Source organism: Oxyura jamaicensis, chromosome 5, assembly GCF_011077185.1.
Source record: "Oxyura jamaicensis isolate SHBP4307 breed ruddy duck chromosome 5, BPBGC_Ojam_1.0, whole genome shotgun sequence".
Classification (NCBI taxonomy): Eukaryota; Metazoa; Chordata; class Aves; order Anseriformes; family Anatidae; genus Oxyura; species Oxyura jamaicensis.
The window spans coordinates 3,013,318-3,084,431 of NC_048897.1; the positions used below are offsets into that span (position 1 = coordinate 3,013,318).

General features: G+C 47.3%; 2 protein-coding genes across 5 annotated transcripts; both read right to left on the reverse strand.

Moving 5' to 3' along the window:
* Positions 1-8,978: 8,978 nt before the first annotated feature.
* PRDM11 (PR/SET domain 11) lies at positions 8,979-50,678 on the reverse strand. 4 transcript variants are annotated; one of them, XM_035327147.1, is made up of 8 exons: positions 50,474-50,678; positions 35,568-35,686; positions 34,895-34,998; positions 33,897-34,159; positions 32,851-32,918; positions 17,236-17,423; positions 13,400-14,050; positions 8,979-12,562 (listed from the first exon to the last, which is right to left on the reverse strand). In XM_035327147.1, the coding sequence occupies exons 2-8, from the start codon at positions 35,681-35,683 to the stop codon at positions 10,398-10,400; spliced, it is 3,555 nt and encodes a 1,184-aa protein (XP_035183038.1). In that variant the 5' UTR covers positions 35,684-35,686; positions 50,474-50,678; the 3' UTR covers positions 8,979-10,397. The 4 variants fall into 4 exon arrangements, with proteins under 4 accessions (XP_035183038.1, XP_035183037.1, XP_035183039.1 ...); XM_035327146.1 differs by lacking the exon at positions 50,474-50,678 and adding an exon at positions 49,973-50,257; XM_035327148.1 differs by lacking the exons at positions 13,400-14,050; positions 50,474-50,678 and adding an exon at positions 49,973-50,256.
* On the reverse strand, positions 20,885-27,289 carry LOC118167610 (myb-related transcription factor, partner of profilin-like). Its single transcript, XM_035327150.1, has 2 exons — positions 25,919-27,289; positions 20,885-24,160 (listed from the first exon to the last, which is right to left on the reverse strand). Exons 1-2 carry the CDS (start codon positions 26,343-26,345, stop codon positions 23,574-23,576), a joined length of 1,014 nt encoding a protein of 337 aa, XP_035183041.1. The 5' UTR covers positions 26,346-27,289; the 3' UTR covers positions 20,885-23,573.
* Positions 50,679-71,114: the final 20,436 nt, after the last annotated feature.

Consider the following 71,114-nt stretch of genomic DNA (forward strand, 5'->3'; position numbering starts at 1 on the left):
CTCAACTATTGTGTCTAATGTTACAGCACAAAATGTAAATCACCACAAGTAAATAATTCCAAACTGTATTGACATTGTGTCTGTTTGTTTGCTGTAGGGTAAGTCCCCTGTGCGTGCGGCTCACAAGCCAGAGGTACAAAATACTGGGATAAGTCCACAGAAGGTCCTCTGAACAGTACCTCCAAGGAATGGGTATATGATGAGAAGGGGAGCAGCCAGAAGTGGAGTCCTGTTCTGGCCGAACATTGGAAAGCTGTTGGCTTTTCAGCAGGGTGGTAGCTAAGCAAAGCTGTAAAGGCTTTCCTGCAGCTTGAAGAGGTTAGAGAATAGGATCTGGCAGTCAGCTTCCACCCAGATACAGGCTCCATCTCTGAAACAAAACTAAGAAGTGAACTTGGATTCAGTCTTTTTGCTGATCTCAGTACTTTCCAGGGGGTGCTGATGATACTCTGAAAACCACGCATCAATAAGAGCAAATACCTGCCTAACTGACCTAATACTATCACTGGAATTAGCTGGTTCCTAACAAAACACAAAGATCAAAAACTACACATAAAAGAAACTGAAAACAGATCTGGGGGGCAGGAGTGGGAGCTATTTACCTCATTGACAGTTTGGGGGCAATCTGTCACCCATCACAGTCAGTGTTAAAGCACAAGGAGAAACAGCAAAGTGGAGTCTGACGGAGCTCCAGGCTGTTGCTGGCTTCACAAAGACGGCTGCTGCTTGTCTGTCAGCTGCACCACAGAGCTGATGCTGCTGGAGCATTCGCCGCAGAGGCGGAGGGAAAGGAGCTGCATGTATGTTCCACAGGGCATTGAACAGGGGCAGTGTGTTTGACATGGGCAAATCTCCCTGCCCAGGGGATCAATGCTGGGCTACTCAGTAATTCCCAGCCCAGCCTGTTCAGAAGCAGCAACAGCCTCTACAGAACCATCCTTCTTCTGCCCCTACTGTTCGTTGCCACATCAGGTTTATTAGAACTTTTTTTCCCCACAATTATTTAAAAATTAAAATGGGGCTGGTCCTTAATCCTCTGTGTGCCAGGAGAGAGGGGCACCTAACCCAATGGGTTTGTCACAGCTGTGGCAAGTGCTGGGCATAGAGGTCTGTAGCCTGTTCCTCCCTTTCCGTGCATCTTGACTGGTGACCTCTGATAAACTGAACAAGGAAGGGGCCCCAAATGTCCCTGGAAAGACACCTCAGGCCTGACACGTACCCGCTGGCTCTGCCAGCCCCATCTCCATCCCGGCCCTGGTGTGCCTGCCGTGCCGCCTCCACGTGGCTCGTCCGCCCTGCACCGTCTCCCCAGAAATGGGGACAGCTGACAACAGTGCAGACAGAAACTTGTTTTTCCCCTTGCATCAAAACAACTTAAAACGAGGGACTTCAGAGAGCTGAGAAGTCTAGTTAGTGCAGATGCTGTTCCACAGGAGCCTTTGATTATCCGTCGGATATTTTTAGAGCCCCTTGTAAACGAGCTGTGCTTCTGTTTGTGTAGCAACAGCTCTGTGAGCAGCTGCATCTGTTCCCCTGTGCCCACTGCTGTGTGCTGCCGTGGGGCTGGACCCTGTTTCCCCTACAAGCCTCCTGTTTCCAGGAAGGGACAGCACGTTTGGGTTTTGGCTAAATTAAGTTTTGAGTGCCAGCTGCTAACAACAGCCATCTCTGTGGAGCACCGCCAAGACACCAGCAGAGCTGGGGAAGAGCGTGCCAGGCATTAATGCTATGACAACCATCACTGAGGAATTTTACAATTTCCTTTTCACTCGTATTGACATGGGAATCAGTGGTCCTAAAAGTGAAGGGCACCTTTAGCCCTAGATCAGATAAATTTGTGCAACCTTCCCTTCCTTACACTGACTCAGATCGTGTACTTTGCTTGAAGGAATCTTGCTTTTAAGTCCTCAGTCTGCAGTTATCAGCAAGGAGGTCAATCACTGCCAACAGCAGCGGTCAAGTGTCCACAGCCCAAAACCACTTCTAGGAAATTAGTTACAAAACAGCACTGAATTTTGCATGCTGCTCTTACTCTTCACACACGGTTGATCTGCTGAAAGTGAAGCTTCACCCTGCCTGGTGTGCTACCAATTGACTAGCAAAGACAAAACCCCAGGGACAGGGTTTCCACTGCTTGCTGCTGAGTGCCCAGCAAACCCCAAGCCCGCGGAGCTGGAGCTAAGCCCTGGCTGCTGATGGGGTTTAGCTGGGCTTATTTACTGCTCAGAAACAAATGAGTTTAATCAGTGCAGTGAAAGCTGCCAGAAAATGGCAAATTATTTGTAATACTTGGATTGCTCCATGACTTCAAGGAAGTCACTAAGAAAAAACTTTTCTAAGTGAGCACTAATTTTTGGCTATTTTCATTTCTGAGTCTGGAAATTGCCTCTTGCTTCTAGTCCCTACGGCTGTCATTGTCTTTGGCTAAAACTGGGAACACTGAGTTCTGAAGCTGATGTACTGCTACTCACTGGCAGTCGTTTGTGTTCCTGAGTGCGTTTTCCCCCTAGGCCCAAGTCTCCCATCAGCTACAGCCTGTGAGCCCTCTAAGCCCAAACCTCCTTCAAGGTCAGAATTTGCACTCATGTTTCCTTCCATCCAGGACCAGCAAACCGCCCAGCACCACTGTGTTGTGACCCAAACAGCCACCACTGGGACACAGCAAGTCAACAGGTTAAAGCCCAGAACTGTGAGGATTTATATGCCTATGGATTCTCTAAGGGGGAACAAACCCCTTTCTATACCATACACATACATTGTATTAAGTTTGCCTGCAGGTTAAATAACTTGCCTACCTCGTGTAACACTAGCTTATTCACTGATATCCATTTCCAGGATCAGCTGGAAAACTCAGGATTCACCCAGACCTGGTTATATTAAACAGCCAGTCCTGTTTACAAGTTTTCACGTCTCAGTACTGAGGCTCAGCAGTATTATCTGTATCAACACTCTCAGTTGTAGTTCTTCATACAGGATCCCTCCTCCTGTGTTTTCTGGTTCTCTCCCACTGACATACAGACACATTTACATTTGAGAGAGCAACTGTTTGAGCTGGAAGGGCCTTGCCCGCCTACGTTTCCGTCTACCAGATGTTGGCAGCCTGTGCTAGGGCTGGCGTGCAAAACTGAACCAAAGCAAAGGAAGGATGGGCCCTGTTGCACCTTCCTGGGGGGCTCAGTCCCCAGCAGCTACCAGGCTGGGCCGGTGAGGGGAGGAGGTCATACTTCAAGCTTTGACAGCTGTTTATTCAGGAAACACAACTCACAGCCCAGTGCTCATCCATGGACACTCCTGCTTGCCCTTGGTGAAATGATGCAGCTCCAGCCCAGGAGGTGGTGGACCTGCTCACTGAGCAGCTAGCAGGAGCATTTTGAGGGATTTTTGCAATTACACACAGCACGTTTGGGAATGGGTCATCTAAGAGGGAGAGCTACCAGTACCTCAGGAGGCTGCAGCTTACCCCGCTGGATAAACGATCACCGGACCCGTGCCTTACACTCACCATCCACCGAAATGGCCTGGGGATGAGGGGGTGCATCTGTTCGGATGCCCTTGTTTTGGGAAAATCATGTTAACCTCTAATAATAGAAAGCATTAGCCCGACTTGATAAATTTAAATGTTTTTTTTTATTAACAATCATTTTACATTACAAGGATAATATGACAAAAGGAAGGTTCTCGTGTACATACTATGATATATCAACATAGCTCTATTCGTATCCAGTGTCCTAGGTCCTTTCACACAGGTACTATAAAGCATAGTCTGTAAAGTAATAACATTTTAATGTTCTCCAAAAGAGTGATATTAACATATTAATACATATGTAGTAATAGACTTCTAGATATTTTTCTCTCATTGTGTGTGTGTGTGTGGTGGGTGGGTGGGTGTGAGATAGCTTGAAACAGTTCAGCAGGGCTGTGCTTGGGTGGGGGTACGGAGAGGTTTGGGACAAAACCTTCTGTTTTCTGGAAGTAAGAACGAGAAACGCATCTCGCCAACAGTCGGGTGAGCCTGTGAGGATACCACGACTGGCAGAAAGCTCTGCAGCACTCCCGTAGCATCCGGGACATTACAGCATATGGTTCCCCCACCTGGCCCAGCGAGCTTATTCGACGTGAGGTGCAGTGCATCAGAGTCCGTGGCCCGGCGGCAGCGTGCCCGCTCGCCGAGCCTGCATGAGTGTCAGTGGCATCCAGAGGAGGGGGCCGGGAGCGAGGAAACCCTCTCTGAGGTTGGTGAGGAGCGGGGCCGGGAGCTGCCCGCTGCGGGCGGGACGCGGCTGAGGTGGATTACCAGTTGTGTGGAGGCGAGAGGCCTTGTGTGTGTGTGGGGGGGGGGTGTGGAGTTTGGGGGGAGCTTGCACAGCGCCGGCTCGTGCGATACCAGTGTAAGCCAACTGTCAGGATTAACGCCCACCCTCCTCCCAGCAGAAGGTGAAAATGAAAACAACCGAGCGTGCAGTGAGGTGGCCACCAGGCCCAGCCAGGCCTCTGCTTGTGGCCTGTCACTGCCAGACCCACTGAGCAGCTGGGCCCGTGCCAACAGCTGCTGCGTGAGGAGAGAGGCGTGGGGGCAGGTGGAGGAGCTGAACCACGGGAGCCACTGCCTGGACCCACCCCAAGTCCCAGCACAGATATGCTGGGCACATAAGCACAGGTCTGCTTGCATGGGGAGAGCTCCCACGGGCTCCTGGAGCGCAGTGGCGGCATGATGTGCCTGACAAAGCCGTCCCCTCCTTGCTTGCCGCTCTGGCTCCATAGAGCGTCCCTGCCAGCTCTGACCGTGTGACCGTCCCTCAACTCACAACGCATCGGCTCTCCTTGCTTTATTCCAGCTACATCACTGATCACCGACTGATAACTGGTGCAAACACACTCTCTTGCCCCGTGCTGTGCTAGTGACAGCAGGTGGGAGAAGTAGAGCCATGCTTTCGCAGCACGGGTGTGCTCAGTTGCCGACCACATCCATGCAGAGAGACAGAAAAGTGCATACGAGGGTGGGATACACGTCCGTCCAAGTGTGAGCACACAGGACCTCCACCAAAGGCTTACTCAGAAGACAAAGACACTCGAGTGTTCTCCCACACCATGACATTCCTGTGTTACACAAACCTTATTGAGCACTTGGTGAACATGCCAGCAAGGAGCCCCCTTGCCCTAACCACAGCAAAGCCCCTCTCTGTAGAGTGCTATATATGTAAATGTAGGCCTCAGTGTATGGCTAAAACTGTCCCAAAGTCCAAAGTCTTCAGTGTTACATGCCTTGTGCCAGAACACAGGGCCAGCCTTACACAAGGGTGGTTGATTCTATCTCTATATTATATCTTTATATCTATCGAAAACATAGAAATATATAAATATATAGGATTTTATTTATAGATATATAAGCATGTGATTTTATCTTTTGTACGGTGTGTATATGTACTGGGATGTGCGTATATACAATATATAGACTGTATGCATATGTACTGTATACATACACTAGCTTACATGCACACACATCATACATGTCTCCAAGGGAGACAGGAATTGCATAGGCATTACTGCATTGAATACAATGGCTGGGGGAGCAACGTACCATTTCTCTGCTTTTAAGACCTCTTTCGACAGGGCTGAGAGGGGAATCTGCAAAAGCAGAGCATGTTGCTGCTTATTTGCAAGCCGGCTGTTTAAGGTGTTTTACCCATCTGTCAAACAGCAATACAAATGAGATAAAAAGGAAAGGGGACACCGAAGACCCTGCGGGCCACCTGGTTGAGTTTGTGCTGTGAGAAAGAAATAGACGGAGCCTGAATCACGTCGGAGGATTCCTATCAGCAAAAGCGCAACTGGCATGGGGGACATTGCTGGGGTCAGCACAAACCCCAGCATGGACAACACACCGGGACCCTGCCCACCACCTCTCCTCCCCATGGCTCCCGCATGCTGCTGCTGGTATGGGAAGAGCTTTGGTCTCTTGTTCCATGAGGATTATCCCTGCTCAGTTCGGTCTTGTGGCCAGAGGGCCCTGGATCCCACAGCCACAGGTGAGCCCTGCAGAAGGATGTCTGCATGTGCTTATGGGGTTCTGCTTTGCAGCAGGTGGTAAGAGTCAAGGAGCTTGAGCAAAAAGTGGATAGGGGAAATTGGCAAGCTAAAAGCCCACGGGCTAGAAGTACAAACCCTGGGGTCTGAAGAGGTGCGTATTATTCACAGTCAGATGCCCTAGCTAGGAAGGGGAGGGGAGGAGAAGATAAAGAGCTCATCTGAGAAAAACAAAACCCTCCTCTCTCTGCTGCTGCAGCCGCTCAAGATGCTGTGAGCAATATGCTCAAAACAACCTCCCCTTGGGTCAGGGCAGCGGGAAGGGCACTGATTAAAGCCGGTGCATGGCGACCTCCCAGCTGAGGTGGCCTCTCTCTGCCCTGCTCCGTGACCTCTCTACCGTTGCCACTGCCCGGCCTCGCATCCCCTCGAGCCGGCTGTTTGCATTTGCAAACAGGGCACGGAAAGGCACCTGCTCTCAGGAAAGGCTGGCCAGGCAGGGTGCCGAAAAGCCAAGGGCGCTTTGCATTGTTATTCCTCTCCCCCCAGTCCTGCTCGTGCGGGCAGTCACGTTTCCATCCACAGGACTATCCATGTGAGTAACAGCTACAGATCTGAGATAGGTGGATAAACCTGGAGGGAAAACTTGCAAAGCACCTGCGTTTGTCTAGTACAAAGGCTGGGTTTATTTTCTCTTGTGGGGGTGAAGAGGAGTTCTTTGTGTTGCGGCTGCTGCACCGAGTGCTCATTTCCCCCCCCCCCCCCCCCCATAACCAATGCAAGGGGTCTCTGACCTTTCCCGCTCATGGGTATCAGCAATATCCAGTCACAGGGAATTGCTCTTCCCACAGACACTGCTCACGGACATATGCAAAGTTATTTGCAAAAGAAACAAACGCTTTCCCTTTTTCAGCTGGATGCCTGGAGAAAAAGCCACCGCTGCACGTTTCACTTTGCCACTGGGAATAAGAGCACCCGCTGAAAGATGTCGCTGATGAAAGTGGGATTTGCAAATGAACCAAAATGAAGGAGTGGCAAATGACAGGAATCATTTCTGAACAAGTCTCTGGCGGCTTTTACCTTGCCAACCAAGGCAAGGTACCATTTTTTCCCCAGCGGCAAAAAAGCAAAGAGGTTTGGAGTGGAGGCTGCACGCAGGCATTTTAGGTGGCTCAGCACAAGCACTGGGGAAATTGTTCCTGTTTACAGAGGTGCCTGGAGCCTGTTCCCAAGTGTCTCTTCCCTCACGTAGGCCAGGCCATTTGATGGCCTCCATGAAAAAAAGCCCCATGCCAAGGAGTTTTCAGTGCTGCAAACAGTAAGGCAGGTGATTATTTGTTTCTCCCCCACAAAGAGGTATGGAGTTGAGAAAAGGAAAATTAAAAAGGAGGAGGGAAACTGTCTTGCTGGCCTCTCTGACAGCAGCTCACAGCAATTTTTTTTTGTTGTTGTTATTATTTTTGCTCCTGCTGCCACACTTCCCTAGACATCTGTGCACACCTTGAGCAGGAAGACTCTCCCACATCTGCCTGTCTCCAACATCTAAGTTCACCTTGCCCATCTCCAGGTCAGGGACCCACTAAGCAGCAATTCTTCTACAGGGACTCTCTTTTTGCTTTTACCATCTCCTCAAATTGTAAATTAAGGAGGAGACCTGCCATCTCCCTGGAAGGGAACAGATCCGTCAGCTTTACAGCAGCACTGTGAGCAAAACCAACTGCTGGGTCTGGAGGGCCACAAACACCTCATGTACAGAGATCCCTATTTTGTGGTCACACAAAGAGCTGCCTTGAGTCTGTACCATGCCGGAGGGTTTCCAGCTTAACTCTTATGCCTTTAGGCAAATGGATCAATTTGATCACATAATTTACTGGGAAAGGCAGGAAAAAAATGCAAGAACAGTTTAGGCAAATAAAACAATTTTCTGCTTGCTAGGCGCTGTGTACTGATGCCCCGGCACCACTACGGAGCGATGCCCCAGCCTAGCCCGCGACGTGCCAGAGGGCGGCGGGGAGAAGTGCCCCGGTGCCTGCACCCACCCACTGTTCGGAGGCACATGGGGGGCCCCGGCGCATTTGCTCCCCCCATCCGAACGAGCCTGTGGCAGGCCACACGTCATCTGAGGTATGGCATGAGGGAAAGGGAGTAAGTGCTACAGACTGCAGCCCGCCCGCCCGGCCATCCCGCGGCCTGTGCGGGAGCTACTCTGCCCCTCTCAAACCGCAGCAGGGCCGAGTTGGGGCAGAGGAGGCAAAGCTTGGCCACTGCAAAAGCTCCAGCCAGGCTCCACCTCTCCTCCTTGCCATGGGGATAGAGGGGAAGCATTTCCAAAGCTCGGACAAAAACACCAGCCTGGCTGTGTCCGCGGGTCTGAGAACTGAGCCGGTAGGCAGTGGCTTGGTTGCCCACCGACATGAACCGTGCAGGTCTGCTGAGGGCGAACGGGTTAGTGGGAGGTGAGTGAGATCTAGGTAGAGGTGTGTGTTTTCCTGGGGAAGACAGTGTGTGAACCCTGGCAGTGAAAGTGACTCCGAGAGAGATCGGTTCCAAACATGCTACATCTCCATTGAAAACAAACGAAAAAGTTTAAAAAATAAAATAATATTATATATATATATATATTTATATAAATGAAAAGCTATCAACTAGCAGCAACGGTTCTAGAGATATCTTAGCACCAAGACCAAGGGCAGGGGGGTAACAGGAGAAAGGAAAGGTTCAGTGTTGCTGATACCACCATCATGTTTCCAAACAACACAGCTTGGCACAAAGCTCATCCCTCTGGGAAGTGAGAACTTGTCAGCTCGGAGACCTTCTGGACAACAGGTTCTCACTCCCATGATGGTCTGGTCAGGTTGGTGCTGTCCATGCCACATCAGCGGGGCAAGGCACTAGCATCTGTGGAGTTTTTGCACCTTTTTTGTTTCTTTTTTTTTTTTTTTTTTTTTTTTGTTCTTTTTTAACATGAAGTGATATTTTGTGAAAGCGTGGAGCTCGTTTACTTTACAATAATAAAACAAAGAAAAGAACCCCAAGCCCACAGAACAATCTCTTTTGTGATAGAAGGTGCAAGTCCCCCATTCACATTTCAGCTGGACTCTGCATCCCTTCAAGAAAGGAAGAAATGTTTCACAGGAAGAAGTAGAGCATCCCTTCTTCCTGCTGTCATCAGTCTGCTGTGCTGTGGAACATGTTACCTTGGTCACAAGAGAATACGTGAACCTTTATAGGACATCATCACATGATTATAATCCAAGATAATCTTGCATTGATAGCCCCTGCTACCAAACTGCAGCAGGTTTTTCTTTCAGTCATTCCAAACAAAACAAAACAAAACAAAACAAACAAAAAAACCCACAACAATCTAGGATTATAAAGACATAGTATAAATAATGTAAATTAGAATATATTTTTTTAAGCCTTTGAATCTCTGCCCAGAGATGGCTCTTGACTCATTGGCTGTCTAGCTTCCACAGCAGCCCTGGTTTTGAATGAATAGTTGTATATATATATATATATTTATTTCCTACAATATAAAAATATAAATGCAAAAATTTCCCCCTGCCTTCTCTATTTTGCTATTTTATAGTCTGCACATGACATCATGTTATAATATATGTATGATAGACGTACTATGGTTATCATAAAAGGAGCTGAAAGGCAAGTATTACTCTACAGCCCAAAAGTAGGGAGAACTGAGAAAGGGGCATCACAGTTTAGTGGAGGCATGTGTTTCTGAATCAGAAAAAAAAACAAAATCCTGGCCCCAGCCCTTCCCTCCTCCCAGTAACCTCTGTGAGTGTGAGAAGCTCCCACTCGAACAGAGAGCACCAGGTGGAGCTGGGCAGCCAGGGACAACATAAACGCACAGGATGCTCTGTCGGAAATCAGAAATCTGACGGTCGTCAACAAAAGGCTCAAATGGCTCAATAACTGAACAACGAAAAGAGAGGCAGAGATTAGAACTGAGGAAAACAACAACAACAACACAAAAATCAACCCAACAAACCAACAACACACATACAAAGGAAACCGCCGGGAGGAGGAGGCTGACAAAGACCCGTCATCTAGCTTATAGATTGTTAGGTTTGAACATGTAGAGTATGGCCCCAGCACATGCTTCTAAAGAATGAAATGTTGCCACCTACACTGCAGCTGCCATGGTTGGAGACACCAGTAAATTTCTAAACATTGTCTCAATCTTTAAAATTCTGCTTAGCTTCTATCAGACGCACATCGTCTTAACTTTTAAATTTTCAGTGTGGGTTTTTCCTTAATATATATAATATATATATATTTTATATAATATATCAAAGTTTCGAGTATAGATTAAAAAAATTATTCAACAGCTTTCTGATCTGAGGCATTCCTCTCTAAATATCGGGGTAAAACTCAGAGCCATGGTCCATGCTCTGCAACATCGGCTTCTGATCAAGAGACGACATCCTGCTCAGCATCTCAGCTGACAGTGCGTAACTATTGCCCGACTTTTCCTCGAACCAACTATCTAGCGCCCGTTTGCAATCGAAGTTGGCAATGGGCGGCCCGTTAACGGCAATCGTCAGCAAATCACTGAGCTGCTCCAGTGTGAGCCGAGAGCGGTTGTTTTTGCGCACTCTCTGCAGGGCATTGCGCCCCTTCTCACAGCAGGCCGATGAGGTGGGAAGGACTTTGAGGATCTGAACTATTTTATTTAAGAGGGGGAATCTCTGTTTGTATTTACAAATGTGACTGAGTAAGTCTTTAAAACCATTTTTGGTATAATAATCCACCTTGAGTTCTCGCCACTCCATCAGCAAACTCCCTCGGGTGTCCATCCCCTCTCTGCAAACCTCTCTGGAAAATGATGGGACCGTCTCCAGGTGTTCAAATATTTGTACCATATCCTCCTTCCCATAGCTCATGAGCTCATCAGTGCTTCTGGGCCAAGCTGCAAGGTCAAATACCTGACAGGCTTTCACAAATGTCCGGCTACGGGAATCGAACCTTTGGGCTAGGATCACCTGGGTCTTCTGGCAGATCTTTTCTCTGATTGATTGGAATTTGGCTTCAGCCACCCGTAGGTTTTTCACAGCAATGCCATTAAAGCTTTCACGGAAGTTTTCCTCAAATTCCTGCAGGTACTCCCCAGGCGAGTCTGCTAGCCGACTGATCTCCTGGATAGCCTCCTCTATTTTATCGTCCACCTGCGACACAAGAAGGTACTCCCCTTGGAAGACATAGGCAAGGCGTGAAAGCACAGCAATCACATCCAGCAGGAAGTAGATGAGTTTAATCGACTGGTAGTCCATTAGGAACTGGAGGAGGGCCAAGGCAATCGCGGAAGCATCTGCCCTCTGGGTCTGGCCACTGACGTCTTTGAGATGGGCCACAACCTCAAGGTAATCCTTGATTAGCGCATTGAGCACATTCTGCTCCCCAATTATCCACTTCACTGCTCGAATGTCCCCCAAGAACTCAGTCTCCTCACACAGAGTGGCAGCAGTGACCCTCAACTCGCACATGAGTCGGGGAGAGTAACGATAGAAACTGAGCAGCTGCTTCAGATTGTTTTCCAGCTCCTCCAGGCACGGCAGTTCTTTCCCACTGATTGCATCCAAAATCTCCAGATGAGGTCTGTGTACCATAAAGGGCAAGCAGAGAAGCCACGGCAAGGTCTTTCTGATTGTCATGAACAAGTTAGCTCTCAGGCTGGCAGTAACGTTAGCACCATCGACTCCCAAGCCAATAGTTGGCTTCTCATCCTGCAATCGGATTCCCAGGCTGGAAAAGGCCCTGTCTAATGCTTGGAGGTAACTGTCTGTTGTAGAAAAGCCCAGTTCCTGAAGAGACAGGAATTCAGTTGCTGGAGGCCCATCGCTGCTCGTGTACTGTACATAAACCGCAACTGTGTCAGCAAGCACGTCATCGCTCTGCCCATCCAGAATGATGCTGAGGAAGGGAGACTGTCGGATGCGCTCAACCAGGTCCTCTCGAAGAGCCCGGGCAATATGGTGGATTAAGATTTGGCAGTCTCCCTCATTCATGTATTGATCCACCACCTTGAGTTCACACTTTCTCAGTAGTTCTGCCAGAGGCCGGAAGTCATAGTAGGGCCTGCCCTCCAGAGCCAAGTGGTAGGCCGTATTGAAGAGCAGGGTCATATTTCGGCACATCTCTTCTGTCTTCTCTGGGTGCATTCTGAGCTTGTAAAGCTGCAGGCACTTCTTGTGGAGGTTGCTCTGGCTGTGAAGCTTTATTGTGTGTATCTTGAACTGCTTCGAGCCAATGATGAAGGCTGAAGTCCGAGAGGATTGCACTGTGTACTGCCTACAGACATGGCACCACATTTCATTCAATGTCGGGGAGTACCGCAGAAACCAGAACTTTTTAAGCCACTCTTGCTTGAACCGCCGTATCCTCCGGCCCGTTGCGGAAGACATCTTGGAAGGCTCATCTGTAGCAGCAATCATGTCATTGGAAACTGATTCATCAGCAGAATCCACCTCTTGATCATCATCCTCCATGATGGTGGGAACAGAGATGATGCTTTCTGAAGCTGGAAAAAAAAAAAAAAAAAAGAAAGAAAAGGAAGAAAAAATAAGGTATTTACCAAGACTTTGAGCTAGAGAAGCATACTACTTGTGACAGTAGAGCACTGCCTGATGAGCTGGACATACCCTGCCCACAAGGCACTATGGCTAGAATTTGAATTACATCTCTGAAGGAAAAAGAAATCAACGTTTCTGCATATGAACTTTGTCTCCAACATGCCACAAAGGACAGCAAGAAATGACAGTACATCCTGGCTATTGCACAATACATGATATGACCCAAATATTCCTTTGGTGAAGGCTCCTGGCTGCTCAATAGCATGTTCCTGTTAGAAATGAAGTACCTTCAGAAAGGGGCACGTTTTGTGGTAAGGCAGTGGAGAAAACAGAGAGTGCCTTTCAGTGAGGTACACATTATTTCATACACAAAAAGCGCAAATTTCAGTGTTACCACTGAGTCATTCGGACTTTCAAGCAATGATTCCTGGTAGCATATAAGGTACTGGGGAGGGGCTTCCGCTGAAAGAGAATGCGTCAAAAATACAGCAAACAAACTGTCTGCAATGGAACGTCTCTTTTATTGGCAGTGCATGATTGATTACAATGGCAACAAATAGAGCGAGTCGTCATACAGAGTCTTTCCCAGACAGTGTCTTCCACTGCGCCTCCAGCATCAGTTCTTGTCCCACCCGTTCACAAAACCTGACAACGAACCTTCCACGGAACCACGTGTTCACCTGAATACTCAGAGCAAAACGCTTTAGATGGGTACAGAGCACACAGGCATCTCACTACTTTCCTTAGGCAGGGTTTGGAGAAGGCTGATACTCGGCAAGGCTTACCTGTGGGGTCTGAGAACTCTTGGAGCTCGGGTACCTGGGGCGATAGCACAGGTGGCTCAGGTAACTTCCCAGATCTCAGCATGTCTAACTCGGCCTGCAGCTCTCGGATCTTCTTCTTCAGACGGATGCAGTTAGGGCAGAAGGAGGTGGTGGGGATTTCATGGGAGTTGCCCTGTGCAGAGGCCAGTGACAGCTCAGTTGGGCTGTCTGCTTTCAGAGACAGAGGCTCTTCTTCCTCATCTTCAAGGATCCCCACTTCTTTGACAGAACTAAAAGAGGAACCATGGGGGATCTTCCATTCCCCTTCACTCCGGTTTCTGCTGAGGTTCAGGGAGCCATGCTGCATGGCACTGCCACACCTCTCAAAAATGTCTTCAGCCTGGTATTTAGATGCTGTTCTGATGGAAAGTGGTGTACTCGTTGCTAACTGGTTCTCTTCAAATTTGGCAGACTCCAGTGAAGCCTCCAGGACGTCTTTGAAGATGAGGTCAATCTTTTTTTTCTTTGTTTGGGGGTGAGATTCCCCCTCGTCACAGCTGCGCTTGTAGGGGCTCTTCCCTTGCTTTAACGTAGTGAGCTGGAGTGGCCCCCTCATGTCCTCTTGATTTTCCACATTCTTTTCTGACTTTTCCCTCTGTAACCTTTTGTCTCCTAGAAAGGAAAATGAGGGGTGGGGATTATCACCGGGAACCGAGAAACATCCCTCAATCTAAAACTTGAAAGAAAAAAAAAAAAAAAAAGAACAAAAAGGTATGCTGAATCCCTGCAGGTCTGTACATTGCATTATAAACCAGGGAACTGACACAACTCAGTGGAAACCGAGGCTCGCGAGAGGAGGAGCCCTGCTAATGGGCACGTCTGCAAAAACAGAGACAGTCCTGGGTAGCCACAGCAGAGTAGGACCCACACACTTTAAAGAGAAGAGAAACTACAGGCAGCCTGTTTAACCTAGCAGTATAACCAACCTGCGGTGGAAGGAGCCTATGAGGTCAATCACTGATCATGGTGGAACCTAATGCCCAGAGCCCAAATGCCATTTTGGCTGGCTGGAAGACCTGTGCCTGTTTTGACTTGGTAAAAGGTATCGAGTGTACAGCAGTGCAGCGAGAGATTCAAACTGTTTCACGAGAACCCCAGCATCTGTGCATGCCACAGCACAAAGGTTGCAAACCCCCTTACTCTCTTTCAGTTTGGAGGCTGCTCCAGAAATGCAAAGGCAAAGGAGTAAAAATAACTTGCACTCTTAAAGCCCAAGGTACGCATTGTCAACTGAGCTACAATGGGTGTATGCCTTCCAAGGACGGGATATCTAGCTTGTGCCAGTGGAGTCTAAAAGCATGGCCATTCAGTGATTAAAAAAAAATAAAACACATTAATAAAAGCAACCTCATACAAATTATTAATTGCTTAAAATAAAGGGAATAGCCAGATTTCCTTACCTGGAAATTCAAAAGACGATAGGTTTGGCTCAATTTCCATCATTCTTCTATCTTGTAAATAACTTCAAGCATTGATGGCTTCCCAAACAAGACGCTGCTTTATGCTGCTTTTTGGTTTTGTTTGCTTTTAAAGTGTATTCATGCTTTCATAAGAGTTATGGAGTAAAAGCTACCGTTCCCTCTCTAAGGAGAGCAATGCTAAGAATGCAGAAAAGATGCAAGACTCAAAACAGTTAGAGTAAGGCACCGTAAAAAGGGTTGGCCTGCATGGCAGGGGCCTTGTACTGGGTTTGATGCTGGCTGGGAACCCCAGACACTTCTTGAGTGAATCCATAACAATAGACCTTATTTGCAACACATCCTGTTGGAGAATTTCTATGGGCAGAACTTTGGGTCTCTGTCTTAACATTTTCTCTGTTACGGACTCTAGGAACTATTGGCAGAGGTAGGGTTTTAAAGAATGGATCCTTCTTCTTTCTTGGTGATTTTTTCCCCTAGCCAACTGAACGATTTGGCCCTATTGGAAAAGCCAGAAATCACAAGACGATCCCTCATATTATCGGTATCAACTCCAGTGATGAGGCGGGTCAGAAACTACCGATAGAAACAAAACCCAGGAACCATGTTACTTTTCGTGAGTTAGTAAAGCTTGCAACTTCACTTCACTGGTTCATCTGCAGGGAATTTGGAATCTTTTAAACAGGAAACAGCCCAGCAGATTTTAGTGCCCTTCTCTGATTGCCCCCCAGCGCCCTCCCAGCTGAGGCTGCGATGTCTCGCAAGTCTAGCAGTGGCCCCAAGTGATGCTCCGTTTTAATGCTTCTGCGCTCCTCTTGCAAACACAGCCTGGAGCTCAGCTGGCCGCAGGATGGGCTCACCGAGATGTCAGGAGTTCTCTAGGATGGTACACACAGCCACCTAAGCTTCTACCCAAGCGTGAGGCAGGATATGGCAGGTCCTGAGGAGCTCAGAGGCAGATCTTCACTGCACTCGTAGCACCGAGCCAGCTGTGTTATCATTTCAGCTGACACAAACCATGGCACCATGATGAATCAAGACTAAAGGCAAGTCTGTAGGGCAGGGCTCATAGCCTTGGAGCCCCTCCAGACCAGTGCTGCAACGCAGCTCCTCTCAGGGCACAGTCTGTCTTTTGCAGCCCTTTCAGAAAGTACTAAGCCATCTGGACAGCTAACATCTGCATGGGATGCAGCAAAACCACTGCAGCGTGTACCTGATCACTCAGTGATTAATACGGTCATTAACAGAGAAACGCACATTCATACCGGTGTTAATTCAGAAGTGGGAATTGCCCAAGCACAGCCATCAAGATGTAACATTGCAAGTGCATAAGAACTCCAAGGTGATGGAGGACAACCAGCTTTTTCAGGACATCTTGTCCACCCCATGCTTAAAGAGGAGACACCTTTTACCAAGTCAAGGCAGCAACAGCAGCTGTGTAATAATATACACGGGAATTTTAATTAGAAAGTTATTTTTAGTGTGGCTGCCCCTCTGAGGCCCTGCTGTTCTGTGGCTAGGCCTGGAAAGAAATGCCCTTAATTAACTTCAGGTCTCAGCATTGTACAGATGAATAGATGCATTAAGAATTTTTGCCTTCCTCTAAAGCTTCCTGTATTGCTGACATGACACTGACCTAAAGGACCGCTGGGTTTGTTCCAGCATGACTATTGCTAAGATAAGATAACAATTTTTATCCTGGGAAGAATCAATCTGACAAGTACAAAGCCTCCTGTACGTTGTACAAGCACTCTAAGGTTGTAAGACTAAGGAGCTGATGTCGCGCCGATCCCAAATTATCTTTCTGAAGAAAGAGGAGATAAATTAAGCCAGGAAAATGGACATACAAACACACCAAGGAAATCTCTCTTTCATATGCACGCAAAACCAGCCAGAACTCCCTTGAACAAGGTGCTCAGAGGAGCCAGAGAAAGTGGTATGTTCAAAGAAAAACCCAGCACCTGTCTCTGGGACCACCAGTTTGGCAATCCCTCAGGCCACAAAGTTTTGTGACGGGAGCTCTGTGATTCCTGGGCTTTGTATCAGGCCCTGGTAGCACACAGACTATATAACACGACACGACACGACACAACACAAGATGGCACAACACAATACGACACGACACGACATAACAAAACACAACACTACACAAATCTTTCTTTTATGATCCCATGACAGCGTTTACATTGTCCTTCTTGTGCAGCAACTTCCATCCATGGCACGCAGAACCGGGGGGGCTCTTGCCCAGATGTGAGCTGCTTGTAGAAGGGCAGCTCTCCTCGCACAGGCTGGGCATCACCTACTTCACCCACTGCACTCAGTGCAACAAATGTGGGGGCCAAAGGGGACTGGGGAAAGGGTGGAAAGAGAGGGACTCACCTCTTGTGAGATTTCTGTTGATGGTCTCCTGGGACATACTGTGCAACCGCTTCATGTAGTCCTCGCTGTACCAGACCCGCAGCTTCTCCCCAGGCCGGATGTCACGACAGGCACGGAAGTAAATCCTCTCGCTGTGCTGGAAGGCCATCAGGTTCTGTTCCCTCTCCTCCCGGGAGATGATCACATACCTGAGGGCGAGGTGACAAGGCAGGCGTGAAGCACTCATTTTCTCTCCTGCGCCCAATCCCTGCCCCCCCCCCCCTTGCACCATGATGATAACCATGATGATGCTGGAATGACCTTCAGAGAGAGCCATCGACACAGCCAGACTGGAAAGCATGGAGTTATACGCAATGGTGTGCAAATTGCCAGAGATACAGGACAACGAGCATGGACACCCAGGGAGCCCTAAACCAGTGAGTCCATTTCTGCTGGGGAAGTGACTACTACACTGTACATCCGACCTGAAGGAGTATCTCTGCCAGTAATGGTGATGCAGATTCTCACTGGCAGAAGATTCTTTGCCTGGAGATGGAAACAAGGACTTCTAGATTCCCTACCAGCATTTCACATCCCAGGGCCTCCCCTGTTCTCCTGAATATGGCAGGGCCACTCTTCTGGTCTCTTCCCCAACATCATCTTCATTTTAGTAGAAACCAGATTTCCTTTGCTTCTCTCCTCTTGGTCAACCAGAACTGAGATAACTCAGGAGAGAAAGATGGACATCCAACATGCACAGGGGTATTTGCTGGTAGTCCAAAACCAAGGTGGTGCCAGTACTGGAAGATTTTGCACTCGGACATTCAGCCCTGGAAGTCTAGGGAAACACTAACTGCCTGAAATGCCAGCATCGTGTTGGCAGATCTCCGGGCAGTGCTGACAGAAAAGTTGCTTTCTGAGCATGGGGTTTGTTTTCCAGATATAAAACATTTAAGTTTCAGCTCAGCAGAAACATACTAATTCACCACTCCAACCAGCTGGCACCCTGTGCAGCTTGGTTAGACAGAGATCTATAGGTAGAATCATATTATTAATCCTTACACTCCTTTTCTTGTTAGTGGAAATGAAAAGGCTTGGTAATAATGGCTCTAGCTGCCTCTGTGCACAAGCTGACAACAACTGCCCAGGACTGGAAGACCTGAGAGCAGACCTGACTGGTTCACAGCTGAAAGCCTTTTCCTCATGTATGCCATTTGCCTCAGTTATTCAGCACTCCCCACTCCAGTGACACTGATGGAGACAAGCAGTGTGTTGCTACTATGCCTTGCCCAAACGTTCCCCTCTAGCTCACAGGCATTTCCTTGGCTTAAGGAAGCTGTCAATTTTTCTCCGAATGCTCTTTTCTCTGGCCACGTGCATGCACAGATAAAGACACCAGCCCACATGCATGTGACCACACACCCACACAGATAAGGTCATAAACTTGGTCAAACTTCCCACAAAACATAGAAAATGAGTTGGCAGTGGCTCAGACTGCCCAAGGCTGCAGCAGTTCTGGTTTCAATGTTAAGCAACTGTGCATGTGCCTGGAATCAGCTGCATTTTTCCCAACTGTGTTACCCAGGACACTCTGCAATCTTCAGCACTATTTAAACAAGCTCTGACACTGCCAAAATAAGCCAAACATTGACTTTTATTAATTCTTATTTTATGTATTTTTTATGACAAAACTAATGAACCTTTAGACCACTGGTTTATGCATTTGAGAAGGAGCAGAGGCCTGGAGCAGCGTGGTGGGAAGGAGGTCCAGCAAATGTACTCAGCTGCTGCTGCCTGGCCGACACTTCTGGGTATTAGTCATCACAAAAGATGTGGTGGTCATCCAGACAGACCTGCCACAGCACCCTGAAGATGCAGCCATTTGCCGCAGTCAGTCTGATGCTCTGCTGTGTGGGTGATCCTCAGAGATGCTCTGCCCCATGCTAGCAAAATGCCAGGACGCTTTCTAGTGACAGCAAAGGAGAGACCCTGCAACTCACAGCTCCTTAATGCCGGACCCAAATCCCCACCACCAGTGGCACTAAGGGCTTCACAGGGCAGTGGCTAGCAAGGCAGGACCACCCCTTGCCTCCCAGCAATGAGGGTTAGAAAATTCTCTAAAACACCACTTTGTACAGGGAGGGGAGAGACCGGTTAACCGCTCCTCACTTTTCTTATGAAGTATTTTATTAAGCATTAGTGTGCTTTTCCTGCTGGCTCTCCTCCTGCCCGAGCTCCTCCAAGGTTCTGCCTCCTGGAGTCTGTCAGTGCTGCTGCCCAGCAGCGACTGGCACTGGAGATTTCACTAGGAGAGATTGAGGAAGGCTTTAGCAGACAGTTGTGGAATAATCTGGTCATTAATACGTTTCTCCATGGCTGCTGGCAGCTCGGAGCTGGTTTACGTTGTGAGAGAGAAAGGTTGTATCTGTGATAATTTCCTGAGGTAACGTGAATGCGGATGAGATCATCCACAAAGACGAAATGCTTTCCAACCAACGCTGCCCAGCCCTGACTCCAGCAGCCCCAAAGGCACAAATTACAGGTTAGGAAGGATTGCATAAAACTCAAATTCTACTTGTTGGGCTAAGATGCCCAGCGCTGCTGCACATCATGGTTTGAGCCACTCCAAAACCCCCAGTCTGCTCAGCGAGGCAGGGCCACAGGCTGCCTGAGGAGAACCTGAACCCAACACGCAACTGGTACTAAGGCAACAAATAACCTTTGTTCAGACACCTGGGATAAAAATGGCACCGCTGTCACAATGGGTTTCCTGTGGGACTGTGATCCCTGGAGGAGCAGGGATGGGACCACTGCTGGAGCAGGCCCAGCCATCTGGAGCTCCAAGCAGGACACTTCATCTGCCCTGAGGCACAGACCTCCCATCCACTTGGGCCCTGGGATGGACCAGGCTCCTGGCAAGGCTTGAGGCCAACAGACTCTGCCCGGGCTGCTCAGGACCAGCCTGACACCCTCAGCACCAGTCCTGGCACCAAAGGAGAGCATCTACAAGCTCTACTTGCTGTTGTAGGGGCTTTAATCAACCTCATGGCTGGCGGAAGCACAGCTCCACAGGGGCACCTGCCCCAGCTGTGACTATCCTCATAATCCTTTTTTTCTAAGCCATGGCCCTTTTAGGAAGCCAAACTGTCACGTTTTGGGATAGTCCATTGAGCGTACTTAAAAAAAATGTCAGAGTATTCTTTGGTAGCCAGGGGCTCTTCCTTCCCAGCTTCAGCAGCAAGGCAACAGGAGCAGCTGGGAGAGACGGTGGGGTGCAAGGGAGACCTTGCAGCCAGTGGCTCAGGCTTCTGCTCCTCCCCTGAAGATTTGCCCCATGCCTTCCCCCTCCCTGCTGACCCCTCCACTGCTCATCCTTTGGCCAGCCCCGGCGATGCTCTGCTGACAGCCTGTCATCAGAGTACCACCAGGAAGAGGCCACAGGTCTTCCCAAAGTCAAGGTGGGGCGCAGCACCGTGGCAGGAGGTGCAGCAGAAGAGCTGGCAGCAGCCCAGGCAGGCACCATGGGGTGCCACCACTCAACCACCGCCCCAGCTCTCTGGTGCTGAGCACTCACGAGGAGACTCAGCATCTGTGACGGGTACGGTCTGAAGCGACGTGTAACATGTTCAGGCAGAAATTTGATGAGAGAAACAAATGACTCAACAGCAGCTGTGTTAAAAGTGTTATATATTTATTGCAATCTTAACAAAAATACTTTTGAGAGAGAGGATTTTTCAGCATGGACAAGACACGGAGACAGTGGGGCTGAGCACAGCAGTTTGCTTTAACACGGGCACTTACTTCAACAGCCAGCTAACATGCTGTGTGCAGGAGGAAGTATCCTGTGCGAGCCAGTACAGAAAAGCCATTCCACCAAGGGGTCTACACAGGGCAGGCAACAGGTCCCCAGAGCTGGGCCCATCTGTAATAGTCCACAGAGGAAACTGGGGGAGAACTCAGTCAGTCCATAGTACAAGGTCCCTTCTCCAGACCACAGCCCAGCCTCTGGGGGGCTGTATGAAGGTTGCAATTCCTGTGCAAGAACAAGGGGTTCTCTCTCTCTCAAGGCATCTGTGCAGGCAAACTGTTGGCAGCGATGATGCCAACAGCACCCTTAACTCCCTCCAGCGCTCAGCACTGGTGGGAGCCACCTCCTCTGCTGACCTGAGGGTTCCTGCATGGAATCCCCCCAGACAACATCAAAGGAACTAATCCTATCAGTATATCCATGGGAGAACATCAGCAGGGACAAATTATTATAAAAATATAAAATACTACCTCTAATTTATAGCAGCAGCACTGTATTGACTCAGAAAGCCTTTAAAACATATCACCATTTTTCATTTCTCTGTGATTCATATTATTAGATCCACTTACACCACTTTCCCCAATCTTCCCTTCAACTGAAGAGAGACTGTGACTTTTGCAGAACACAAACGGTACAACAGAAGTAAAAGGACATCCTCACAGGAAGGTAAGTGCCCTGGTCTGGCGCCAGCACTATGAGGAACTTCCTTTGCATGAAACCAAAGTGGGTCATTCCTCAGAAGAAAGGAGGTCTTTTTTACCAGACCTCTACTTCCTTGAGCAAGGGCCTCTTACCAAACCACTAAAAATAAATTACTCGAATTAGGATTACAGAACAATTAAGAAGAAAAAAGGAAAAGAACATCAGGAATGCCTGACACAGGAGACATACTATGCTTTCAAAGGATAGGCCAATAGACTGAAGAAGACCCTTCAAGAAGACATAAAATGAGCCATCCTTCTGCTATTCTGAGCTATCCTTCTGCCAATGTTCCATTCCTGCTGAAATTTATACAGCTTTTTGGCTAAGCCTGTAGCCCACATGTTATGTGATGATGGGCATTCATGTTAACTTGAATAGTTTTCAGCAACCCACCTTTCCCCACAATAGAACAGCCCAGAGAGCAGTGGTGTGCTAACTGTGTGTGGATAACACCTTGGCCCTCTTCCCTGCTGAGGCACGACACGATAATGGTCCAGATTTATCCAGAGATGGGGGCAGCACAGTAGGTGCAGACGTGCAAATCAAGCAGAAAACAGAGATGCTGTAAAAAGCTGCCACATATGTTATCACCACCTGAGGTGACATTATTAAAGACTAGTTTAGGAATTGGGATTGTACACGGAAACCTCATGCAGCACTAAAGCAATTAAAATGTTTTAACAGTTCTTTCTTGCATCTCTAAGGGGAAAGGAAGCAGTATAAAACCAACATGTTTAAGAACTTAAACTGTACAGCTGGGAATTGAGGTTGTAAACTCTTCATGGCAGGAGAACACAGTACAGATTCTACCCTAAGTAATACTGAGCATGTCCAAAGTAACTGTACTGAAGTTGACAGAGTTACAGTGACACAAAACCAAATTGTTTCTTGAGGTCAGAAGCAGGCCCTGTATCTTCCCTTGTTTCTGTGCAGTCTCACATTTTGAGGAGGGAGAGGTGATTCAAAACTAAAGATTACAACATGCAAGAAAATAATATGATACAATTTTAAGAGCTGTCATATTACGAAATAACCGTATTTTAAGTGCAATTGTGAAAGGTAGGTCAGGGTTTCAGAAAGACTTGAGGAGACAGAGATTAAACTATTTGATATAAATGCACGTGGTATTGCAGCATCCAGGCACATGCCATAGCAGCCCTTCTCAGCAGTCTAATGCCACACAGAGCTCAGATCTTCTCTCCTGTCGTTCTGATGGCAGAAGGTTCTCTCAGCTTTGTGCTTTCTTCCCTTCCCTGCATATGCTCTGCTTTTATATACCTTTCCCCAAACCTATGCCTAACAGTCACAGTAAGCCCTGAATTGCCCATTATTGCTGAACACAAGATAAAAATAATGAGCAATAAATCTTTAGAGTTCTAAGGATGCATCCGTTAGTTAAGACTCTGCCGAGTGCATACACTAATTCACAGGAAGATGATGGGAAGGCAGTATCAGGGTAAATTTGTGGGTTGATTGCAAAGGGAGCTCTCTAGGACACTGCCTCCATAAATAAAGTTTCACAGGCACAAAAAGAGATCAAGATAATGATTCCCTACTTTATCTCTTAGCTTACAGAGCATTTAAAGCATGGGGAAAACAGCAAAATCTCCTAATCTCTATGAATAGAAAGATGCCCTACATCCCAAGCTCTATAAGGTCTGAGATTCCTCTTTGCCACTGCAGAGGGACAGCACTACTATTCAGCTGCCATAATTCACAGTGCTTTGTTAGATGTTAGCTGGGGGACGGGGTGGCTGTTGACCTTCCCCACATAGTACTAATACACATGTAGAGGCCATGTGAGCATGCAGCAGCTCAGGACAGGGCACCCTTCTTTATATGAAGCAGACTAAAAATGGTGTTTTCTCTTTCGTGACCTGGTAGTCCGTGCAGGAGGAGTCTGTTTTGAGGGGGTTTGGTTAGACTCTGCACTGGGCTCAGGGGCTGGTTTTGTGCAAGCTGCTTGCAGAAGAGACCCCTGTATGACACTAGGACCCTGTATCCTATGGAAAGCCTGGACCCCATCACGGATTTCTGATAGGGTTTGGCACATCTGGCCAACCTGGCTGGTGAGGTCAGCCATCTTCTGGCCGATGACATGCATGCTCTCTGCCATGTCCCTGTGAATAGCCACCAGCTCCTGGCAGAACTGCCTGAACAGCTCTGTTTGCTGCGAGTGCGAATGAAGAAGCTGGCGATCGAAGCTGGAGAGGGGCGGGCTCCTTGTGCGGGGGTGTGGGGGTCTGCAGGACGAGGAGGTGCGTGGTGATGGACGGTGCAATTCCTGCCTTTGGCTGATAGCTTCTGAGTGCTCCGACGAGGAAGAGGTGTGGAGGAAGGAGGGCCCAGAGAGCTGGCTGACTCCTGCACTGGCCCTCTTCAGCGAGGAGGAGCAGTGTTCCCGAGAAGTGCCTGGCATCTCTTCATCTTCGTCAGCTTAAACAGAAAAGGAAGCATGAATTATTAATGGGAAAACCCTCTCAACTCTGACTTTTGTTTCAAGGTATCTCAAAGCACATGGAAAAAGAGTCCCCCCCCCACCTGCAGCCTGTAGATGCTGGCGTGTAACTCAACATGCACGTGCTGCAATGTTAGCAGCTGGCTGACAAGCTTAGCCACAGGAGGCCTGAAGAGCAGGCAAACCCAGCCAACTGAGGAGGAGTCCAAGCTGCCATGGTGTCTTCTACATAGCATTACTCATTACTAGAAGATCAACCGATTTCAGACCATAGCAATGACTTACTTTCTGCAAAATCACAACTAGCTAGAACACTCCAGTATTTTGGGGAGACAAAGGTGCCTAGCCTTTGGTTGAGCCTCAAAATACCCGACACATTTGGTTCCTCATGCCAGACCCCTGCTCCCACGTTATTTCTTACATCCTCCTCATCAAGAAAGACACAGATGTACCAAGTGCTGCTCACAAAGTCTGTACTGCAAGGCCACTATGTGGCTTGCCACCACTGAGTATGGTGAACAGACAGTCAGGCACAGCAGCAACAGGACCTCGTATTTACCGGGCAAGCATACGTGATGCAAAAACAAAATCAAAGCAAAACGCTACCAGAAAGTTCTTGTTAGTCTGATAAATATCTAGTGATGTGCCAGTTCATGGGTACAGGCATGCCAAGTATAAGAAGAGATGATATTTCAGTTGTTGCAACTGTCCACTATCTCCTTGCTCTAGCTGTATTAATTTTACCTCTGAAATAGCACAACTGGCTCCCAAGATAGATGCAAAGAATGACCAAGTCCCACTTCGTCAGTACTTGAAAGATTTTCATCCTTGCATTCCCACTAGCAGTCTTACTTCAGATATGAGATAAGACCTAAGATGATAGGACAGTGCCATCCATGATGTATTAGTTGGCCTACTTCCAAGAAGTTATTTCCTCTTTCTCTCCTGTGTATCTCTAAAAGCTCACAGATCAAGAAGTTTCCACCACCACACAAGAAAACCGTATATATGCAACTGGGGAAAGGCTTGCAAAAAGCAGCTCGTGGTTCAGTACTGGAAGGTATCCGAGAACAGTGATGCAGGAAGATTAACTTAGAAAGCAGGGCCTGTAGTTTCTTAAAAAAGAGTGGAGAAGGGAGACATTATCATCTACCTTTTCCATAGCACTTGCACTGAGCCTTCAGACCACTAGTAAGAAACCACTAGTGGCCTGGCCTCGTGCCACCAATGGCAGTGATCACTGAGCTACACCCAAGAGCCCTCTTGAAAGGAAGACGGTTACCATGCAGCGATCCATTAGTGACAGGCACACGGCTCACAGCTTGACAGCTCTGCCGTTTTACTGGGGTGCATGCAAGATGAAGAACTCCTAATCCTTCCCAAATGCTCTTTCACGGACTGGAGGCAGTTGCACTTCAACTACTGCTGTTCCCTCACTTGTAGGATTAGTTCAGGCTTATGACCTGTTAAGAAAGCGTAATCCAATGTCTACCCTTACAAGACAGAACGGAAAAGGACTAGATAAATAGATAAAGATGATGTTAACTCAGAAACAACCTTCCCTCAATCCATCTCATCACCCCATGATCACCAGAGCCTTGCCTTGAAACCAAACACTGCAGCAGGACCTGGCTTGACGGGCAACCCAGCACCTCACAAAACACACAACGCTCCTCCAGTGTCAAACTGAGAAAGGCAAGCATAAGACAGAGAGGTGTTAAGGCAATGATACTTACAGCTCGTTGACGGGCTGTCAACCACGTCCAGATCCGCTCTCCGGAAGCCGTGCATCTGGCGTGATGAATGCAGCGTTGACTCGATGGCTCTCTCGTGGGCGGTCAGGACGATGGCCGAGGGCCGCCCCTTGCTGGTGGGGCTAGAGAGGGACCTCTGCATGAATGCCAGTTTGTCCTTGGTCCTTCTCTTCATGTCGTCCCATCTGTGTTTAATGTCTTTTACAGACCTGGGGACCTGGCTCACTGATGTGATCTGCCTGGCTATGTCTTCCCAGATCTTGTCCCTGTCAGCATGGGATAGACGCATTGTCTCCCTCCCAAACAGCATGGCTTCATTGCGGGTCACCTCAGTGACCAGAATGTCCAGTTCTTCCTTGGAAAACTTGGGCTTCCTCTTTCGTTCAGCCATGTTCCTTGGGTTGAACATCCCACAAAGCACAATTGGGTGAAAGGAAATCAGCGCAAAGTATCCCCCTGCATCCAACCACTTGACCAGTGCTGCGCCTGGGCAGAGGAGTTTGGTGGGATCCAGCTTCCCCCCACCCTCAAAAGCCTCTCGGTTTTCCCTCAATCACACCAAGAAAAGGCAGCAGTCGCTTTGTTTTTAAGAGGCAACTTACAAGCTTAAAAAAAAACAAAAAACAACAAACAACGAAAGACAAACACCAAGCGAGACTAGTGTGAAGGAGCCTTCTCAGCTTAGCAGTTAAAATCAAATTTTACGCTTAGCCTGATGCCCTGGCTCATACAGGAGGATTTCAGTACAGCCTCGTATCAGTTGCTGCAGTTTGTATACAGAAAAAAAAGCATGAGGACTCAATCATATTCACGAATTAGCTTCTAAGGTGACATTGCTCGAAAACAGGTTCTTGAGGAAATTTAGAGGCCTGAAACATATCTCATTGTTCTGCCTGGCAGAACATGCCATGGAAACTTTTACACTACCCTTTTTGTTAAAACTCACAGAATCTCATGCAGAGCATGAGTGTTTTTTTTAATTTATTTATTTTCAGGCGACAGAGATTTTAAGTAGATTCATGGGCAATTTCTGTAATTTGTTTTTCCTAAGGAAAAGTCTCTTCTTCAGCACCATGGTACTGAGCCTCCAACGTCTGTCTGCTTCACAGTAAGCTTTTGTTTTACCCAGAAATGGTTGCCATTTCCTATTGTTCTCAAAAGGAATGAGGCCACCCACTTGCTTTTCTTGGCTAGGCTTCGCTGTCACTGCTGCTGACAGGATCCTGTGCCTAGCCTCTGGTGCTTCAAAAGAACAACACGCAGCCTCAGCCCACTGAGGAGCAGCAGCCATTCTGAGAACGAGCAATTCTGTGTGGCGCCTCCAAGGGGGGGAGGCGGGAGCATTCGTTTTTCCAGCTACAGTCAAAGGAAACTTTAAAAAATAAGCAAAATATTAGTCCTGAATATGTTTTTTTTATTGGGAAAAAAAAAAAGAGTGCATCTATTCCCTAGGGGAGGAGAAAACGGATTGTGTGAATATGCAATTCTGTGTGTAAACAGGGTGGGATTGCGGATAGAGGAGTAATCCGCAGCCTGGGCGATGGGAACCGGCGTGTAAGCATGCAATGCAGCACTGCAGGGATCAGGCGGCCATGGACGAGAAGAACCACTGGGATATCTTAGTGCATGTGTTGATCTGAATTATAACAGAGTGAAGTAAAGGTCAAAACAGTTTCTCTAGTGTTATACACTTTAGAAAATACTGCTTTTACTTCTCTTCGAGGAGTTTAAAGCAGGTATGCTGGTTTTTTTTTTGAGAGAGGTCAACTTTTTCAGCGTTCATGTGATAAAATTCTACGTATTTTAAAAGGAAGTTCTCAGAAATTTGCGTCGGCATAAACTTCTTGTTGAGAACACAACACATCCGAGGTAAAAGACTTCAGCGTTAATATAAATCATTCCCCAAACCGTTACTACAAACCTAGAAAACTAACATTTAAAAAGGATATCAAGATGTAACACAGAAGTAAAACATCTTCATAGTTAGGACACCTAACAACCTTGGTATTGCTCTAAAGTGACACCGTGGGAGGGAAAACATATTGGCCTCCTCACATGCTGAATTTTCTGTTCAATGTCACAAATTAAATGAAAGCAAAGATGCTGTTGTTAGCATTATTGTGATATTAATGGAAAAAAATCTCGCTGGGATAGCTCTGACCCTCCTATTCCAAGAAATGACATTTAATCCTAAAATCTAGGCTGGATGTCCTATCTCTCACAGCCAGACTTTTGCCACCCCACAGTACTTTCTGAGAAGCTGGAACGAGCCAAAGGCCTCACTTGTCCCACATTGGTGATGGCCCTGCTGGCACCCCAGGCCTTTCAGCACTGCCATGGCCCAGCAGAAGAGGTGGTTTGGGGTACACTCATGTGAAAGAGCCTGTAGGCTTCAGACTAAGAAAAACTCCCAGAAAGGTAAAGTGACTCTCGTCAACCATCATCCTAGTTTCTTCTTAGCACTGTTACACTTCCGTTTAACAAATCTTGCTGCCACTGCTGCCTTCCATCAGGGAAAGTGTCAGAAGCTGTTAACCTTGGTTGAAGCTGAAACACCAGTGGGAAATGCTGCTCAGACCCAAGACACCTGGGGAGAGCCGGGAGCTAAGTGCACAGAAGTATTTCACTGGGCCAACTGTAAATTAATCCTTGAGATACTGACTGCTGAAGCTTCATTTAGGTAGGGACACAAGGAGAGTTTAGGGAAGATGGTAATTAAATGATGGAGAGCCAGCAAAGCACTTGGGACACAAATCTCAAAATAAATAAATAAATAAATAAAAAATAAAAGGAAAAGGGAGTTTTCCCATCTGAACACTGGAAGAGGGGAAGAGGCTATGTGAAGCACTGAGCAAGAGAACGTTAACTATTTGGTTTTTATCATATCCAGCAAAGTTGGGCTTTGTGTGTATTTTCTTTGAGTACCCACAACTGCACAGAACCATCAGTTCTTCCCTGCAGTGGAAACAAACCTGCACTGACAAGCTGCTCTGGTGAAAAGGAGTGACACTATTTTGCTAAGTGTCCCCTGGCAGAGGTGAACTTGCAGTACGTAATTCTCTCAGGAGCTGCTCAGAGCCTCTGATGGGGTCAGGAAATCTGAGCTTTTTCTACTCTGCTGAACCTATGGCTCCTGTCACCTGCACAACTGCACTGACAAGGAATTAAGAGTCCCTTTTTACTCTTCCCAGACGTGGTATCCCATTAAGTGCATTTAGCACAATGTCTGGCAGACCCAGCTATTCAGGTTTCAGGGTTTCCTCACACCTGCTCCAGCAGGACTTTGGTCAAAACTATTTACAACAATGTAAGTATTGCAATAGCAAACTCGCCACACAAAGAGTAATGAGTTCTGGACAGTACCTCTGGGGATGCTGTGTGGGTTTTACAAGCTCCACAGGAGGCACAGCTGTGGGGCTTTTAATCTGCACTGTAGCCCAGGTCAATCTGAAAGTGTAAGACTTCACAGCTGTTTCTTTAAAACCAAAAGTGAAGTTGTAAGCTACATGAACAGTGGGCACTTAAATGATCACCTTTACAATGACATCAACCAACTCTAAGCCTCTAAGAAGCAAGCATATAGTCACCCTGGGGGAAAAAAAATAAATTACAGCGATCACAGTCCTGCAGTGCTTTAGTTTAGGATCCATTTGCTCTGCATAACTCTCTGACTGTAACACGTAAGAACATTTGTGCCACTTGCTAGAAGGTAACAGAGAGCAAGCAGTATATGAAGCTCAACAAAATGACTTGTGGCTTTCACTCCTCCTGAACACATGGATAGTGACACTAACCCTGGTTATAAATGCGTTTTTAAAGAGGTCCTTTAAAATAAAAGCAGCAGCTCACTGCTTAAAGTTCTGTTGATCCAGGTTTGTTCTGCTTTGAGTAAGCTGCTGGAATGTAGGACCTCCAGAGGTCCCTTCCAAGCTCTAATACTGAATGAAGATCAACTTGCAGACATCTCCATTGTAAGGAAGATATAAAACAGTCTTGCTCCCCATGGCCTCTCTGTCATCATGTTTTGGAGGGGGAAGGGAACAAAGAGGAAAGCAAAGGAGAAAGAGATGAATCAATTTTGCACTAGCCTTTTCACATGGGCTGAGGGAGAGGATGAATTTCAACTCTACGAAAAACCTGAGAACTGAGACAGTCGCATGTAAGAATGGACAGCGACTCTATATGCCAAAATTAGCCTGGAGACCCCCCACATGAGGCACTGCACTTCAACAATTCGTTTAGGCACCACCAGTTTGCAGGTGCTTCCTATCCTGCACCTCAGTCTGAGCAAAGTGATAAGACACACAGGGGCACATTTCCTGGACTTTCTGAATGACTGTCAATTTTTGGTCAGGTCCGTTTCTTTTAAGTAGGATCCCCAACAACTGAGTAACAGAATTTCCTCAGAAGTAAACAGGAACAACAGCTGGTTCTGTGCAAGCCTTTAGAAGACCTAACCTCAGCAGCAGCAGTTTAAGAATTTATGTCCCAGAAAGCAACAATTTTTTTGATGTTTGCTGTGATTCACAGTATTTGGTCACTGAGTCCCCAGAAACAAATAAACAAAAAAACATAGGAAAAGAGGTTTACACATGTCCCTGCAGTTCAAAACCATGGAGTTTCATACAGAATTGGAAACAACAGCACTTTACACTAGACAGAGATAAAGGCCAGCTTAGGGGAAGATGCTTGCAGTATCAGGAGCATCTTGACTGACTAAAGAGGGAAAGGGCAAGAAGATGCTGCCATTGCCATGTCATCTGCTATGCTGTACTCCTTCCTTCCTTCCGTCCGCTGCCCTGGGTAAACAGGGACTTGAAATTAAAACAGCAAGTGCTGTGGTGTACAAATTGTTCTCAGCGGGAACATGAAAATGGACTCAGATGTGGTAGTCAAACAACAAAAACAATAGCCAGATCTACAAGAAGAGAGAGGAGTCAGCCCAAGCTGCCCTCCCCGTGCCATACCCACCTACCCAGAGGGTGAGTAGATCTGCTTTGCAAAGCACTCCATCTGTGAGTGATGGCAAAGAGCACCATCTGAAAAACAAAAAGAGCGCTGTCTACAGCGTCCTGGAAGTATGGTTTCTGTGGGTAATCTCCGTGGCAGGTAATATCCTAGTGCAGGATATCGAGTGCATCTGTTTGAAGGCCAGCAACGTACAAAAGCAACGCTTTTTGAGGACCGCTATCTCCACTTGTACCGTCTGTCAGACTCCAAGTAGTACTGATATTACAAGTATTTTTCAAGAGTAAAAACAGAAAGATGAGTAAATATCCTGCACAGGTCCTCTTCCCCAGAAGCTGCAAATATCCCCCTTACTGTCCCTACCCTTCTCACAAAACCGTAACCTCCCTGCCTTTCAAGGCTATACAAAATGGCCCAGATCACACTTGTCTTAAGACTTAACTATGGCAAATACATGTTTAAACAAGGAAATCCTGTTCTTTGGTGCTGGAACCATGAGTAACACCCATATAATTCCAAATATCAAATCCATGTTGGTGGTATTAGGAAGAAGAGTTCATCACATGATTTTTGCTTTCCAAGACTGTTTTCCCCGTTTCACTGTCATCCAGATCATGTAAAGAGGTGATATAATCCAAGCAGAAAAGTCTCACTGATTTCTGAACTTCACGTTCTTTACTTCAAGATATGCATCCTCCTACCTAACTGTCCACAATACCACTGCTTTTTTTGGGAGCGACAACTCCAGTCTCAGCACAGGACTAGCAGTTTCTCTCATCCAGTAGTGAACAACTGTAATGGCTGGAATTCTTACAGAAACATTAGATCACTTGCAAAACTTTATGAACGGAAGTATCGCAACAGCTGTTATCCATGCAAGGACTCAAACGGAGCAAGAAGTTGTGCTACCAGCTTTGATCAGCTATGCTGGTCTTACATCTATACGTCTGTACTTCATGCTCTCTCTTCCTGCAGTGACCGACAACTGAAAATCAACTGAAAATCCCCGGCATCCAGGCCAACGATCCAGTTAACTCTCACACTAACTTACTGTTGTACAAAATGCCTTCTTGACAACAACCGCTTCCAAAATTCACCCCTGAAGGCAGGACTGGTCCGAAGTGGGACAGGCCAAAGTACACAGCAATGTCCCGTTCCAGTGACTCACCACAGGCACGAGGGCACATCAGTGTTTTGCCTCTGCCTCAGGAGGCTGCAAGAGTGACCTACATATGCAGATATTTGAAGTACTGCACTGTTTCCAAACATTTTCTCTTACTGCTGCAGTCAACGAACCAGAGCCTGCCACACTCCTGGTTCAGTACTAACTGGTATTTGGGTTCTGCTCTCTTGAGTCCCTGGGCCGGCAGAGGGAGCACAAGCACGCTCATCATGTCTACACTGGGAGCTGCAGCAGCTCACTCCATGTATCTCGTAACACAGCAGAGCTGACACTACAAACGACAGCCACCACAGACAACTGTTTCAAGTGAAGCCCAGAAAGGGAAAAAAAAAACAAAACAAAACAAAAAAAACACTTCTTTCAATGTCTGTCAATTAGGAAAGGACAAAAAAACCCAAATAGAACAAATACTACCTTGGGGATTTATGCAAAGCATTTTTCCAATATTTGAACATAAAGTAAAGAAAAAAAAATGAAGTGAGATCTGTCAGCATTTCTAAGAGCGGATAAATAGGCTTGGTCTTTATCATTTGTTCTCATTCCAGAAAATAGCCACGCTCTACACACATCCTTGTTTTAGTTCCTGTCATTGACTCTGAAGGATTCTTAACACAGCAAATGCTGAAGAGCACAAGCAAACCCTTTATGGAAGTGGTTGTGTCGTTCTGGTTTGTTTTTCTGTCACACAAAACAAGGAGTGTTTGATGGCCTCTCTCTGGAACACAAAGCCCCAGAAGGGAAGGCAGAAGAGAACTGGACTCACCTCATCCAGTTTGCTTTGGTTTCATCTGTCCCATCGATGGATTTGTAGCGGTTGTTCTTGTCCACGATCTGCAGAACAGAAGAGATGCAAGCACATGAACTAGCTGGTTCAGACAGAAGGAAGTCTTTGACTTCCAAATCCGTTTCAGTTTCAGCCTCAGGTCAGGACACGAAACTATGCCAGAATCTAAGTTTTCATAGTTATAGACTGCTGCACGGGGCATTTGTGTGGAGGCTACTCTGAACTTTTAGCTATTCTGGTGGCTTCTTCCTAAGTACAAGTATCTGCAACACAGAACTATGGATGCAGCTGACAAAATGGTTAAGTCCCAAGATACAAAAGATTAACTTCCTTTTCAGGGCACAGCTGAGACACATTTATTTCAGACAGAAGAGTGTGAGCAGCATTTCATACAAGAAGCTCTCCTTTTTTTCCTACCTAGAATTCAAGTCCCACATCTTATTTTTAACAATTATTATTATTTGCTGATCTAGTGATATCTCTACCTTGCAGGCTAACAGAGCATTTTAGTACTAGGGTAAAAAATATGTTTTTTTTGGTGTTGGAGGCTGCTTGTAGATCAGTTCCTGATGGACTGGGAGAGCTCTGTCTTCTCTTTCCTGGCCCCTTGGGCCACCTGCTCTCAAGCTGGATGGGAAGGATGTTGGAGGCCCAAAAGTCAGCTCTGCAATCTCTAAATATGATCTTTCCTCTCTCCTCGAAGTGATGATCAGAGCAGAGGAGGTATCAGACATGTCTGAGACTGAGTGGGAATGGAAGAACATGGCAAGAGGGAGAGGAGAAGCAAGCTCTGCTTCCTACAGCTGTGAACTGAACTCATGGTACCTCATCTGCTTTCACTTATCTCTGCCCTTAAGCCACTAATCATTATGGCAAGTCAATGTCAGCCCGTAGCCCACATGGGTGAAGCAGAGGAGCTTCACGGAAGGGGGAAGATGGCTAAGCTCTGGCTCCATGTGCCCGCACGTCCCAGCCCTGAGCTGTGCAACTGGGAAGCCACTTTGTTAGGGAGACACCTCACTTACCAGCCACGAGAAGAATCCTGCAGACTTGTCCTGGCTAGAGATCTGCCCCTCGTACGGTCCAAAGATATGACCTTTGGGGATCACCTCGTTCATACAGCGCACGTCGTTCTCCCCGGTGGGCTCCTTCACTACCTCCATGCCAGGCGGGATGGTCAGCGCTGCCCGGTCTGGGATGCCAACAGGCACCGGGGTGTCGGAGACGAACACTGGGGGGCCGTGGTTGGGGCACTCATCCACAAAGTACTCCTGGCAGGACTCGCAGACTGTGGGCGTGAGGGGAGCAGGGGTTAGGTCAGGCAGATGGGATGCCCACACCAGCTCGTACAACATGCTCTCCCAGATCCTCAGGCAAGCACCAGCGGTGCCACCAACGGCTCCATGCAGTGAGAAATCCATTCACTGTCCACAGGGAGATCTCTGCAGATTACCTACTAGCAGTGACCTCCTCTAGCCAAAAAGTTTGACTCCCCACACACCAGAGGGAAATGAAAACTGGTATCTCTGAAAAAAATACCCTCACCTACAGCCTTCATCTTGTGCTCTGCAGAGAGAGACGGCACCCCAGGCACTGGCCCTGTGGCCAAACAGGGACTTAGGCCTATAATATTCAGGGTATGCCAATGTAACTGGCACATGTTTTCTTTCCCAGAATAAGAGCAAAGAGCTGTTGTCCACACCATACTCCCTTCTTATTTTCACATCTCATACCTTTGGCTTTTGCAGACTCCTGGGTTTTTTCCATGTCACTTGTGCTTGTATTTTCATGTTTTTGGCACACTTACCACCTATCTCCCCACCACTGCACAGCCCCATGACTGACAAGCCACTTTTGTGCAACAGCTTCCCTATCAGATGTCTTAGAAGACCATGCATGTTTGTCCCTGGCTTTTTCCTTCCTTGCTTACTTCCTGCCCCAAACCAACAGGTTGTCAATTAGGAAAGCCTGGACTCTATATACGAAGAGGCATTACTCTTCCCCCCCCCACCAAGACACTTACACCAGAAATCCACTTGCTGGAAGCTCTTGGTCACGATCAAATCCCGTTTCCCTTTCAGTTTCTTGGGCTCTACATCCATGGACTGCGGATCAGGCCTTCCAGAGCTGGGGAGAAAACAACAGAAAGATGCCTTTAAGTTACTGAGACCTGGGAAACTAAACAAAGAGGAACGGAGGCAATCAAGCCATGGGGGCTAAACAACACTTAGTGCTACACCTGTAGCAAAGAAATGATTCAATTTGTCATCTAAGCTGCCAAAAGCCAATACTTGAGAGGCTTTATGGCTAAAGCCTACAGGAGTTAGTGGCTTCAGCCAGAGCACCTCCACGTGTGACATGCATCTGGCCCGTCCCACCCACTGGAGACTGGCAGAGTGGATTTCCACCAACAGAAAAGGCTGAGCTGCTCTGCTACAGCCCCAAAAATGTGCTGATCAAGGGCAAAGCATGGCCCTCAACACAAGCCAGCACAAGGCTGGGGGTGAACTACCGTGTGTAGCAGACGTGTCCAGCACATGAGTGGGTGATCATCCCTGTCATGCACCTCAAGGCAGATCTCACAAGAGAGGGTTTTAGCAACTTTGCGAGGTTTGAGCATATCCCTCAAACTTTAAGCTAACGGGGAGGTGGAGAGAAGAGGCGAGAGTGCATCCGACCAAAGCTCAGCCACGTACCAAGGTTGTCCATACTCCTGGTCCCGGTGCGGAGAGCAGGCCTCTGTTTTTATTGTCACCATCTCCCCTAAGGAAGCCTGGGTCTGGTTCAAACAGTCCTTCAAGTTTTCACTCATGTTCTGAAAAAGAAGGCAAGGGAGGAGAAAAATGAGCGGCCAGGAAATCACAACCTTCCTCCCTGAGGCGAGGACCCAGCCAGCAGCTTCCCCCCTACCGTGGGCACCAAGAACAGCCACCACACCGAAATGGGGGCACCTACATGCATACGTAGGTGGAAACCCCTTGCTGTGGTGGGGAGGAAGCAGCAGTTCAGTCGCGGGTCAGGTGAAGAATGTGAGACACCGTGGAGCAACCTGAGGCACAGGGAATGCAAAGTATGCTCCACCACGCTCACTGAAAACGTTGCGCATGGAATTTAAGGCTGATTGATGGGATGTGTTACCGAAAGGCAGGGCACGATTATTTCAGAGCAGGTCTTCAGGGACAGAATGCCAAGAAAAAGGAATACAGGTGGCAGCATGAACCAGGCCCTGCATATGGATATAACATGTCGGTATCCTTCTGGGAACAGGGCAAGGCATATTGCAGCTCTGAAGATGGAGCTTTCTGTATGCTTTGGACACCTTTGACAAACAAGTTAAGTGCCTACAGTACCCTGCAGGACTCTGACAAAATTGCACAAGTCATGTTCTCCATCTCCCTGTCCCTTGCACTGAATGGCGCTGAGCTATCACCACCCTCCCAGAACACAGGTCACCGTAACAAAAATGCTTCTCTAGTAGCCCATCACAGGAGACAGGAACTACTTAATGACACTTAAAGACAGTGTCAAACCAATAACCCCTCACACCACTTGCCACAGGGTGTTGCTGAACAGTAAACATTGGTATGGCAAGTGATGATAATTCAGAATTAGTTTAGTTAATCTTAGGATTTTCTGGAAGGGCCACTGAGCATCAGAGCTTGAGACAAGGAATAAAATAGAGGGTTGCTCATCTCTTTGTTATATTTGTCTTAAGATTCCCTCTAAAGTACATACACTGGCTGTTCTCAGGCCTGCTACCAAATTGGACAGGCTTCATGTCTGCTCCCCAAAGTCTCCTGTGATCCCCCCTTCTCCACATCTGCTGTCCGATGATATGTTGCATATGAGCAGCACCCAGCGGACGGGCCTCAGCAGCTGATCAGTCCCCTTCTGTCAGGGAAGCTGGTGGAAGAGCCCATCCCCATCACAACTTGGCTCTGGACATCCTGAAATTCGTGTTCTTAGGCCACAAATCCCCGAGGACAGGAATTTTCTTATGCCACACACGCTTGTGGAGGACTGAGCACCATGGAAATCTGGTCTGCATTTGTACCCTGTTTACAATAAGAAGGAACTCTACTCCCAGCCTTTGTGGCTCTTCTTTGTGCCGGGGGACAAATGATTAATTTTTCCAGCCCAACTCCTCACATGCCAACGAGCAGCCTGAAAGACCTTTATCATGTGTGTATCAAGGAAGCACTGGTTAATGTTCATACAACACTGAAAGCAAAGCCTCAACCTAAGTACAATCAGATACATGCAGACACACAATTTATGCCTTTACAGCACGTCCAGGACAGGATGTATTTTCTTTTAGAATTACTATAGAAAGTCAAAAAGAAGTTGACGGGGGTACTCATCATTTCAGCGGTCTGAATTCTCCAGAGAGAGAGGAAAGAGAAAGGTCCCCTCTCCATGGCCAAGGCTACCAGCCTCTCCCAGAGGAGAAGCAAAGGTCTTTCCTGAGAGGTCTGCAGAAAACAGCTCAGGAGGAAAAAAGCAGCAGCTGTGTGTATGTGGGGCATTGCTTAAGAAACAAATAGATGGATGCTGCCCCAGAGCTGACTAGCTGCGGGGCCTGTGCTGGCGCAGGCAAGGCGGATGCTGGCAGTGGGGCAGATGTTCTGCAGTGAACACTGTCCGAAAAAAAATCACACATTAGGGAAGCTTGGAGGACAGGGCATGAGGAATTTAATTGCCCGCAAACCCCAGGGCCTTTTAGTAGGAAGAGCTGCAGACACATGCCCCTGCAAACAGACAATGGCTCTTCCTCTCCCATTCTTCCTTGAGGAGATTCCTGCGTTATGAAGCAAGAGAGACCCCAGGACTGTGCAGTCTGACCTCCTGCGCAATGCGGGCCGTGGCACTTCCTTGAGTGAATTCCTGGCTAAACTACAGAATACCTCCAAGAAGAGCAGGGAAAGAAAAAAAAGAGAGAGAAATGTAGTGTTGATTTTACAAACAGAGGTTCCTTTTTTCACTGTACGGTATATTTTCCAGCCCTTTGTTCTCATGGTCTCCCCTGAACTCGCTGCAACTTATCAGCAACATTCCTGCCCAGCACTGACAGCCATGTTCCCGCATGGACTGCAGCAGTACCTTGCACTAAGATAACACCCTCCCTGCTCCAGCTCAAGATTTCCATGTTTGTGTCCAAGTCCCACATTTACTTTCTGGCCACCGTGCCCAGCTGGGATTTTGTGTTCAGCAAAGCACCGTGCTGCTGTAAGAGTCCTAGCTCCTGCAGAGCTCTCGGGACATCACCACTGCCAGCACACCTACTGTCACTGTTTCTGGGTGCCTGGTTTTTCATACAATACTCATGTAACTTGCTGTTTTCTCATCCAGCAAGCATGAGATCACATCCCTATCAGCAACTCGTTCCTTTTCTTCGTTAGCAACTCTATCAAACTTTGCATTGTCCACAAATACCAACATTAATTTTGTTTTTTCTTCCAGGACACCAATAAACTTGTTGATTAGCATCGAGCCAAGAAACTGAATCCCAGCGGACACAACTAGAAATACACCTGATCGAGCATGGTTCTCTTCTTGATACAGTGACCTTTCATTTAGTTGGGTTTCTGTTTATTCAGTGTGACAGGCTGAATCATTCTAGCTAGGTATTCCAGCGACCTGTGGTCAACTTCTGTGCATTGAAGACTTAAGACACACCACCGCTTTTACCTTTATTGAGCAATAATAAAGCAACGTCACAAGATTACATCATGCTTGCAAAGACCTATTTTCCAAAAAATCTATACAGATGGATTATTACAAATAATGCTCCCTTTCATCATAGTCAGTCAAATCCCTATCAGCTATCATATTATTTTACTGGATGCCACCTTCAGACCAAAGGTAGCCTAATATCCCAGTCTGAACAGATTTAACTTGATATTAGCTTGCTTATTTATGACTTAATCACTAGCACAGAACATTTTTATTTTTTTTTTTTCGGTCTAACTTGTTATGAATACATTAAAAAAAGTTTTTAGCATTTATAGCCCACAGAGAGCTGTTCAGCCAGGACTTTTAAAATCCCTCAATTTAAGTTAGCCAGAACAGCCAACCTAAAAATGTTCTTCTTTAGTAGCTGCTGTTTGATAATTTCCCAAGCTAATATTACAACAGAAGGCACTATGCTGCTGCTGTAACTGGTATCATCATCCAACTTACCTAGCTTTTCCTTGAGTTGCAGAAAAGAAACATTCATTGTTTCTCCAGTTCCAGGTACCAGTAGATGACCGTGCTTTTAGGACTCTTCAAGTTCCCGATGTATATAAAGCTGTATTTAATTTTTCTAAATTTTACCTCCCACTTTTTTTTTTTTTTTTTTTCCTTTCTTGCCCATTCTCCTCGTTTTCCACAATTACAGGTTTCCAATTCACATTCTACACTTTTCACTGCCTTCTTCCACTTCATTTTTGGGCAATTTTTATAGCTGTGTTGGTTTTTATACCTAAATACTGAAGATTTCAGAAAACGTAGAGAAGCAGTGCGTAAGTATATTCAGAGCAGGCTGCTTTGGTTAACTGCTCAAGGCATTCCCAGGATGTACTTGTCCCTGTCACCATCAAGATGCTCAGCCCCCTTTATGTCAGCATGCACGCAGCCTACTGCAAAATCCCAGCAGCATGTTAGGGAAGACAGTCCCTCAGTCAAAAGGATGCAGTGAAGATCCAGGTGTTGTTTTGTCAACAACACAACAGTGAGTCCTTTGGACAGCAAAGACAGTCATGGTACGAGACACAACACCCCTTAGGAGGCCTGGGACACCAGCGCGGCTGCTGCAAATCCCAACAAGCACGGGCAGTGCCATGTCATCTCTCCCCTGTTCACTGCAAAAAGTAAGCAAGAGCCTGTCACATCGCTGCACGACACACGTTAAGATCTCCAATGGCTTTACCATGTTGCTAACAATAAAGGAAACAGAAGGCACAAGCACATCTGAGCTGTTAACCTCAAATGTGCGAAGAAAAGTCCAAATGGGGTTAAGCAGGAACGAACCTGTGAATTCCTGTCCTCAAGAATGCCGTCTTTATCACTGCCCCACTTGTAGTTATTAGTTAACAGCCACAGACTCTTATCTGTGTGGATCAGGCTCCAAAACAGAGCTTTAATTTTACGTTTTACTGGCGCATTTCCCAGATTTGGACATTCTTGCATGTGAAACAGCCATATAGGAATCCATCCCCTCCTCAGTACGCAGCTCGTTCCCTCCATTTCTCACTGCTGGCTTCTAGAGGTCATCGCCTCTTCTTTTAAGAAAGATCTTGCATAGCTAGTATAACATTTTAAAGTGTGGGCCCATGGTTAAAGATGAGCTTTAATTCATATGCTTTTTCTACAGTTGCATATTATTACCAGAAATAGTAATCCAGAACACTCGGCTACTGACGAGCCCAGAAGGGGAATAAAGCACTGCTTTCAAGGCTCTGAGCTCCCCCCGACAGCCACGAATGACCCAGGAGGACCATTTTCCTCGAGGTGTATTCACTTACCAAGGACCTTGGCCATGCCAACCGTTTCAGATCACTTTATGAGGTATCAGCTGGCTACACAGCTGGCCATGCATGGCTGCAACTCATGTAAATGGATCCCGCAGGATGAGAGTGGGAACCAGCTTGTTCAGCGGAGGTCCCTGTCCATAGACGGACACTAACGACAAACTATGATGGGAAAGTTGCTTCTAAGTTAAGAGTTGCCACAGCCTTGGCTTAACATCCCCCTGCTGGAGTACAATGCTGGGGGTGAAGCTGTCCTGCAGCCGGTGGCACAGCTGAGCGATGTCCTGACACGGTGACACCGGTGACCTGCCTCCTCGCTTGCTGCCGGGCTCTTCCTCGACAGCCTCAGAACAGGGCTGAAATGCATCCAGCTGCACAAGGGGGGCACTCACAGATGCAAACTTTGTGAAAATTACAGTGGCATGGGCGATGTAGGGTTTGAGCAGCATGGGCTGCAAACACGATTTGTTTTAAACATTGCCAATTGCTTTACTACGGTTGGTAGCCATAAACTCACCGTAAGAGAAGTATGACGGATTTTCTTTGAGTTTTAAACTCTCGAAACACTGAAGAAGATCAGGACTACACAGAAGACAACTGCACACACCACCAATTTCGCTGCAGTTTTCTGAAGAAGTTTTAAGAACAACTTTCAAAACCACGGGGCTTCAAACAGTTTTACAGCAGCGAAGGCTGAGAGTTGTCAGTGGTTTCAGTGACCAGCATCTGAGGTGACAAACAGCCTTCAGGTGCCGTGACACTGAGTTCCCAGTATTACCCTCACTGCATAAGGGCTGAGGACAGGGAAATTCCCATTTGCCAGCCTGAACTCCTCCTTTCATTTCAAGTAGACGCAAGGCACATTCTCACTGCTGCTCTTACATGGTTCGTTAGCAAAACATGCCATCAAAACCTGCCACGATCTACGTCAGGATAGACATAATTTGGAGGAAGAAGAAGGAAAACAACATCAGAAATAATCCCTGAGTTATTCTAAATTAGTTTGTCTTATTGAACACTTATTGACTAGGTTGCTCCCCGTCAAGGTGGAAAATGCTGCTGACTTCACAGAATTTACCACAAAACCCTGTATTATGGTCAGTTCAGAGCGTTTACCCTTTGTTGATCCAAGAGCGGGAAGCTAGCATCATGGCTCCACAGAAGTCACTGCAAACTGGATGATTTGGCTCAACTTCTGCACATTAAGTGTTGAGTAAGGACGTATTTGTACGGCAGGATGCTGACAAAGTAAAGCTCCCATGCAACCTAAGCCTCTCAAACAGTGCAGCATGCTACAGAGCAAAGACAGCTGCTCGCTGCAGCTCGAGGAATTTGCAAGGGCCTTGCATTTTTAAAGTACATTGAAAATAATTGCCTTCAACTGAAAACTGCTCTTTTTGGTGTATTTGGCTCTTTGCACTGACCTCCCTGATTCATAGTTCAAGGGCAGAAGGGAGAATTAGGTCAACCTGACTGATCCCCTCCAAGTCACATGCCCTTACCTTTGGCCTATAAAGGGGACCAAATCTCCATCTGAGTCTGGCAAGGGGAAGAGGAGCCAACAGAAGTTCATTTCAATTGTTAATCACTGCCGCTGACAAGTTATACATGAATCTTTTGAGTTTTGGGCACCAGTCAGCAATTCTTTTAAAGGGCCCCGCAGCCTCGTGGAAGAGGCTGAAATACCCAGCACGCTGGGGGGCTGCTTTGAGCAAATGGAAAGATTTGCTTCCAGGGTTAACGGCTGTAAGAAACCTCACCATCTTTGGTCAGGAGTGCCAGTTGCACTTCTTCGCCTTTGGCTTCCTCAACATAATGTATACGTACGTGTATGAAGTTAAACAAACAAAAATCCAGTACTAAAACAAGATGCCATTCAAACAACATTCTTCTCCCCAGGGATGGAGCAAGAACACAACCAAGTGACAGATGTAAGCCTTGTTCCCTAAGGTACTACTGAGAGGTGTTTGGATAGCAGTAGCGATAAGCACTGAACAAAAACACATCCATGGCTCAGATCACTACATGTCCCCATCCAGCACTCTCAGCTTTCCAACAATTTTCATCGTTCTTCTGTGTCATTGTTCCAATTCGCTGTATGTTATTTTAAGATGCTGGCACTGGAAAGCCATGCTGATGTAAGAGTGAATCTGAAGTAAACATAAGGGGTACAGACATAAAACTGCCTGCGTACCCCTATTCATTACTTCCCCAACAGTGTGTCCAGACTTGTGGCAGTCTTTTTCAGCCGTGACTTGGCACAGAAAGCTCCGCAGAGCTGCCTGCCCCTTCTGACCCCTCTGCTCTTGCAAGGGATGGTTTGGGATGCAGCCTCCCGTTTCACAGGTTGTGTTCAGGCCATCCGTCTCCATGGCCATAACTCTCCACTTGTCTATATGAAAATGGTTTTATTTCAGTGGGTCCATTTACCAAAACTAACTGATTATTCTGCACAGCTGTCCTGCCCTTGTCAATAGCTGCAGTTCACCAAACTTGTTTCAGCTACACATTTCACCAGTGATGAGTCACGCTTTCTTCTGCATCACTGAGTAGGTGTCAAACAGAATTGGCTTCTTTCTTCCCCTCAGTTCAAGGGAAGGGTCACCAAGTCTACTTCTTTGAAAATGCAGGCTCCGCGTATCACGTTGCGGAGACTCTTCTGTCAAACGATCAAGCTCTAGCTTAAAATAGCTGAATTATTTGCTCCCTTCGTCTAAGGTGGCAATGCCAGACTTGATCTTTCAGCGGTGAAAAACCGTTTTCTATATTCACCTTAACGTTAAACCACAAACGGTTGATTTGTGTGCTAATACTGTCCTTCAGCTTAGCGTATCCTTCATCCTCCTTACTGTTTATACTGCCGCTTCAGTTTATTTATTGGATGCTGACTCTCCATCAATCACTACCTTCAGTTCCTAAGCCACTTGTACTTTACCGGTATTCTTTGGCATCGGATATTAATTGGGTTCTCTTGCACCGAGTTAACTGCCTTATGTAGTATCTACGTATATCACATCTACTTAGCTTTCTTTAAACCAAATTAATCTTCTCAAAGAATAAAAACAGACCTGTTAGAGGGGTAGAAGACACGTCCCGTAACATCAATCACTTTCAGATGAACTTCAATCAAGTTTAATTAATCTCTTTACATTTACCCAGGGCTGGCAGCACGCTATCCAGCCCATCACTTCCTTGGCCATCTGCATGGCCATTTTCAGAACTGTCCCAACGCAATTATTCTTCCAGTCTTTATCTGATACGTGAAGAGAGGTGAAATATGAACATCAGCAAGCTTGAGACATCCCCTTGTTAATGCAGTGCCTGCTTTGCTTCAAAGGGAGGTGCTCAAATGGCCTTCTATTACTCTCATCCATGGAAAGACTAAAAAGGCTGGAGAGAGGCCACACTCGGTGCCAGGCTGAGCCACCGCAGCTCAGTGTCCAGCCAGCCCCAAACCTCCCGTGGGTCAGCAACACCAGCGTTTCATGAAGTTTAACACTGGCGAGGTAAAAAGGGAAAGGAAAGGGAAGGGAAGGCGTGGGGGCGGGCAGGAAGCAAACCCAAGTCGCTGCTTTCTAAATAGCAGATGTGGCTATTCTGGCGAGCAAACTTCCACCTCAATTTCTAACCCACAAAGATGGGAAATGATTCATGAAAAATCAACAGGATAAAATTAGCTGGAAGGCAGAGAGATAATTCATGCAACCCAACCGTCACGGGCTGAAGTGCCAGCACTACCAGCGCTGCCTGGCATTTCAGCCTCCTGTGCCCTTCAGTGACTGGCATCCGGCCAGTGATCAGCCTCACATATATTTCCTTACTGTCTAAATTAGCTCCTCTGGAGAGCACATCCATCTTACAACAACACAGCCTTTCACTCAACGCTTTTCTAGAAGTTCGAGGTTTTTTTTTAAAACGCTACCTGAAGTACTCTTTTTCTTCCACTGGTGGTAGATGGACTGGCAGGACCAACAGGCTTGCACACATGTGCAAAGCATGGCCAAGCTATGCACAAAATCCAGACCGCCCCACCAAGTCAGAAAGCACGTCACCAGAGCACCCTGTCCCTGCACCAAGCCAGCAATGCACTCCACAGCGATAACTGAGCCCCCGTCCGCCCTCATGCACACCAATGTACACACACACCTTTATAATGCTGGCGATTTTTGAGAAACTTCCCCTAAATTCTGTCCCATGAAAAGCACAAGCCACAAAACACAATTTTATCCTTGATACAGCCACGTGACATCAAGTTTCTCGAGCAGCCGGCGCTACTCACAGATCACAACCCACAGCTCTTTACCCTAACGGCGGGTGAGACACCTCCCGCCCCTCCGTCAGACCTCAGGACTTCCAGTAGCTACCTGGCCACTGCGCAAGACCCCTTCCTTCCCACCACCCCAAGGAAAAGCTTCAGGAACCAGCTGCCAAAGCCTCTGCAGCAGAGAGCACTGACACCTCCAGGCAGGCAGTCTCCGCTGCAAGGGGCATCCCCATTCAGCTGGGAAGTAACATCAATACGAAATCCTGCTCTGGTGCCATTTGTCCATTTGGTACCATACTGCTTTTGTTGGGATGTTACATGACGGCTCCTTGGTGCTTGTTTTAGCGGTGTCACCCTCCTTGGGCTACAGGACACAGCAAGCAGCTCCTTTCTTTGTACAGACTCAGCCTTCTGTCTCCAACCCCTCCAAGCTATTGGGGGGGGAAGTGAAAAGATACAAGTAAATCATACTTTCAACTGTTTCTAAAACTCTAACAGGCTAGCTCACCCCTTGAAAGCCACTAATGAACACACCGAGGAGAATGAGCACAAATCAACCGCTCTACAAAATGCAGGGAAAGCAAAAGCAAAAGCCATATTTATTTCTTCGCGTTTGTACCCTCTTGCAGGCCATTAGGGAGATAAGATCTCACAGTACAACAGACATTATTCAGGGCTGGTAAATCTGTCTACAGGTTAGGGGCTCATGTTACACCGCTTGGATGAGTACTGGCTGAGCGTGGGTCACGCCGACCCCCTTTCCTTGGTGCAGGCAGCAGTCCAGATACTCGCAGTGTCAGATCTGCCAAGAAATCAGATATCCGTGTGCTGAATTCACCACCGCCACCACTTGATCTGCACATTCCCTTCTATACAGAGAAAGGGGTGTTCGGATCCTGCATATCCTAATGCAGCAGAAAGTTTCCAGCAGGAGCCAAGCACCTCTGGTCTACCCCTTCAACGCCCCCTCGTCAAGCGTGTCTTCGACCTACAGGTGTCGGGTTGCACAGAAATAGCTAATCCTTCACACCACGGGCATTTTTAAAACGCTGATTAGTCGAAGCACAGAAGAGCTCATTCAATTCCTGTTCAAAGAGAAGAGGGGGCACGTCACAGTGACTTCACGCACGCGAGTCACTGGCAGGCTACAAAAATTCACTGACTACACCAAGAGAACTCAAAGGCAACATTTCAACACCTGACAAGTGAATGAGACCTGGTTAAAAGGAAACACAACCACCAGTTAAGTCCCTCAGACCTAAGGAGCACACGTTAACATCTGATTTAGTTGGTGCTAGCTCTCAACACGTCTAGGAGACGGAGTAAGTGGATCCACCTTTCTGGAGGTGCCGTCTTTGCAATTGCAACGCAGCGCTGGCTGGCGAGGTTCTGCACAAGAAGTCAGGTAGCGCTGCACCCACGGGCCAGTCCGACACTACGTGGTTTGGGAAAAAATTGTTAAGGAACAAAGCAACTTATACGCTGTATATAACAAAAGTTTTCTTTGCAGTTTTAAGGGGAACAAAAATTCAGTAACTGATTCGTTTCTATTCTTCAAAAGCTGATTGACCTCATATGGGCTGAAATAAAAAATCAACACCGAAGAAATCAAAAAAACAAACACTGCATGCCTAGGCAAGTACACAGCTCCAGAATGTATGTTATTGTTCACAGAAGTATGCCATCAACACTGATTTTTCCTTCAGCTTCCAAGTGTTTTCATTAATTTCCTCTGAATGAAAAGACTGGACTCTCCAAACTGTGGCATATTTAACATCTGCATCAGCCTTTCCAAGCAAAATGTCTCCAACTGAAGGAAAGCAGCAGACCTAATGAAGTACTCTCTAGTAGCTTAGGAAAGAAAAAATCAAAACAAACAACACAAGAACAGAACCCTTCCGAAGACCCTGAAGTACACAGACACCAGCAAGTCAAGGACTGTCCAAATGAAAGGTGTAAAGAGGGACGTGCTAGGAGTGAAAAGGTAACCCCAGCCAAGTTTAGGACACTTTTCAAGGAAGATAGCGTGTGTACCTTGTCTGCTCAGCTATTTGAGGCTCCGGGTGTAGGACTGCATTGAACTGCACTCAGTTTATTATGATATAGTTTATATGACACATTTTCAAAATAAAGCTTCATTGTACTGAGTGGGAATGCGCTGGACAACATTTCAAGTCGATTATCAGCCTGGAAACAGCTGATGTCCCTGGCCAACATCAGCTCCAATTACTGGCCTTCAACATGATACGCTCCGAAGTGGCGCTCTCTGGGAGCCAGCAGAAGCCGCGTGCACGCCGCGCTCCGATGCTCGCTGAGGAGGGTGTGAGCAGTGCTCCCAGGCACACAGGTGTGCCCTGCCCGCAGACCTGCCGAGGGTGCACGCTGGGCAGGCACCCAGTGCAAGGCTGAGATGCTGCTGGCTGTCTGGAGGAGCCACTTACAGCAAGCCCGGGATGAATTCCTAAACAACGCCCCTTCCTAAAAGCCATCCTGGCAACCTTACAGAGTGCTCCTGACATTCAGTGCGTGGCCTTGCCACGGAAGCTCTTTTCAGTGCCCCCTCGCGCTAACCCTTCCTGCAGCACCTATGCCAGCACAGTATGGGAGAACAGGCTCCTGCCAGAGGTGCTGGGTTTTGGAAATCCTGCCTCCAGCTTCCTCTGACAGTCACAACCCGAGGCACCTACACTTTTCATAAAGCCTTTAAAGGGAAGATGCTCATTTTCAAAGGTAACGATCCACCAGCTTAGACTCCTTAACCAGTAATCCTCATGATCATTCAACTGCCTAAAGCACATTTCTCATGGAAAATGCAGAAATTACAAATAACTACCAAGCCACGGGACATGGTACAGTTTGCCCACTAACAGAAACCATAGATTCACTGGTCAGACCACGGAAGTAAAACTATTCTGGCTGAAAAGCCAAAGCCTAAGGAGGAAAAAAGAAGAGGGGCAAAGAAACGAATCCATTTGTCAGCGTGCTCAAATGGGATGACTTCCCTTACGATACCCTTCTGATGGGCCCCTTATTGATGGCTGTTTGTGACCGAGGGACTGTGCTGAAATGCTGCTCTGCAGTATGCATTACCGATCCCTCTCCAGAGGCTGCCAGATTCTGCAGATCGCAGCTTAAACCTTAAATTATATGTATAATGTTTTTACCTTCTGACTGCAGAGAAGCTGTTCCGAGTATGAAAGGCTGGACCGCTGCCTCCCCGTGTTGCGGACAGAGGAGCCCTTTGAACAACAGCTCTCGGGGATGTAGGCTATCCCACTCACACAAGCACAGCATTGACCGGGAAGCATAATGGCAAAGGTTTAAGTGTCAATATTTTGAATTGCTTCACTGTCTGCCTCTCAGCAGAAACATATAGGTTCTTGCAATTATGTGCGCAGTTTGGGATGGAAGGAGGAAAAGCGCCAGTGCTACCCTCACCAACTCTAGCTTAAGTCAGAAACCTACATGGTAAGGACAGTGACCAGACATCTAATGACACACACTGCAAACCCAACTCCAGATGACAAGCCAAAATTTGGACCCCTTCCCCTCTGCTTTCTTCCCTCCCTGCTCTCAACCTTCCCAATCCTCTCTGGTATTAGTGCAGTGCCTGCCAACCGTGAGATGGGCATCTTAAAGAAAAAAAACTCAAACGTGGGATGCTCGTGCGGCCCTCCTCACCAGGTCACTCCTCCATCCACTTTGGCTGCCCTTGCCTTCCAGAGAAGCCACACAACTGTTCTGTGTTTTCCACAACGCTTTGTTCGGCCTCGTCTACCTGCACACTTTCTCTGTTTCTGGAGCACTTTTCCCTAGCCTTCTTTCTGAAGATGCTGCTCAGCAAGGTAAGAACCTGCCTCTCACCTTGTCCTCTGTTTTTTCTTCAGGAGGTTGGACTCGCTACTGGAATCCACTTTCACCGGCAAGTTCAGCTAGCAGGGATGCTCGAAAAGCAACATTTCACAGCGTAATTTTAGGACCACTGCTCTACAGGCTTTATTTTTTTCCTCCTATTTAAAAGAACCTTCAGCAGCAGAAAAGAGGTCACAGGGAGAACAGAAGAGTCAGCGCCTGTGAAATTAAAGCCTTCTTCACCCGACGACTGCAGAGGAGGTCAGTGCAGAAGACGACACTAAAAGTGTCTGCAGCGGCACAGGATTTCTGGTCCACGCCACTTCCCCCTGCACCACAGGGCTCCAGGCAGCAGCGCTGCAGAGAAGTGCTGCCGATGAAATACTTCAACAAGCGGAGCAACAACAGGAGAGATGCAGGGACGCTCGTGGCCTGTGACACAGCGCTGCTGCCCACCAGAAGGCCTTGGGACTTGCTGTGTGACAGCGTGGTGGCACGTGCAGGCCTTGGGAGCCCTGGCATCTGCTGTGTGACAGCGTGGTGGCACGTGCCGGCTCCTTGTCACCAGACATGTCCCTGCCTTGGTCCTGGGGCAGAAGGACCCGTGCTCGGGGAGCTCCACGCTGCAGTAAGAAGAACCTCAAGCCTACCCTGATGAAGAGCCCCGATTTCTTAAAACACCAGAAAGCCGCAAGCCAACCCGAGGAACAAAAGCAGTTTTTGTGTGTTTTGGCTTTCTCAGGAAAACTGGTTGTTGGCAGGTCTCGGATGCACATCCCCAACGCTACGCTGGGAATCCACACCAACGGTTCCCACCAGCGGGAGCAAGCCTTGACCCTCCGGACCAAGCTCTAGCCCCTTGTTCCTTCCCTCTGGGGACCCCCCCAGCTCCGCTGTGGTATTATTACTTGGTTGCCGACCCAAAACCAGTCGTTTCGCCTCTGGGACAACGTGTAGCCTCTCCACACGTCTTCACACAAACGCCACCACGACCACCAGACCAGCAACGACCACTGTAATGATGCCATGCCAATATCACGAACTTTAAACGTTTCCTGGTGGTGAAGCAGCGCGGGGCAGCCGCCGTCCCCCCCCCCGCGCCGCCCCAACCCCTCCCCGCCGGGCGCTCCCGGCCGCGGCCCCCGGGGAGCCCCTCGCCGCTCCGCCCCGCCCCTCCCGCCCGCCCCCGCCGCCCATTGGCTGCCGGCGCCGTCACTCAGCGGCCGCGCTCCCGCCGCGGCGCGGGCGGGAGGGGAGCGGCGGGGCCGGGAGGGAGCGGGCGGGGGGGGGGGGGGGGGGGGGGGGGGGGAGGACGGCGCGGGGTGGGCGCGGGTCGCCGCCGCCGCCCCGCCGCGGGCACCCCCGTCCCGCCGCCCTCCGGCGCGACCCCCGGGCGGGGCCCCCGCGCTGCCCGCCCGCCCGTCCCCCGCAGCCATTTTCGTGGCCACCTTGGCTACCAGCGGGGCTGACTCACCTCGGCGCTGCGGGCGCGGGGGGCCCGCCTCGGCGTCCCGGAGGGGGGGCCCGCTCCGCACGGGGAGGGGGGGCCCGGCTGGCCGGCTGCGCCCTGCCTCCCCGCCGCCCCGCCGGCCCCGCTCGCTAGGCGCAGGCGAGGACGGGTCCCGGGGCCGGGCCGGGCTCGGCGGAGGCGGCGGCGGCTCCCTCCCTCCCGGCCGTGACCACCATCTTATTAGCACAGGAAATGACATGGAGAACGGAAGAGAGGGGCGTTCGGGGGCCGAGCCCGGGGACCCCCCGAACCGGGGGGAGGCGCCGCCGGCCCGCCCGGCTCGGCCCGGCCCGGCCCGCTGGGGCTCTCCCGGGGCCGCGCCGCTCCCGCCTCGCCTGCGAACGCCCGCCCCGGTGCCTGGCGCCCGAGGTGAAGCGAGAAGGGGGGGAAGAAGAAAAAAAAAAAGCACGCACAAAGCAGGAAAAAAAATACAGCGAGGAAACCCAAACCGCCCTCAATTCCCACCTCCTGCTCCGGAGCCTGCGAGTTCCGCGCCGAGCCGGCGGCGATCTGCGCCCGCAGCCGCCCCGGCCGGGCAGGGGCTCGGGGAGGGGGGGGCTTTTAAGGACGGAGCCGGCAGCCGAGGGGCCCCGTCCCGTGCCGTGCCGTGCCGGGCTCCCCCCGCGCTGCCCGCCCGCCGCCGCGGCCACCACCTGCCGCCGGGCCGGGCCCGCCGGGCCGCCCCCCCGGGGGCCGCTGGCAGCTCGGGGAGAGGCGGAGGAGCGGCCCCCGGCCGCAGCGAGGGGGCTCCTGCGGGCTCCTGGTTCCCCCGGCCCTCCCGGGGTGTCATTGCCCCCCGCAAGGAAAAAGGCGAGCCTGGGGACTCGTTTCTAATCCCCCCCTCCAAAAATAAAACAAAACGAAACAAAAACACAACCCACCCGACAGCAACAGAAGAACCCAGCCCCCCGAGCTCTGCGCAGAAATTATGGGCAGCGTGATGACTGACAAAAAGTAGGCATAATTTAATAAACAGAGGAAACATGTCTCACCAATAAAACAAATTCTAAATAAAACCATCTGCGAGCGTTAAACTTGAAACAATGCAAACTGCCTGGCTGCTTTGCCAAAAGAGGCACAGTGGGGGGTAAAGAGAGGGATAGATAAATGGCCATAATTTTTCAGTTCCTTTGGTTGACAATGAGCTTGTATGTGAACAGGGCTGTGGTGGCAATGTACATGCTCCGGTGCTTGGAGCTACTTCCCTTTTTCTGCAGCCCTGAGAAATACCCTTGTCTGCAGTCCCAAGAAATACAGATCTTCCCTAATATCCCAAGGTGCCTGCTGTAAAGGGACGGGATGAGGTGTGGAATGGAGAGTAGCGGGGATGCAGCCTAAGCATAATCAAGGCCCCGCTCCTGCCATCCTTAAGCTGCTTCCACTGCTGTCACTGAGGGTTTGGGGGTGGCAGGACTTCAGGACCAGGTCGTGGTATATTCCTTCAGTTGGCTAAAGATACTGTCTGGCCAAACAATGAGGAAGGTAATCAACACAAGTGCAAAACGAGCTTGCTTTACAGGAGCAGCACGGATGATAATTTTGAAGTTTAAATGAGTGCCATTTGTCAGGTCCCCAGCTGCTGTATGCTTTTTGTTCCCCATTTCTAACCTCTCCGGGGAGGATTCCTTCTCAAAGGGTAAACGTGCTGTGTAATTTTACCCTTACCAGTAACCACAGATAGATGGACTTTGAGGCACTTGCACTTGCCTGGGACAGGCATACCATAAGCTGTCAGCACCTTCAGACTCCTCAGAAATATTAGAGATCCTAGCAGAGCTGCTCTAGTTTGCAGTTTCTGTCTATGTGCTGAAATGTATGAGAACACTCCGCTAGCAGCCAGGCGGACAATGGGCTTGTAAATATGATTGATGAATGAACTGCGAGAAAAAATAATAATTAAAAACACAATAAAAATCATGGAAGTAATACAAATGCATGCTGAATGCCATGTTAATTTGAAGTAATAGTTTTGTCATAGCTGTTGCAGTCTAAGGCAGTAAGAGCAGCCTCAAAGGGAGGCATAAAGCTTTTATTTACAAAGAAAATTAAATATTTAAGTACAATATAAATAACAGCTATTATGTCTCCTTGCAAATACGAGCATGCTAATTTATTGGGAGGGAGTTCTCTTGTCTTAAAGTGTGTCCCTATGTGCTTAGTAGTCAGGCAATAAAATCCCCGCAAAGAAGATTTTGCATCTTTTCTGTTGAGAAACTAGGCACGTAAGGGACACAGCACAAGACTGAGGTATCTCGGCAAGAAAAAAAAATAATAACTTTTTGGCTTGGAAAAGTGCCCCCATTCTTCATCAAACTGCCCCCTCCCTTATTAAGAAGACATAGGATTATTTTTTTCTTACACGTGCTTCAGCACTTCTCCTTGCTGGACTCACTAGTGTTCAGACCCCATTCTGCCACCCACAGCAAGTCCCCTCCATCTGCTGCATTCTTGCAAAATAAAAACATTATAAATCGCAACGTCAGTTAGGAATGAGGTAATTAGGTGTCAATTTTCCAGGTTTAGACTGTCAGATCTCTTCCTCCATGAACTGCTGGATGGTCTCCCAGAGAGACAAAAGGGTTCCTTTACTGACACCGAGCTTTTAGCCAATTGTGTAAAAAATATTGTGCACAAAATGGATGAAACAGAATCTGGCTCATCAACAACTGTGCTTAAATGTCCGTCAGCATTTGTGGTGCTGTGGGCTGGTGGGGACCTCTTTCAGCTGGAAGGTCCGACCCTGCCACGCGAGCTGCTGGATGTGCTTTGCACCACAGCATTCCCTAAAAATTCCCTAAAAACCCTCGGGGGCGTAAGTCTGTGAGGAGGGGGGACGCCAGGCTGGGTGGGGGTTTCCTCCTGCTGGCTCCCCTGCGGTTGCCTGGCTGTCAGCCACCGGGGACCCAGGGAAAGGAAGAAAAGCATTCAGGTTCTTCTACAAGTCCACGTGCAGAGCATCTGTCACATTGCTATGTGACCACAGGACATGGTGTCCATAGCAAGGGTCTCACATCTGCTCTCCGGGCTTTGAGGAAAAGGTTCCTGGGGGGCGGCCTACCTCTTCTTCTGGGAGAAGTCAGGCAGTTGCAAGCAGAAAGGAAAATTGTGCTGCCATTAACCAAACAACACTTTTTCCTCACATGGAAAGGACGCAGATTGTCAGGACTGTCACGTTGGTGCTCTTATGAAGTGCGAAATGAGCTGGTTGGTGAGTCTGCTGGGCAGCTTTTAGCTTTAGAAGCACCAGGGGGAAGCCACATGAAAATTAGGGACATTTCTCTTCTACACTAATGGTTGTTGGATGGAGAATCAGAATAGAGGTTTTTTCCCTTTGAAAACCTGAAAAAGTCCCACGAAAAAAAAAAAAAAAAGGCAAAAAGGAAATTACATGACTAAGAAGGAAACCCAGCCAGAAACTCCCAGTTACCAGGGACCGCAGCAGGGTGGGACAGGACCTGAAGGAGGTGCGGGGAAGAGCTCTTTGAAAGCATACGTCTGTGGAGAACTGCACCCGTACCCAGCAGGGCTATGTCTTTTTCCTCGCTTTGGTGTACGAGTCTTTCACCATTAATGGCAGGGGAGTATGAATGTGTTGGAAATGCAGTGCTCTGCAGGGTTCTTATGAATGACTCTGGATTAAGCCTGATGAACAGGCTCCCAGGGAGGCCACAAAATCCTGCTGAATTCAATAGCAAGGCAAGAAGCTTCCAGGTTGCTGATCTAAGTCCAGACTGATAGGTGCAACCCCCTCCAACTTTTTCTTTCGTCTGGTCCCTGGCAGTTGTGCCACCATGTGCTGAGCCCACCTTGAGAGCCCACTTGAGCCCGCTCACCTGGTGGCCACATAACATGAGAGAGGAGGACAAGGCACTGACAGGGACAGTGAGCAGTGTGGGTTGATCCTGCCTGGGGCTGAGATCTGCGTATGGAGCCAGGGAGCCCTCTCCAGGAGCACTGTATGGGAATTCAGAGCTGTGGTTTTGTCAAAACTGGAGTGATACTGCAGGTAGGGAGAGCTGCTCCAGCAGGACCGGTCCCTCATACTGGCACTCCCATCCTCTTTGAAATGGCAGGCTGACCCTGCAGAAAGCTAGCCAGGTGAGTGCCAACACCAGCAAAGAGGAGGTGGTGGGACTGCTGTCAGAGGAGACGAGGAAAGCAGGACCTCTCCCATGGCAGCATCAGCCTCAGCATCCATGTGCCCCCAGGCAGTGCTGGCTTTAGGATTTTCTGCTCTGCCCAGCCCTGGCAGTGCTGACAAAGCTGTTTGCAGGCCGGGAACTGGAGCAGTGAGCTGGACCAGGTTAAAAATAAAAAATGAAAAAACAATATTCTGCTTAGTTTATTGTAGTATTGGTGTGTGCATGCAGATTGCCTTTTACCCAGATCGGTGCCCAGATCCTGTTCTCAGAATGGTTCCACGACAGGGCTGCAGGGACGGCAGCAGGAGCAAGCACTCAAACCAAAGCCAAAAACCCAGAGAACAGATGTCCAAGGTCAGTCCTGAAATCTTTTAGTCTAGGTGAGACACATGCCAATAATGCCCTTTTTAAAACACTGGGGCCTGAGAATCTGTGCTGGTGTATTCTTAATGAATGATCAGAACTGCTTTTCCATATGAAATGTTCTCTCTGTAGCTCCCCCAAAGGCTGCAGAGTGAGGAATGTCTCCACTCACAAGCACTTAAAAACTCAGTGGTTAGTTTCTAGGCATCTGTCACATGTTTTGGCAGTCCGTAGGAATGTGCATTTCTATATATCGCAAGCAGCTACCCAGACTTCAGCCAAATAACTTGCATTTAAGTAAAAAGCTATCTTTAGGAAAGGCACCAAGTTCTGACCTGAAGGAATCAAGAGACAAATATCTTTCCCTTTGCATTCCCGCTCCCTGTTATGAACTTGAATGCTAATTCTCTGTATGACTTAGACTGCATCCACATTGTGGCCATGGGTTCTTCTGATGCTTTCCTTTATTCTTTGAGACAGTCTTGGTACTTTCTTCTTGGGAAGATATATCTAGACTGCAGTCTACTGAACACAAAGTCTTTCTTTCTGGGTAAGTTAACAAACCGATCTCTTTAAAGCACTCATTGCAAGACATTTTCACCAGTCTTTGTATTGCTTTTCAGGTTTTGCTGTGAACTCTGCTCAGTTTTTAAACTTCCCCATTAAAACGTGGTTAGGGTCCACCGAACCCGAAACGCACAGGTACACAAATGGCTTCTTTGTTCTTTGCTTCCAGGGTCACCTTAGTATTTTGTTATGCCATTACACTGCAAGCTCCCAGTGACCTTTTTAGCCTTTCACCCTTTCCAGAGTCGGTGCTGCCAGGGGCTGGTCCATCACGCTGTGGGGATGGGCTGTGCCTGCACCACTGGGCATCGCACTGCCCTTGCAACCCCCCCTGTTTTGTGAATGGGCCCAAGCTCGTTAAATCAAACACTCCCAGATCAGATAGCATAACATGGCCTCTTCCCTGGCTTGCACACCTCCATGTCACTTCTGAGTTTTATAAGCAGTAATTTTATATTTAACTTTCTGGTACCAGTTAAAATACCGAATAGGTTAGATATAAATACCCCTCCTCTAAAAACCCCACCACAGCACCATCTGTTTGTTGGGGATTCTCCACCGAATATTAAGTTTTGAGATCTAAAAGGAACCAGCTCTTAATCTAGTTAATGGGTGCATTATTAATATAAATCATTCTATTCTGGATTAATTGAAGTGTCATCAGCACTACATTACCAGGTTTCTGTAATAGTGGTAATATGCAGTTTATTCCTACCCCGGGGGATTTCTTGGTACAAACTCCTTGCATTGGCTTCCCTCCAGCTGCACACCGAAGTGTGGGATGCAGTACGCCCTGCTCCTCTGTCCCGTGGGACCAGCACATCTCTGAGAAGAGAGTTAGGAATGCTTTCAGCTCCACGGCATCATCCATGCTGCTGCATCATTTCCTCTCCCTGGGATATTTATGGGTTCCTCACCAGTATTTTCTCTATCACAGTACCTTTGAGGCTGAGCTGCTGACTAGGGGACACAATTTGCAAGGCATTGTCATTGCTCCAGCCCAAGTTTTGCAGTATCTCCCGTAGCTTTGTTGCACATTGACCCTTCTGCATCCTCTACCCTCTCCTGGTACCGGTGAGTGGCAGCTCTGCTCTGACTGCTGCGCTGGGAGCTGGGGACCCTCTTAGGGTCTTGCTGCACCATGAGGGGACAGCACTGGTCAGGAATTTCTTACAGTTTGAAACATGCAGCCAGACTGAAAGCTTCCTGCACACGTCATTTATTAATAATTAATTTTATTGCAGGGGTGGCAGGAATGTTGCGCTTCCACAACTGTTAGGACAGTACATTACAGACTGTCTGTGCAACAGTTATATATTAGCTGTGTGTTATCCCTTACAGGCTACTTTATTAAAAAAAGTTAATTCAGCTGAGTGACCGGAGGACTAAAGCAAATACTTCCAGCAGATTTTCGCGGACAGAGCCTTCACTGCTCGCTGCTGCCCCGGCGTATTATGTTACGAGCACTACATCATGAGAACATGATCTATAAACCTCAGGATTCTCCCTTCCAAATTAGAGACGTGTAGATCAAATTTAGCTTTGAATTAAAGTTTTATTTAAAGGAAGCATTTGTCTGTGTCAAATAAATACTTCCGTGTGGTTTTGAAGTCCAGAGGAAAAAAAAAAAAAAAAAAAAAAAAGACTTTTGTAGCAAGTAATTTGTCTCCTGCTTTTTTGCCGTCCAAACTATTTCATGTTGTTCTAATGCATCACAGTCTGAAAATAATTGTAACTGGAAACTAATTATAAACAAAAAGGAAAACGACCATCTAGACTTCATTGTCTGTAATGAGAGGAAAATTGAATATAATTATAAACCTTTGATATTTTGCTGCTCTCAGCTGTTGATAATAGCATAATTGAAGATAATCAAATTGCTTTTATAAAGAAGTGTTTGCTTAAAGGGCAACACATTGCCCTTAACTATAGTATTGAAGAATGTAAGGGGAAAACAACCTTAATTTTCTATTAAAAACAGTATCTGGAAAAAACAAAACCAAAACCAACAGTGGCAGAGTTTTGCCAACTCTCATGACACTTGGTATTTTCCTTAAAGCTTCTGATTACTTGGGTTTCTCAGCTTTCATTTTAAAAATAGTGCTTTCTTGTCCCCTGGCTAAGAGGTTGCAGAAAGCCTGAGCTTGTACACAAAATATTTAAAGATTCCCAAGTCAGAAGCAAATAAAAGGCAAACTTTGTTGTTGTTGTTGTTGTTGTTTTGGTACTTCTTTGAAAGCCATGATTTTAAAGCTAGTTCTGGCTGCTTAGTTGTTGTCTATTTTCTTCTTCTCTCTCCATGCTGCCAGAACTCCTGCGGTGTGTTTAGGGCAAGAACCACCTTTGTATTGTGTGGCTGTGCAGCACTGAGGGCTTCCTACAGTTTCTAAATCTTACAATAATACAAGTAATATTAATGACTGTGATGCCAGGCATTTTCAAAGCTAAGCAAATGACTTTATCAAAAGCATGAACAGTAACAGTACAGGTCCTGTTCAAGATGAAGAACTTCATCAAAGTCCCACTGAGCTGAAAATAGGACAGAAATGACTGAAAACAGTGGCATCCATTGGGAAGGGTTGCACTGCAAGATGTTTCAAAAAATCCCTGAAGATTCGTTTCTCATTTTCCTTCTCCTTCTGTTTTTCAATATATGAGCTTAATTTTTAAGGTGTGCTTCAAACTGTGTTGGGAAGAGGAAAATGTCAACTGGTTTGATTTTTTAAAATTAAAATTTCTTGGCTAAAACACTGTGCTTTTACCAGGTGAAGGCTTTAGTTTTCCCCCAGAAGTTGGATGTTATTTTCTTTTCACTAGTAACATTGTTAAGGATTTGCTCATCAAATGAACAAAGTGTTTGTCTAATAGAAAATGTCAAAAGTTTTTTAACAACTATTTCAATAACATAGATGGAAATGGAGACAAAATCAGTAAAATATATGGATTATTTTTCTTTTTCTTTCTTTTTTTTTTCCTGTTTTGAAATTAAAACTACTTCAATTCATAAAAAAAAAAAAAATCACTCAAATGGAGTTTAATGTTTTAGTCAATTCACATAATGCATGGGCAAAGAAATGCCTTAGAAGTATGGGGTGGCTTTGGTGGACTTTCCATCTAAAAGAGTTTTCATTGTCTTTTAAATTGGCTCTATCAGTTTTGTCCAGACTTGTCTGAAAATTGTTTGTCTTGTGTTTTTATAAGTGGCCTTTTTAGTGAGAGGAATTTTTTTTTTTTTTTTTTTCTTCCCAATTTATTTGTGAATATGGTAGCGCATTGTGTATATTCCCTTTCATTGTTCCCCCAGTACGGGCACTCAGGCAATTTCCCCTGTTTGTGTGGGACTTTAAAAAAGAACCAAGAAAATGTCAGCCCACAATCGCTGGCAGGCGGAAGACTTTACCGGCTTCAGACCGGCCGTGGCCGAGCTTTTTGCATTTGCACATTAATTTTCCTTGGCCTGCAAGTTCATGGGGATGGTGGCAGTCCCGGGTGACAGGGGGAAAGCAGGGCCACCCATGGTGCACTCAGTGAGGAGTTACATGCTCCTGTTTGCACACAGAGGCTGAGCATCATCCTTACAGGCGCCCACAGACCACTAATGCTTGGAGAGACCCCTGCAGCCAGGGACACCCTCGCTCGCTCCTTTGTGTGCCAAGGAGGGACGGTGACAGGAGGCTTCGCAGAGCTGAAGTGGGAGCGAAAGCTCAGCCTGGTTTTGTTTTTATTTTATAAGAAGCAGATGCAGTCATCTTGTAACTTCCACTGCTACGTGCCTGGGACAGAACATGAGGAAGGACCTGGATTCTGTAGCTGTGATTTGGGGCATGTAGCTCCTCAGCTGTGCTACCAGAGGAGGGTTTTCGTCTCCAAGAGATAGCTCTGAGCTATGGGGTGTGTTGTACCGCCAAGTGTTTTGGAAAAGCATCTCTCCCTCTCATGGTCAACATGCACAACTTAACTTCTGCAGGAGACATCTCCGGCAGTTCCTAAGTATTTCCTTCTTGTTTTATTTCCTTTGTTTCTGACTGGTTCCTGGTGCCATTTTCAACCATGTCTTCTCCTTTCCAATTTCCTACTTGACAGACATCTTCCAGACTCAGTTTCTGACTATTTTCTTATCAAAGTTTCTGTTACTTGATAAAACTAGAAAATGTGATAGTTTCTCATAGGACACAGGAATTTCTTTTGAGAGTAAAAATCCTTTTCATCCCTTGCAGTTATCAGAAATGTGTGGCTACTGCTGCTTTTAACTTTGGAAAACTAAAAATTAAAACAAAAGGCATCAGAAAATTAGTCATATGTTTATGCAGGACCTAGATTAAAAACAATTTTGTTTTGGATTGCTACAGAAATTTCATTAGCAATTCCCTCTGGGCTGCTTGGTTACTGTCACTACCAAGAGACAAAGCAGAAAGGAGGAAATGAAATGTTAAAAGATGAGTCCACTCACTTTATGCTCCATTAGGAACACATTAAATAGCAAACAACCACGATCATCTTTACATAATAATAATAATAATAATAGTAATAATAGTAACAATAAAGGCTATTTTAAACCAAATTAGGCTTTCTTCAATCTTCCCAAAGACTGTGCATGCAGAACCACAGCCTCAGCCTTGGCTCCTGCACGGCTCTCCTGGTGCTGCTCCTGCACCTGATGCACAGCAAGGAAAGCGTTGTGTTTCCCTCAAAGCCAGGTGCCACTTCTCTTGCCTCTCCCGAATCAGCCAGTGCAAACTGATTTGTGAACTCTGCTTACAGGGGCTTACCCAGTTTTCTAATCAAGCTCAGTTCCAAGGAAGGTGTCTCCCTGAGGATGGAAAACAAGCCAGAGCAGAAGGAAATTGGCAGGAAAGGAAGGTACTTTGGGATTGAGACAGCCTGTACGTGGGACAGAACAAAGTGGAGCAATGGAGAGGGAAAACAAAACAAAACAAAACAAAACAACAAAAAACTGCAAAGCCCCTTTCCACCAAGTACTGCCAATCCCTCCACCAGCAGCAAGCCCCAGCTACTTCCAGGGACAGCAGTCTCACTGACTTTTGAGGAACTTTTTATAGCATTTCCTCCTTCCACATAACTGCAACAAATCCAAACCACTTCTCTTTTTAAGTTAATGCCCTTCTCGTGGCGTTTGCTGTCTGTGTGCAGGAGCTGCTCGGGCAGTTTGGCTGTGCCCACGCTGCAGTCAGACTCTGAGCGGTGCCAAGCAGAGACTCCCCAGCTGGCCTGGAACTTGCTAACTTGATCTGTGGAAACAGCCTGGGGCCATGCAGAGCCCAGCAGGGGCTAACAGGACACCTGATAGCCAAATAGCTATCAGGACACCAGCTAATTATTTTGAAGCTAATTTCAATACCTTTACACTACAACCAAATTATTTCTGTGCCAAATCTCTTATAAGCATCTAATATAATTTTCTGTGTATTACAGGTTTCTGAAACACTCCTTCTCATTTTGAAAACATGAGAATTTGCACTGTATTTCATCACACAGTGCCAAAATGTGGCTGGCATGTCCCAGTTTACATCTTGACTTGTGTGGTTTTCTTTGTTAGTGTTTACTCCTGTAAAGGAGTTTCTGGAAACGTATTTATCCATGGGGATATATATCCACGATTTTATTTTATTTTATTATTATTATTTTTAAACCATCTGTGATTCTCTGCTTTACTTTCTTCCCATCCAGGCTTTGTCAGGAGCTCTGCTGTTGCACAGTTTCTCCAGCAAGAGGCATGAGAGATCTTCAGCTGAAGCCCGAAGCTGCTTCACTGGGTGGGTTTTGTGCAAAGCTGCTCCTGAAGTCCAGGTTGTGCGTTTCGGTGTGTGCGTGAGCCACCCAGAAGGGCTGCATGAAATGAATGCTCAAGCTACTTTGTCAGGCTGATCTCGGGTACTACCCCTTTGCTATCGTTTATACCACTTTGGGTCAGGAGGCCGTTCATTTGTGGGAGACAGGAAAATAATGTATTCCTCTCTCATTACTGTTGATACACATACAGTCTTTCCGGGTAGTCGTGGTGGCATAAGACATCATGTTTTGTAAGTGGGTGTCTTATGATACGGTTTCACAGACCCTTGCACTGAAGTATGATACCTTTCCTCTCACTTTCTGAACAGCCAGCTGACCCCTCTAACCTCAAAGCAGCTGTGATCCCACCCAAAGCGGTATCAGTGAATACTGCAAAAGCCTGGAGCAATGTTTCACAGGAAGATCATTCCAATTTTCCCTCTCTTCATGTCTCTCTAGCTCCCCAGTGATGCATTTGCCACTTTGCATGTCCAGTCCAAGCCCAGATGGAGCTGAAGAGATGACGGAGGAACTACAGGAGGGCCCACCTTGCCATCCAAAGCACCAGGCATGGTGGCAGAGGATGGCATATCCTCAGCCGATGCAGTAAGTGTGTTGGCGAAGGGCAGGCAAAGCAATAATCACAGCAAGAGAATAAGGAGCACCATGGCTGACTGAGCTTTAGCTCCCTGGGGCTCAGATGGGTTGTCACAGCTAAGTGGGGCACATTTCTCACTCTGCTGCAGCCTCTGAAATGGAGGGATTTGTGGTGTTTACTGAGATTCATGCGTTGGGCACTAGTGCTGCCTTAGGTTTGGTAACTGCCTGCTTTTAATCTTCCTGTCAAAAGCTGACAAAGCTTTTTTTCCCTGGGCCAATGTTTACCTCTGCCTAGAGAAGCTGATGCTGTGGGTAGATAAGTCAGCCCTCATGCCCAGGAGGGAGCAGGGAATCTGCAGGCAAAGGGAAAAAGTTTGACAAGAGCAAGTATCAAAAGAAATAGGAAGTGTTCAAATACACGAAAGAAAGCAATGTATCTTCTCTGGCAGTGCCTCACACACAAACACATAGAGATGACTTCCTCATGCCCCTCCCAGTGCCTTAGAAATTTGAGGTTTTCTCTCTTCTGTGCAAGTGCATTAGCGTACCTCTATGTGCAGCCTTTTCAAGTGCCCAGGTCCTCCTCCATTAGCAAAAGCTGCTGCCAGCATCATGGAAAAACAAGGGAAGGACCATTTTTATTTATTTATTTATTTATTTATTTATTTATTTATTTATTTTTGGTAACAGAATCCCTGATACTCATAAGCTACCTAAGAAACATTGAATAGAAAGAGAGGGGACGGCTACTACAGTTTCAACCCAAACAGTGGGGTAGAGGCAGGCAAGAATTAACCTCACCTGTTTGGAGTTGCAGCGTAGGCAGTAAAACCAGGGATAACCTCTGCAGATCTGTATTTATCTTAGATTTAGCCACGGTGGCCATGTCCAGGCATTTCCAGTTTACAAGGGAAGATGCGAGGTCAGGTACCTGAGGAAGGTCCTGAGAGAAGAAAAGAGCCACATGGGAAGGTCAGCACCCCAGAGCACCTTGAAAAGCAGCCAATGTCCAAACACAGAGGAAGCCTTAATACTGAAGGACAATGCAATGACAGATAGGGAGCCCAAATCCCAGCTGCTCACTGTGCCCACGTCCTTCCTGGGATTCAGGATGCTTCCCTGCTGGCTCAGTCATGCAATGCTTGGGAAGATCTGCCTTGTCCAAATTCAGCATCTCAGGAATGTCTTGAAACAAGGAGAGCTTTTTTGAAGAGCTGCTCTTGCAGAAAAATTGCTGGCTTTTTAGATGTCCACATTGCCCAGTAATTGCAGGTCTGGGCAATATCTCGCACAGTCGTATGCAGGATTATCCAGCCAGGGCACCTGCTCTGCAGGACCACATCGGTGTATCAAAGACTAAATTTTCCCTCTGGCCATAGTAGCTCTTGGCAGCTCATAGCTGTTGTGCTGCGTGTACTTGTGCTCCCACAGTGCTGTTCAGAAATACGATTTTCTAGAGAGCACAGTCTTTTCTCTGTCACTGTAACCAAAATTTACCTGGGCAAATACACAGCCTTCTTCATTACTTACAAGCAGTGGGAGCAGAGGACTTTACTGGCAAAGGTTTTAAGTTCCCTTCCAGATGGCTGCTGGAACACGAGAAAGCAGCAGGACAGGAAGGCGCCTCTACGAAATCTCTTGAGATAGTGGGCATACGTTCATGATTCCTGGTTGGCAAATATGCCCCTAGGTCTATCAATCAGCCAATTTGCAATGCAAGAAATACCAACCCCAGGGACCTGGTGTAATTTAGCCAGTTTAGTGATGGGCACTGTTCCAGGCCAGCAGCACATTTGCAGTTCTCCTTGCTCCAGATGACTTCAGACACAACCATAACATCACAGTATCTGTAATCTCTGCTCTGCACTCTGCTCTGTGCAATGATAACACATACCCACATGCTGTTGCCTCCTCCTTGCATCCTTTTCCCTAGGGAATGGGCTGGAGGCAGCCTTCATCTCTCTGCCTCCCTTCCTCCCCTGGTCCAGCGGCGAGCCCTGCAGTCCATTGCAGTGCTGGAGCCAAGCAGCTGGCTGTAGAGGGGCAGTGGGGGCAAGGGGGCTGGGAAAGGGAATGTGTTTGTGGGTAGCACTGGGGTAACTGGAGAGGGGAATGGGGGAGGAAGGAGAAAGTGCATAGCCTCCACTGCCACCTCACACACTGACTATGCTTGTTTTGGTATCAATATTATTCAAAATGTATGCTCTCGCACTCCCACTGGTTAGTTTTGCACTCACCACATCCTGTGTTGTATCGTTCATTGCTTTGCTTAGAATTTGTTTCTGGTTAGCAGGATATAACACCCTTCTTGTCCTGTTCATACCTTAAAAGTGCTAATAGTATGACAGTTTGCAGTCATTTCTCAGTTTTCCCATATTTTATTAAAAATTGGCATTAACTATCTGGAGAGGTGTCTAGGGAGCTTTTAGAAACCTTTAAAGCATCATCTGGATGTCCTGACTTTGAAATATTTAACACTAGAAAATTATATTCAACAACTTTGATTGTTAGCATATAATAGAGTAGAATAATTCATTAATCTCACAGGATACTAATATACCACCTTATTTCTTTAAGTACACAAAAAATAGAGATAAATTGGATGCTTCTTTTTTTTTTTTTCTTTCCTTTTTATTTTATTTTATTTTATTTCTACAGGAATATTAGATATATCAGAAGGTATCTTCATCTCTATAACAAGTTCAGGATTTCCTTTATTCTCAGAACATTTTTATCCACTTTATCCATCTTGATATTGTTGAGTCATAGATTCGCCACCACTTCTTCCAGCTCCCGTTAGAGCCTCCTCTTCTTCTCTTTGTTATGCATTTGCACAGCTACTCACAGACTGCCTATACGTGTGTTACTCAGATTGTCTGTCTCCAGAGCTCCCCTCAGCCAGGATATTTTTAACAGAACACATATTTTTAGCTACTGAAAAATGATGGTAACTTTTGTATCTAAGGGAGGTGATTTTTTTGTTTGTTCTTGTGTTTGGTTTTTGTTTTAACTACCACTTTTCCTTTCCTGACCATTTTTCCTCATTATTGCTTTATCTTGGAGGTATTGCCTGTTTTACATTGTACGGTAAGGACCATAATCTGTACACCCATTACAAATTTACCCTGGTTCTGATCAATATACAATATATAATGATATAATTTTATGGCCCAGGAACTTCCATTTAATCAGCTGAATCCACCCGTGCTCATCGGCAGAAGCTTTCACTGCTCTCTTTGCAGGTGGAGGAATGAGTCACAGACAGACAAAGTGATGTAGCCAAAACCACAGGGAAAACCTGCAGCAAGATTTTTCGCATTTCAGCCGAATCCCCAGTCTTGTACTGCATAAATATCCTCCTGAATGTGCTCCCACGTATGAACACGTACCCACACATGTGGGTGCCTGCACTGCCCGTCCTCTCAGGGAACCAGACGTAGAGCTATGACCCAGGCCTCATGTTCCAGCAATTTAATAAAACTCTCTTTTCTGTGTTTTCTCCTCCTGTCAGGACGAAGCCTAGTGAACACGGTGAAGTCCTGTGTGGCTGGTTTTGTTGCAGCACTAAAATGTGGGACGATTATTATCCTGGAAGAGAGGAGGCCTAGAGAAGGTGTCTGAATTATTCAGCTCTCTATAATGGGAAGAGAGACATTCTTTTCTGCTTCACAGGCACCTACTGAAATTATGATATGATTAAAATGGAAACACATTTTGGCCTTTACAGTTCCCTGTTCTCTGAGGAACGGAGGCTTGGATATGCTGTGTGAAAAGGCTTGCTAAAATATGATGCAGAGCAGCATTTGCTGGTTTAGCTTTCTGCCTCTGGTCTGTAGGCCCAAGTCTATGGGCTGCTTCTGTGGGACCTGTGAAAGGAAGCAAAAGAAAACTAAGCCAAGGCCCTGCCTAAACCCTCTGTGCAGCTGTCTGTCTGCCCAGGCAGCCAAAGATACTCAGAGGCCACAGACCAAAATTGGTGGAAAGCCACAAAGCACTGGGTTGAAAGCAGGGGAAAATATTCCTTTCCTGGAGGCTTTAAAGAACCGCAAGGAGGAACCGATCTGCAGGGTGGCACCCTTTCCTCCTCAGGGGTGGAAAGGAAGGTTATCTTTGTCTGACCTGATCCACGTTCACGGACAGTAAGGGTATTTGGAAGCGGCCCCTGGGGGCTGGTCAGCAATACCCGACAGTGTCAGAGCAGGGTGTGTGTTTGATCTTGCACGCAGCTGACATGAAAGGTGGAAGCAAAACATGTTTTCTTGATCTGGAATACTCTCCGGACAATACTTCTTGTGGGAAATACAGACAGCCCTTTGATGACTCACTCTTCAAGATCTTTCTTGAGGGATTCAAAGCAGTCCAGGGGTTTTATCCACACGGCTGCCATTAAAACTGCTGCATGAGGGAGGCACAGCTACATTTGTGGCTAGCTTTGAAAATTTCGGCCTTGATTCATCCATAAAATGCCAGCATGCACCTTCCTTGAGCTGCAGGGAGACAAGGTGCTCCTGCTGCAGGATCTCAACAGTGTTGAACAGATCACACACGAGCAAATAGGCCCAGGGCACCTCTGGCTGGCAGTGGCAGTGCTACAGCCGGGAAGCAACATATGGGCTCTGTGTGTGTGGCTGTGAGAGAGTGTCACAGAGATAAGGTGGGAAGCCAGATTTCAATAAGGCTGAAGAAGTGATAGAAAAAGATAAGCTGGAAGAGATAATCTTCCTCCCACCCCGCCTCGGCTTTTCTCAGGGAAATGGCCCAGAAGGGACCTACTAGGGCTGTTTAATTCTCACTCCTGACAAAGAAGACTGTACGATGGTGTGGTAGGTTTCCTCTGGGGAAGCTAGATGGAGGTTTTTCCATTCCCAGCTAACACTTGCAATATAATAGATGCTAGTACTCCACACCTCCAAGGTTCCAGGCAGTCCCTGCCTGCCCAGCCTTCAGGAGTTGGTTGTAGAGGAAGCTCCAGGACCTTGGGAAGCACAAGTCCTCCAACTCATGCTCACAACCTTGTCAGCTCTGTGTACAGCTCAGGGGCTGTTTGCCATTGCCCTGGCATCACTCTCCTCCCACTGCTGCCATCCCATCTAACAACTCTCTGCTCAGTGCTCTCTCCTCTGTGTGTGCTGGCATCCACAGCTCCAGCACCATCAGATCTAATGTTATTCTTGCTCTTAACCCAGCAACATGCCCCTCTTTCCTGCAAGAGCAGCTGTAACTGATAGCCTGGTGTCTTCCTTACCAGTCCTGAGGGCTACCCAGCAAAGCCAGCCAGTGATGGCATACAGCTGCATCCCTAAAAAGAGGTTTCATCACTCCTGTTCATCAGGGTGGGCTGTGGGGTCTGAGCTTTGTGCCAGGAAGGTATCTTCGAAGCAGCAGCAGTGCTCCCCTGCCCCTCACATGTGCTGTCCTGTGTGGTTATACCATGCGTAGGACACAGCTCTGGCTTTTTCCATGTTCACACTTGCATAAAACGAAATAATAAAAAAATATGCTCCTAACAAAAGGAGCATAATGTAGTGAAAGTATTCAGAAACTCTTAGAGATCCACTATATTTAGCATGAGTTATTATGCACCTGGAAGTTGATACCATGGGCATGATATTCAATATTCACCTTCTGCTAGTTATTATTCTCCAGTTTAGAAATTTCAAGCCTACAATCAGAGAGAGGAAACAATGCCTACTGACCAGCTACACATCCACAGGCACGAACAGTGACATGTAGAGGCAAAACAATCAGCAAAGAAATGATGGGCTGGAAATTGTTCAGCCCAATACTTAGGCAGAGTGCTGTTATTGTCAGAGAGAAGCTGTATGCAACATCACATTGTTTTATCCATCTGCCTTTGGGTTAAAGCATAATGGTGCAGACCTAGATCAGGACATCAGGGGCTTGTCTGCTGTGATGGATGATGCCTCTTGCATTTCTTTCTTTGCAGTTTATTACAGACTGAGTGCTCTGTGGGAGGGCTGTGTGGCCAGGCAAGCGCCTGCTCCCTTCTGCCAGCAGCTGCATTCTGGGTGAGAGGGTGGCCTCTGGAAGAAGGGAGAAGTCACACTTTCTGAGAGAGAAACTGAGTTTGCAGAAGTGAGAGAAGGTACCAATGCGGTGCTCTCTTAGCTTTTGGGTTTCCAGTCTGTCAGCACTGGTTATTTTTACCTGCAGCACTGGAGATGGGTGAAGGTTTGTGACACTTTCAGTCTTTCCTGTGAAGACCCTGTGAAGGTGATGCCAAGCCACTGGGGCGCTGGCTGGTTGGTAGCTGCTCTCTCCACAGCCTCCTGCTTTATCTCAGCATGCTCTTAGGAGCTGAGATGCCCAGGCACAGCAGCGTCACTGGTTTGGGGCAGTAGCGTGGGAATGAGGAAGAGAACCAGCTCTGTGCCTGGAAACCAAACAGAGAGATTTTTGTAACTGTGATCTAGCCCTGAAAGACTATTCCCCTGCTTTGGTTTCAGAGAATAGAGTCCTCATCTGTGTGCTTGTCTACACCTCTGTACATGGCCATTACCCGCAGTTATGTCTTAATCTGAGGCTCACACTGTGGGTGGATATAATCCCTTAACACACTCAGGGAATCCCTGTGCACAATTCAAAAAATGAAACAAGCAGCCTGCCAAAGGGTTGTGTGGCCTTCTTTTATTCCTAACAGTGCGGTGACACATTGTGCCACAGGCAGCTAACAGCTTATTGATAGAACAGTCGGTGGGGTTTGGGGTCAACAAACATTGCAGGATGTGAAAGTGGGGGAGAAAAGCTCACACCTGAACACAGCATAAAGCATTGTACACGATACTGGGCTGAAATGCTGCACGATGTCTCAGGTGCTGTTTGGAGGGAAGAGATGAGGATTATTAACACTGATGCCTGCAACCTCACAAGTACCAGAGGGCCAGCAGCCTGCAGGTAGTTTGTCCGTCTTGAAGATAAACCAAGTACCTCCCAAGTGGGGACCCTGGAAGGTTTCTTTACTCTTCCTAGCTTCGTAGGTGATACTAAGCAGCACATGAATGCAATACTCATGGGCCCCAGGAAACATCTGCAGATGACAAGGATCTAAATTAGAAAATGTCAGTATTTTCTGTCTCTGCAGCCATGCCCCAGCCCAGCCATCGCACCCGAGTGCCTGGCAGATCTGACTGCATTTCTCTCAAGGTACAGGGTTTTGCCCCTCTTCCCTGGAAGCTCCCAGACTGTTTTGTTTCTCAGAAGTCTTTTAGTTTTGTGATGTGTTTAGAATGGTCTCTTAAAACTGGGCTGAGAAGAGGCTGTTCTCCTCTTCAATGTGCAAGTGACGCAGTGGGAGCTCTTTCTTTGGAAGAACTGAGCTCACAGCGACACCTACTCAGCGTGTGCTCCCTGTCCCACCTGGGCTGGGCTGGGAGGCTTGTTCCTGGTAGCTGTTTTCTGCAGCACGTAACAGGGTTGTTCCCCTCTGTCACCTCCTTGGCTTGGCTGGAGGACACAACAGCCTGCTGAAGATCATGTGAAGGAAAGCACAAAAGGGAAGGTTACAGGCTCCTGCTCTTCTAGGTTAACAGGAAACTGAAAGCATGATGTAGTCAGCATACACTGGGAAGGCCTAAGAGTGTCTGACTGGCACAGATACGCCCTCCAAACCTTGAACAAACGAGTGGTCTTAGGGGTGAGCGCTCTCAATGGAAAGGATCTTCTACAACATCTTCCAAATTAATAAATCACTACTGTGAAAGATTTCCTTTGGCGGAGTCCCTGTAGCTTTGGTCTTTGTTGTTCTAAATTCACTCTCTTCCATCCTTGGCTGTTTTCTCTCTCAGATCTGCAGGAAATGAAGCTAATATTTCATTCTATCTGCCAGCTTGTTGTTCTACAAAGGACCCTGTAAGAAGAATAAATGTGACTGTACCCTTACCTGCCTGCCAAAAAATCTGACCCTCTCCCTCCACAAACACACACACTTTTTGACTTGTTTCTTTGAGGAAGAACATGTGCAAAGCCAGATGAGACCAGGAGAGAGAATGAGTTCATAAGGAAGGATATTCCCATATTCCCATTTCACCAGTGGCTTTTAATAAATAAATACAGCAATTAATAATTAATAGACCTAAACTTGAAGTCCTTACTCCAAGCAAAATTCTCCTTCAATGAAAGTTTTGCTCAAGCAAAATGTAGGTCAGAAATGCAGACCTGGAATGAAGGAAATGTTAATAAATAATAACGGTGGGCTGACTCTCCCCTCCCAGAAGAAACATTAACTGGAAGGGCCATGTTGGAAGTACAAGTCTGTATTATTCTGCTGGATCTTGTCCAAAGCTGGGGAAAGGAGGAAGCTAATGCAAAGCCTGCATCTTTCTACCACACATCTCTGATTTAACAGCCAGGGATAAAGGCAGCCAGGGAAGGGCATTACAAGGCCTCCTGAGCTTCACTTTGTATGGGGCTGGGAGATGATCTGTAGAAATTCCTGAGTAAAAGAAACTGTAATATAGATGGTCTTACCAATAATCCCATCTAAAAAAAATAATCTAAAAACTGTCCAGAGGGATTGTTTTCCTTCCTGCCTGAAATCATGGCTAACAGCTTCAGACTAAATGCCATGTGACAATCTGGCAGACCTGGAATATTCTCATGACTGAAACCAAAACTTCAACATGCCAATGGTGTGACTCAGTAGATTTTGAGGGTCCCTTGCCCACTGTTACCTCATCTTATGTGCATTTCTTCTGCCATTTTTTACTGTGGAGAGATGACACTACAACATTAGGAGGAAAGTTTATGTGAAACTGAGTCATGAAGGGAATCTTAACTGCCAGTGCTTGGATTTTTGTTTTCTTCCTTATTAAATTTCTCTAGTTCTGGATTGTCCTCTGCTTTCAAGCTACATTTTCATCCAAGAAATCTGCTCCTTTTTGTGCTGGCTTTTCTTTTCCCAGCTTTCCTCATGCCTGCATGATGCTTCTCCCCAGGTTCTCCCATGGACCCCTTTTGTGTCATACAAAATTCCCAACCCCATCCTTGCCTCCAGGACTTCTGTCTATCCCACTAATTGGCAACCACAGCATGTTAGGCTGCCTCTTTCCTCGTGATGCTGGCCTAAACTCTGCTTGTCTTTTTTCTTGTAGATGTAAAGTAACTCCAGCTTTCTTGAGATGTATACACAATTGCTTTCCTGAGCTAAGCCAGGAGCCTTCATTTCCTTCAGATGTCCCATTACAAATCACATTCCTGTTGTTTGGAAGGATGGTAAAGTGAACAGAAAGACCAAACAATATGCTGATGAGAAAGCTGTCTCTTTTAGTCATAAAGATCAAAGGGGACTCAAAGCAGCTTCATGTAGGATTGGACGGGTAAATGGCAACAAAAGAAATTCAATGTCTTTTTTTCCCTCTCTCTTTCTTTTCTTTAAAGGCTCAATGCATGAAGGCTCTTCGACTGTTTGTACATTATAAAAGTTTCCATGTTAGCTCTGTCAGCTAGGGAAGATACCAAGGCATCACTGCTGACAGTTCATAAAAGGACTTTTTGACTTCAGTTAGGAAAGCTAACTGTGGGGGGGCACGAGTGGGGCAGGATGGAGAAATGTGCTGAAATATGCCTGTGACAAGTACATCAAAAGACAAGCAGGTCTGGCCAGATAAATGTTCTGAAAACACTGT

What these genes read in the sequence shown, in the direction of transcription:
- LOC118167610 (XM_035327150.1), bottom strand. Translation starts at nt 26,345, where the DNA reads ATGTTCAACCCAAGGAACATGGCTGAACGAAAGAGGAAGCCCAAGTTT. An exon ending in TGACAGCCCGTCAACGAGCT is followed by an intron (nt 24,161 to 25,918) that starts GTAAGTATCATT and finishes TTTCTGTTTAAG; the next exon opens with CTGACGAAGATGAAGAGATG.
- PRDM11 (XM_035327147.1), bottom strand. Translation starts at nt 35,683, where the DNA reads ATGAGTGAAAACTTGAAGGACTGTTTGAACCAGACCCAGGCTTCCTTA. An exon ending in CAGGATTCTTCTCGTGGCTG is followed by an intron (nt 32,919 to 33,896) that starts GTAAGTGAGGTG and finishes TCTGTTCTGCAG; the next exon opens with ATCGTGGACAAGAACAACCG. An exon ending in ACCAAAGCAAACTGGATGAG is followed by an intron (nt 17,424 to 32,850) that starts GTGAGTCCAGTT and finishes CCTCGCCCTCAG; the next exon opens with GTATGTGATCATCTCCCGGG.